Source organism: Xiphias gladius, chromosome 7 (assembly GCF_016859285.1).
Source record: "Xiphias gladius isolate SHS-SW01 ecotype Sanya breed wild chromosome 7, ASM1685928v1, whole genome shotgun sequence".
NCBI classification, from domain to species: Eukaryota; Metazoa; Chordata; class Actinopteri; order Istiophoriformes; family Xiphiidae; genus Xiphias; species Xiphias gladius.
Genome location: NC_053406.1, coordinates 2,359,142 through 2,431,230, shown reverse-complemented (window position 1 = coordinate 2,431,230; position 72,089 = coordinate 2,359,142). Strand labels below are relative to the sequence as shown.

Here is a 72,089-nt window from a genome sequence, read left to right as displayed (position 1 = left end):
TAAAATCCTTTATCAGATCTACTTATATTTAGGTTTCAGCAACTTTAAGCAACAATTGTCAAAAGTTATTTTATATTTAAGTGCTAAAACTCATACATTTATGCCAACATGCCATTCAAATTCTCAATTCATTTTGATACTTCATTTATCCTTGGTCAGCCATACTATTATTTTTGAGTCTGCCTTAACATTTCAGTGCAGAACATCCCTTGTTAGTCCCTAGTCAGGTGTCTCCAGTTGCACTTTCCTGTACTCCTATTTTTCTAAATGTAAGCTTTTACATTTCTTATCACATTTCTGTTTTTATGATTTGTCAAGTTTCATTTATCTCTACTTTTTTCCTTGACTCACCTCCACTTGATCCAATATCTCATCTATGTCATTTTCTCTCCCACTATCTTCATTCCTTCCTCCTTTCCATTGTTGTTTCTCTCTAGATTTGCTGTAAATGTAGATGCAAAGGAAGGGAAAGAGTCGAAAGAGGGTAAGGATTGGAAAGAGGTAAATAAAGAGGGAAAAGAGGTTGAATCAAGCAGACCAGTGTCAGTGATAAGCTCCCTTAGCTACAGAAAACGATCCAACCTTGATTCCATCGGAGGCAAAGCAAATGCCCTTTTCAGTGCCCTCAGGGACAATGCTGATTCAGAGGACGCTCTATGCTTACTGAAGACAAAATCCAAAACCTTGGATCTTCAAGATGACACCTACTCAGTCAGCTCCAGGAGGAAGTCCCAGGCAGGGGATGATATGAATGACAGAGAATCAGTCATCTCCCAGGCCTATTCAGAGGCCAACAGCCGAGCCAGGAAAGGCATGGATAGTCGCTGGGGAGACTTTGACAAAGAATCAACTATTTCATTCAGTGCACCAAACCGGGCCTCCACACATCTCAGGTTAAGCCCAGAGAATGATGCCAAATCTACTGTCAGCTTAGGTCTGTCGGGCCCACTTGGACACCGTCGAAGCACCGCACGGTTAGATGAGGGCAGAGGTGGGTGGTCAGTGTATGGCAGCAATCCTAGTAGCCCTTGCTTTAGCAGACGGTCTGGGGGTCGCAGTCCTGGAAGCGTTAGCCGAGCTGATTCACGTATGTCACTGGCGCGCAGCTGCCACCTGAGTGAGTTTGATGTTGATATTGATGACAGTCGAAGTGTGACTTTTACCGAGAGGTCAGTGTACAGTCCTTACTCGTCCACAGGCCGCAGTATCTCCATGCCACCACCACAAGGCAGATCATCAAATACTAATAATGACACAGTTGATAATTTAGATATCAAACCAGTCAGTCATCGCAACTACCTCGACCCTGACCTGGAGAAAGCCATCAATGAGGTACTGAGTTTTAAGCCCATCAAATTCAAGCGCAGGAGCTTGGAAGACTCAGAGGGTGAAGAAGAAACATCCAAGAATGATGAAGACGGCAGTAAACGTATCCAGAATGGAGACACTGCTCGCCCTGCCAGCAGCCTTAGACGCTCTGCATCCGCTGTGGACTGCATGAGACCATCACGCAGTGCCAGCAGCTGCAGTAGTCACCATCGCAGCAAGAGCAAAGGCAAGAGTAAGAAAAAGAAGAAAAGCTACAGCTCTGAGTCTGACAGCTCAACAAATAGCCGTCGTCATAGGAGCAGCTCTAAGAGGAGGTCCAAGAAGTCCAAGAAAAAGTCCAAGAAGAGGGATCAGTCTTCTTCTGCTTCGTCTTCTACGCCTTCAGATTCTGAGTCAGACTTTGAGTCAGAGTCAAGCTCTGGTGCCTCCACAATTTCCTACCGAAGTTCCAGTAGTGTGAAGAGGGCCCCAGTTCGAAAGGTTTCCAGCCCAGAAAGGGAAGGAGAAGCTGGGCCACAGAGCGAGAGCCCGCCCCATAACAAAAAGGCTGATAAGAAGAGGAAGAAGAAGATGGACAGCCTGATGATGAAGTACCTGTACCGGCCAGACAGTGACTAAAGCAGGCAGTAGGTGGTTGCCTGATATGGACCTACCGTTAAGTGTTTTTTGAAGCATGATGTGAAATAATCAATGAAACCCCTTTTCACTTTTATCAATCAGTACATTAAATGCTCCAGATTCAGTATGACTGGGATTAGCCTTTCACAGTTTAGAATTCTAATTTGTTGGCTGTTTATTGATGATGTGTTCTGTTAGGCATGCTAACAATTTTTGATGTTTACTACTAAACGTTCTTAGTTTCAAGCCAAACAGTAGTGACCCAAATTTCTATGGCTGTCCTTTCACTGGTTTTATGCTGTTGAAGGCTATGACGTGCACTCAACGTGGATGAGAACTCAGACTTAATTTACTTCCAAGATGTCACTTTGATTTATGGCCCCAGAAAGGTGAAAATAAGTCCGATAAGAAAGGCAATAATAATTTTTTTTCTTCCTGCCAAATAACTGCAGGCATAATTTGAATTTGAGATGCACAGCTGAGTGTAATTGACCCCCAGATTACCATATTTAAGCAGTTTGACTTTTAAATAAAATAAAAAAGCTGGGCGAGGCTGAATGTAGACTGGTAATGGGATTGGATTTTTCTTCAGTCAGAGCTCATTAGGAATATTTGAGATAATGTTAAAAAAAAGGTGGCTCAAACTGTGTTTAGATATCGGTAATCATTTGTTTCATTTTCAGTAGATTTTCTTGTTTTCCTCTTTGAGCCAATTCACTTGACAATTAACATTTTGAGAATGGAATCAAATTTGTCACAGTAATTTGTCTTTGTTATTTGAATGGCATATATTTAATCCCGTAGTAACCGTATTAATATGAAACAGTTTTGCATGCTGCCATGGTACCACATTGCATGAAGTTACTGAGATTTTGTTTCCCCTATATGCTAGAGGAAAGGCTAACCTCACAACCTGACTAAATGTACAGCTACTCTGTGGTGGTTAGGAGAGCTTAACATACTGTAACACAAGAATACACAAGCAGATAGACAAAACATGTGCAAATGGAGAAAATGTACTCACTACTTCGACAATGCATATGTCAAATTTAGAAAAATGCTGCGAATATATAAAACACAAGCAAACTGTGAATGTTTCACAGTCAAACAAACATAAGAAAATACAGAAATGCTGCAAGCAGTACACAATGGAAATGACATGCAACACAGCACAAGATCTTGGGAATACCAAAAACAGATGAACATGCTATTGTAGCATATTGCTTTTTTTAATCTCCAATCACGTCAGAATCACACATTCAGGGCCCTAACTAAAATTAGCTAATTTTCAACATTCCAACTGTAAATGTCACCAAGTTGAGTGTTTGGACGTGTTTTTGGTTATCCCTGGAAACTTTTGCGTTGTAATCTTGTTCTATTATTGTGAATGACTTGCAGCATTTTGGTATTTGCTCATAATTTTTATATTTACAGTATGACTCTGTGTTCCATATTAGCCTGATCCAGGACCACTTCATATCACAACCTTGAATGGCCGCCTGATGATACCCTTGGGGGTTTTTAAGGGCTCATGCTTAAAAGCCCAGGAGAATACCAACAATACAAAATCAAAGGATGTTAGGCAATCTTCTTAGCACCCTTGCAGGTGCAAGAAAACAGCGTCATGTGACTGCAAAGTAACAAAACAAACCTTGATTAATTCTGACCAAGAATGATCTCTTCTATTAAACTCAATACTTGCTTAACCGGAGCGCTGCTCAGCCACAGTGTGCCTATTGCTGCCAGTAGTGGCAGGAAGATGTATTGCAGCAATACTACAGATAAACGCAGTAGTCTCATTCAGATACACTATATCAGCTTTTCTCAGTCTGACCAAAAAGTTTCCTTGTTTCTTTACATCTTCCTGTAGTTTTTTTCCCCAATGGTAGGTAATTTAAGAGATTGCCTGTATTTTGAATATATTTCTCGAAAAAAATGTTATGAACCCTTTTTTTGCCACATTTCTTTCTAAATGCAACGTATGTGTTGTCAAAGTGAAGATGATGATTTCCACATTTGCTTGTATTTTTTTATATTGCAGTGCACTGAGCTCTCTTAGCCATTGTACTATTTTCTGCTCAATATTTGATACCATCCTCTTCTACTTGGTCTTTCTTGCTCCAGCCCCCCTGGTCGAAGACGCTACTACTTCAATAGATCTGATGAAGAGGAGGAGGAGGAAGAAAAAGAAGAAGGGGGGGCGACCCAGGGCTCTTACTACTCTCGATACAGATACGGCAGCCAAATGAAAGACAACGACAGCGAGGACAGGCCGTATGAGACCACATCGTAGTCCTTGCTGTCCACCCTCCACCCTCTGAAATGCACCCTAATTCAACTGTGACAGTTTGTCTTGCATGCAGAGTAGACCATAGTTCTGATCAGTTTGTCACCCCACATACCTAAACACTCACAACCCTGCAGGAAAAAACAGACATTCAAATACCGTAGATGTTCCTAACACTCAAGTCAGCTAAGGCAAATCCTCACAGGGTCTGGTCATAGTTTGACAAACTACAGAGTCTGTTCGACTCCTCCATCATCAGTCTAACCTCATTGCTCACACAGCAGCTCTGTTATTAACGATTCTCTGCTGGCTGCATGCAAGCGGCAGTTGCTTGGTTTGAGCAGCCATCCTGTTTAACTCCAGTCATGGTTGTAACTGAGCCAAAGAACTAGAGGTTGCAATGATAATAGATTCTTTCTTTCCCTCTCTTTGTCTCTGTCACTCTTCCTCTCTTCTTTACATATAGTACACCACAATAATATGTATTGCCATAGTACAATGTATTGCCAAAAAGCCTTTATTCCAAGTATGTGTGCACACTGTTTTACTTATTGCCAATTGATGCTGAATCCTGGGAAAAGTTCCAGCTTTTATTTTTTCCTCTTCTTTCCTTTTTGGGATAAGTGCCATTTGACTTAAGTGGGCTCCTCTACAGCTGGCTTCTCTGCAGCTGTGGCATTTCATGAACTGCTGCACCATACACTGAAGATGCTCTCATTAACAACTGTTTGCTTTTTGTTTGCCTGAAAAGTTTTCTGCCTTTCGCTGGCAAATTATCTCTTCCTTACAGGGGAAGAGGGATTGCATCACTTACCGCTACACCATCAAAGCAAAGCTTTTTTTTTCCTTTTGAATATTTTTTTATTGATGTTTGACAGATTTGTTTTGCAGAGGACCGCCGTCAAGCAAATTCATTTCCATGAGGTATGAGTTTACCTTTGTGAAATGCCTAGTCTTTTTTTTTTTTTTTTTGGACTTGATTTGACTATGTACTGGCCAGAATTAGTGATGAGGAGACTTAGGCTTTGTCCTTGTGCTTGTCGTTCACATGCCTTCTGTGTTTTGTTTTAAGTTTGATGTGCTTTACTTTTCCAAAGGGAATTTATTTAACCTTGGGCACCAAACATTTGTTGGTTTTTCACAAAAACCTCTGAGCATAGGGTATCCTCAACCAACAGGATATGGGAAAGAGCTGGCGTAATTCTATATTTTTCTTATTGTGAACAAATCACATGGAAAGATTAAAACTAGTAATGTGTTTTCTCGACCTTTGAGAATAGTATGTGTAAGGAAATATTTTGAGCTCAAAGCTCTACTTAACAAGTTTTTCTGAGCTTTCAACCACACCTGTCAGTATTCTTAAGTGAACAGAGCTGGCTTGGGTCACATAACAACTCTTACCCCTAAGCCCATTGGTTCATACTGAAGATGTAAATCTTTAAAATAGTTAAAGACATATGGTCTCGTTCTCTATCATCGACTCTTGTTAACTGTCTGCGAGCCATTCCATTTTGTGGAATAGTGTATGCTCCGGTAGGGCAGGATTATAGAAAAGTGGATAATGCAACACAGCTAGTAGGACTATTATTTTCCTTCAAAATTCAAATTCAAATAAATCTGAACCAACACATAATTTGTCGTAATTGATCTGAACACACCACATCCTATAATGTAGAATTAACGATTTTCTGTTAGTTCACTGTGCCTCCGCTGCCTCACTTGAAGTGAAAAGCTACCATTACTATGTAAGACAGTTGCATTTTACAAATTCAGAAAACATCCTAACCTATCCAGGATTTTTCCATCTATGGTGTCGACGGAAAAATGCCTCTTAACATTACCTCTGAGATGGTTTGGTGTCATAATTATTCAGGACGGCTAGCTAGTTTTCTTCATTCTGTGGTGGCGAAAGGAACATTCGTTTACAGATAAGGCAACATGACATGCAGTAGATCAGAGTGACAGTGCAGTGCACATCTCGTTGCACTTGTACATTGCGAATTTAGAATTCAAACATTTTTACAGAAAGAATATTCAATGTTTTTGCATTTACCACAAATTTTGAATAATAAATGACAGATCAATAGGCTCACAGGCCATGATAGCTTCTGTTTTGGACTCTGAGGGTGATTTGCTATCGCAAATTTGAGTGTTTAAAGTTCGCCAAAGTTCAATGCAAATCCTGCAAGCAGATCCACTGATCGCAGCAATTCCATTAAAATGAACTGAGCTCTCTTTGGATTAATTTCTTTTCATTAGTCTTGATGATAATAAGGAAAATTTAGAAGATCACCAGCCTTCCGCCTTAAAGCCTCATTGGGTACTCTAACTGTAACTTCATTAACTGGACATACGACAGCCTGTATAACCAATACTGTGAAATCATCTTCAGCGACTTTGAGGCCTGTTTATTTATCAGTTTGTTTGTTATTTTAACCCAGTGATGCCTCTTAACATCAAGAAAATAGGAACCTGCATTTTCATGGCTGCTTAAGTGTTACATCACACCCTTTGCTCATCTGTCTGGTATTTACTGAATAGCATTAAGATATTATTGAAAGCCATTTAAAGTCCAGAAGAGCTTGACATGGCATATGAGGCTGAAAAAAATTAGTGGATGTTCTTTATCGTGGGAGAAATTGGGTCTTCATTTTTATTCTCTATGCAGTCAACACAAGTGTGGAAATGTGTTTTTTGATTGACCCTGAATAAGTGTCTGGCTTCAATGAGAAAAAAGCTAAAGAGCAGACATAATATTGATGACTGCACACAGTATTTATATATAAATATGTGTATGATTCATGCTAGCTTTGAAAATACTTCATGTTTATTTTCATTATTGAACAAATTGACCACTTGGTATAAATTTTGCATTACAGTTTAATATATTGTAAATAAATGATTGTGATTGTTTTAGAATGCCTTGGAGACTGGATTTTTCTGAGTTGTAGTGTTTTGCTGCTCTGTGTGTTCAGTTCACATCTCTGACTTTACCCTTAATGTGAACTTTTCCTGTTTCTGATGCATCCACTTGTTGTTTTCATCTGCTTTGAGAAATTTCAACAGCAGTGTTGACCCTGTGAATGCCTTAATGGGACATGAAACCCATTGATTTTGTTTTTTCCATTTCCTATTTAAGGGAAAATAGGACATTTCGGCTCAAAGCTGAACTACAACAACTAATAATTAGCTCTCCAGATATTAAAACATTTAGCTGGAGGCGGAATTTCTGTTGGAGAAAATCTAGTTCACATGATGATGAAGTGTCAGATTGATGAATGCAGGCTTTTATTTCTAGACCACACATTAAAATCTTACTTTAAAAAATGAACTCATACGATGATAAATTCTGTATCCTACAAAAGTACATTTCTCTTGAAGATTTCACGTAAGATGGCAGAGAAAGTTTGATGCAACTTCTCTGAGCTCTATTTCCTTGCCTGAAGGTTTTTTAGGCATGCTAGCAAAATGGTTTTAGGGATATGAATGGGGGCCTACTGGTCTGTCACTCATCCAACCGCTTTGGTCCAGACTGAAATATCTCAACAACTATCAATTTTTTATAGATGTTCATGTTCATGGTCCCCAGAGCATGAAGCCTACTGACTTAGGTGATTCATGACTTTTCCTCAAGCTTCACCATGAAGTTGATATTTGAGGTTGTGAATGAACTATCACAACAACTATTGAATGGATTGCCATGAAATTTGGTGAAGACATTCATGGCTTCTTTAGTTGAGTAACTGAGGGGAGGCCATTTCAACATATGAGGCCCCTCCCTTTATGCTAATTGGTTACATAGCACACATTTGTACTGAAATTCATGGTCCCCAGAGGATGAAGACTAAATTACTTTGATTACTTTTCTTCAACTGCCACCCTGAGTTTGGCATTTGTAGTTGTGATAGAAATATCTGAACAAATATTGGATGGATTGCCATGAAATTTTGTACACACATTTATGTTTCACTCAGAATCAATTGCAGTGACTATGGTGATTGTCTTACTTTTCATCTAGCGCCATTATCAGGTCAAAATTTTAATTTGTTAAATACTTGGTTTATGAAGAAATACCCCCAAAATAGCTTAATGACATCCCCATCAGTCTCAGCAGTACTTTGTGTTTAGTGTTAATCAACAAATGTTAGCATGCCAATGAGCTATCTCATGATTATGCGATAATGTACAATAGACAGATAGGGTAGGATTGGAACGCTTCAGAACTTGCCTGAGAATCATCAGATTTTTAAGAATTCTTCAGTATCAAAGTAGTTCACTGATAGTTGTTTGTACATTCATCAGTACATAGCAAAAAGGGACTGCTAATAGCTAATTCGGCGTACTTAATTTTTTCAAAATGAAAACAAATATAGGCTGAGAAAAACCAGCTTTAACTCGCAGCCAACAGTCTAACTCACTGTGTCCATGGCAATATACCTCCTGTTTCTTGTAAATTTGCATCTGTGCACACAAGTGAAGACTTTTGACGTTTAATGTGACTTTTTCAAAAATACTTATAGGCTATTGATCCTCAAGCTCATATTCAGATTGCCTATATAGGAGAGAGAATTGAATCAGGTAGCACGATAAAACCACTGTCTTCTCAAATAGCCATTGATCGACCATTTCTCATAATTATGAGATAAAGTACCCCAATTTTCTTTCTTTTGTGAATGCACTTCCATAGCGTTCAGCCTTACTCACAAAGACATAAAGTATGTTTCTGTGATGTCTAAAGAACCTTTTGAATGCATTTCCTTACTCTTAAAGCATAAAGCAATGTTTGTTTGAGAGCTGCTTAGGCCAAATGCCAGTTCCATTATCTGATAATTCCTTGCCCCTTCCCTTATTCGGGCTCTGAGGAGCTGGGAGGGATGACTAAGGAGACATCAGGAAGGATACACGAGAGCAGCCGTCGCAGAAGTCTTTTACCACACTGACACACTCCTTTATTAGAAATCTGATCCTGCAGCTGCTCAGACTGATCTGATGCTATATCACTGCAGTTTTATGCCAAAGTGGACAAACAAATAACAGAACCAACTCAAGACTCCGCAGTTTTAGCTGGTGTTTCCAGATTATCCGTCTAGTTAAAAATAGTGGGTCTGTGTTAACTGTACAGGTCGGATTGATGAAAGAACCATTAACATTTTTTTTCTCTCATTAGATATTTTTTGGCATGATCTGTTATTTTCTATTTTAATCTGTATCAGTAGTAATACTAGTCAGGGAGAGGAGAAGAGTCTGTTATCAATACACATTTAATTGTTTAGCATTAATTACATTCACAGCGGCATGGTGGTGCAGTGGTTAGCACTGTCACAAGAGCAAAGCAAGAAAGTTCTTGGTTCAAAGTTTGCATCTTCTAGCTATGCCTGTGTGGGTTTCCTTTAGGTACCTTGCCATCTTAGGTGTGAATGTGAGGGTGTGGGGTTATTTGTATCAGCCCTGTGACAGACTAGCAGCCTGTCCAAGGTGCACCCCACCTCTTGCCCAATGTCAGCTGGGACCTCACAACCCTCAAAGCATAAAATCCCCATGTGTTGGTAGAAATATAGATTGATGTGAGATAAACATGCCATCCATCCATCCATCCATCCATCCATCCATCCATCCATCCTCAGACACCTGGTGTCAAGCAGTGCTTGCACAAACATGGCTTTGTGTGTGTGTGTGTGTGTGTGTGTGCGTGCGTGCGTGCGTGCGTGCGTGCGTGCGTGCGTGCGTGCGTGCGTGTGCACGCGCACGCAGACTTTCATTTTAAGTGCTCAAAATGTCCTTGAACGATTTGAGAACTAAGATGTAATCTTTGTCTGATCAATATTCAATCTAATATTTTGATATATGTGAGGAATGTGCTCTGCATTTTGTCGTCATTCAACTTCTGACTTCAGAGGGCAGAGAAAGTCCTTCATGTTGATTAATCAGATATTATGTGCACCAAGAGAACATTTTTACACTTTAACTGCATTAGAAAATTTTCAACTATTCTAATATAGCACATGCCTGTTTTTCCAACAGATGTGCTGTATATTTACTTGTCACACCAGCACCTCATTAAGACATAAGGTTTTGGTTTTAACATATATAGGGGACATATATATGATACATATGTGTGTGTGTATATATATTTATATTTATTTATATATATATATATATATATATATATATATATATATAAACACAGACACATATACATATACACTCTAACAGAGCTTCAGAAATTCTCTGCAGAGATGGGAGAACCTGCTGGAAGGACAACAATCTCAGCAGCGCTCCATCAGTCAGCATCAGTCAGGCCTTTATGGTAAAGTGTCGAGACGGAAGCCACGGTGAGTAAAAGGCATACGACAGCCTGCTTGGAGTTTGCTAGACAGCAGTTAAAGAACTCTGAGAGCATGAGGAAAAATATTTTCTGGTCTGATGAGAAAAAAACTGAACTTGTTCGGCAGAACTCCAAACACAGCATCATGCTTTGGGGGGGTTTCTCAGTGGCAGGGACAATGATACTGGACAGAATTGAGGGCAGGATGAATGCAGCCAAATACAGAGAGATCCTTGAAATAAAACCTGCTCCAGAGTACATGCAAACTGAGACTGGGAAAACACTTCACCTTTCACTGCGATGACGATCTGAAGCAAACAGCCAAGACAACGCTATCGTTGAGTAGTCCAGCCAAAGCCCAGAATTTAACCCCATAGAACATCTGTGGAGAGACCTGAAGATGGCAGTTCACAGTTGTTTGCATCCAATCTGACAGGGCTTGAGAGGATCTGCCAGGAACAACAGGATACATTACTCAAATCCAGGTGTGCAAAGTTTGTAGAGACTCATCAAAGAAGACTCAAAGCTGTAATTGCTGCCAAAGGGGCTTCTACAAAGTACTGAATTATGAGTCTGCATACTCTTGTAAATGAGAGATTTCAAGTTTTGATTTTTAATGATTTTGCAAAAATTTCTAAAAACAGGTCTTCACTTTGTCATTATGGGTTATTAAGTGTAGATTTATGGGCAAAATCTACAACAATGAATTGTGTAAAAAGCGACGGGGTCTGAATACTTTCTGAACCCACAGATATGCATATATATGGCAGTAAAAGAGGAGTGACATACTGTTTTCTTGCACAATTAGCTGGTCGATCATCAGCAAATCTTAATAAGCAGTGGCATACGTCATTAGGGACTGGTATATGCTGATAGAAATGGCATATGACAGTGGAACATGAGTGACGTACATGAGTTCACTTGATTGACAGGTGTCTCTGACTATCACACGCAGCTGGCATGGTTTTTGTTTGGTCATCGCTCCTCAGCTGCACCCAGACATCTTCCCATTTGACCAAATTTGGATTTTATGCCTCCACTAAATTACAAGATAGAGGCAGGTCTCTTCTACATCCAGGCTTCTAAAAATATCCCTCCATAAATTTTTTGGTGACATCACGAATGCTACATCCATATCTTTGTGTTATTAATATCAAGTACATTATGTAGATCATGTGTAAAAGGTAAAGTTTCTATGTGACAGACAAATTTCAGGAATAAGGATGCAAGACTCAACATTGACACTCAAATTAATCATGATTGATTCTACATTAACTGCTCTTTAATTTTCCATATCTTGACTGAGGATTTGTCTGAGAGTGTTAAACATGCTGTAACTAAAAAAACCAGTGCAATAGCGACGTATCACTCAGAATCCACACATGCCACTAGAGTAAGAGTGGCCTACCATCAGCCACCTTTGGTTCTCAGTGTCAATCCTGGCGAATGTGTAAATAAGCAACTATTTGCTAACATGTGAATCATGTACTGCATGTTCGGTGCAAGTTTCATCTGTGTTTTGGTTTCAGCCAGGGCTCTGAGCAGGACTTTAATAACACTGAGGTCAGGAGTCCAAATTCCCCCCGTTCATGCGTAATTTGCGTAAACTCATCGATAAACTCAAGCTCAAATCTTAAAATCTCCACATTACCAGAGACAATACTGAACACAGGACCTCCGTGTTCTCAGTGACGGCTATGGCACTGTTCTCAGCCTGTCTGTCCCCAAGTGCCCAAATATTCAGTTGAATTTAGCGTTGATATGAAAAGTACAGTGATTTTAAAGATCCTCAACAAGGCAGAGAAAAATGAGACTCACAAAAAGAATATACTTCATCTGTATTTAGAGGGAGAAGTGTGGACCTTTGAAAATTCAGTACAGTCTGGGATTTGCTGTATAGATATTATCTAGTAGCCAGCACATAACCTGCAGCTTTAGGGCACTTCATTAACTTCAGCTCGGTTCAAACATTGCCTGTACTATTTATCACAAATGTATTTATATTTTATCACATCAACATCCCATCACCTTTACACTGGGCTACTTTGAGGTAGTTTACTACACTATCTGGTAATTAGAAGTAGCTGCAGTAGTACATGGCCTTGTACACAGTAGCCTATGCAGAGAAGTGATAAGAATTAATGCACAAAACTCATAAATAACCAGGAAAAAAACCCAAGGCCTCCTTTCTATTCAGCTAATCAAAATGCAGTGGCATCTGGCTAATGAATTCAAATAAATATTCAATTCTTCCTTCATACACACCTCTAGATATTTTGAATTAATTAAGCATCAATTCCCAGTCAATAATGGAGGAATTCTCGTCTCTAACATTTCACATTTGGGAAAATGCATAGAGGCTGGGAGGTTGGTCTCATGCAGTTTTCTCTTCACGGGTCAAATACGTTTTGCTCTTTATCTGTTGCTCCCTGCCTGCAGTGTAGTCCCAATGACAGGCAAAAGCCAGCAAGAGGGAACCAGAGGCGAGGTCAGATCATCCGTGGAGCCGGCAGCGCAATGGTGAATTCTCCCGCACTTTGGCTCTTCCATAGGGGAACATCCCCAAACAGCAGGCAGCTCAGCTTTGCCTCTCATACAGCATCCGCTTGAGCGCTCAGGATGTCAAAAGTTGCTGTGCTGCCTCAGCACCTCCAGATGGGGAAATGGCAATCTCAGGCAATTCTCTCAGGTGTTAATACCTTATATATCACTGAAATGAAAACCTATACTCCCTTACATAACCGCAGCCTTTCTGTGTTTGAATTCGTTTAAAAATGAAACATAAATTATTCCTGTTCTTCCTCTGGCCTGTTTCCCTCGAAATCCCCCTCCGACTGGCGAAAGATTGCAGATTATTGTCTGAAACCCGTCGTACCTTCTTCATCAAAACTGCTTGTGGCCATTCAGTATTCATGAGCTGAATGATGGAAATTAGCCTTTCAGCCGCTGTAGCACATCTCTGCTGGCGGGGAGGGAGAGGTGAGGACAGACAGACTGAGATGATGGAGGAAGCAATGGTGGGAAGGTGAGCACACCTTTTCCCCAGGGAGACAGTGACAAGAAGACGTTGTACAAACATGCGATGCCTTCAGTGTTTTCTTCTGGCTACCTCACCACTGAGCACATTACCCTTCCAAATGTGGCTGCTGTTTCCCTCTTTTCCCTCGGGCTCCCTGGCTGACAGTCCATCTTGTTTTTCGGCTGACTTGCAGCCATCGCCTCTGACCTCGTGTCAAGCAAACAGCTGACGGCCATTCTGAACTGTCATCTGCTTCGCAGGACACACAGCTTTTGGTAGTGGTTCTTTTTCAACAAGAGGGAAGAGACCATGGGGAAACAGTCTGACCTGGAGGCCTGAGGTCACTGCTCGCAGCAGGGCCGCACATGGGCTCGGAACCCTGAATGAAGCATTGGACAGAGCTGTTTTCAGTAGGCCTGAAACATCTTCACCAATCAGCCACAACATTAACACTGGTAGGTTTTAATGTTGTGGCTGAATGGCGTACGCTGCGTATACTGTGAGGGAGAATTCACCATCTCTTACCAGCTCCACAGATGATCTGACTGCGCCTCTGGTTGCTTCCTGCTGGCTTTTGCTTGTCAATGAGACTTCATTGTTGCCTACTAGCAATTGGACGGTTGTTGCAATTCATCCTCCTACTGTGACTGAAAATGTCTTTTCATTGTTTATGTGATGTGTGGTGGGCTATTGAGTCTTTTCAACTATCGGTGCACCATTTAGCGTTGCTGGTTAATTTTTTGTCGGTTAACAAGTGAAAAGTGCTCAGACGAAAATGAAATTTTAAACAAATAAAAATTACATGACAAATCCATCTGCTGATGAAGTTCATATGATATGATCAAAAGCTCCAGAACAGCTACAAAATTGACCATGTGGTGAGATCATTTTCTCATCCTTTTTTTGCAAGATCAAGAATAAAACTTTGCTCATGAGATTATCAATTAATCAGCAGATGTCTAGAATATAAAATGCTACCAAATATTGAAAAGTGCCTTTCACAGTTTCCAAGAGCCAAAGTTGACATATTCAAATTGTCAATTGTCAAAACCCAAAGATATCGAATGTCCTACTGACGTAGAAGCCAGAACTTTTAAGAAGCTTAAAAAATCACTTTAACCATTAATTGATTATCAAAATTGTTGCTGTTTTTGTCAGTTGATCAATTGATTGATTGTCTCAACTCAACTATTATCTTGAGTTAACGACTTAATTATCTTGGTCATAAGATATCAAACCATTATCTCATGGTGTTATTCTCATTATCTCTGGATACAAATAGCTTTCGTATTTAGTTTTCTTAATCCATTTTTTTATCCATTTTTATTACATAATGTTTTAACTATAAGAATATTTGAGTTGTAAAACTTTTATGTCTTTGACTTGAGGAGATAATTTTCTGCCCACAAGCACCTAGAAATGGACTGGCCCATCGAGGCTATTAGTAGAGGAGATTGGAAGCCTCTTGACAAAAGGGGTTCCAAACCAGTGGCACATATAAAGTGGAACAGCTCTATGAGCAAATACTGTACACGCAGCAATAATAATGCTCTTCAAGGCTGACACACAATCAACTTGGATACAGCAGAATGTATCGAAGCTTTAGATGGGTTTTTAATTGGCTTGCTGTTCCTAGCAAACGTTTTACAGATGGCAATATACGGAAGGTAAATATTAAAATCAACCCCGATGAGCGCAAAATTTTCACAATATGTTACCGAGTTATGGTAAAGGCTCGACACCATGTTAAACATGTCAGCTACAGGTGACTACAATATTCCACTGACATTTAATTTACGTATTTTATTTACAGGTTTGAATGTAGTTGCAGGCTGTAATATTAACTGTGTTCAATCATCCACAGAAATTCTCATCGTTGACATGGGATGTATGTACTGTAACCATAAGGATAAACTTGTGTTTTCCTTTTAGATGTAAATGTCAAACCTGACAAGCTTGCCTTGACACAGCACAGAACACACTTAAAAGGCCAGTTCCTCCAAATTACACAAATATGTCACAAAATGTATCACTTATCCCCACTGGTGTCTGGGCCATGCAGATAGTTTCAGTTTTATTTTCTTTTGAAATAGTTGCTCTGCATTCAATAATGACTTTTGAAAAACTTTTGTATCTGTAAATAGGAACACTATTTTGGTTACTCTGGGTAATTCACTAATCTTACTCTCAACAGTTGACATCATAAAAACTGATGACATCAAGAACATTTTTTTCTGGAGGGAGCTTTTAGGATTTTTCAAAAGCAATTTTCCAAACAAAATCCCTTTCATCCCAACCACCCACAGAAAATCTCGACCAGAAACCAGAAAGAATGAGAAATTTCTCATATTTAGTTATTTTGTTAGGTGTTCAATTATGCTTTCTCTAAACATCATTCCCAGCAAAAAGATCTAAATGGTGATTCAATGCCCCCTCGACACGGAAGGAATTAAACTCTAGTGGAAAATTGCTGAAATTCCTTCATTTATTTTCTATTTTATTGGCCTAAAAATAGACACATTTAAACATTTCAAACAATCCAAAGCTGCACCTCCACCACTGATTCATCCCTCACCAAGGACACACGGGTACACAAATAAATTTTATTTGCTTCTTGCAAGATGCAGGGCAGTAGTTTATTGATGGTACAAATTTTGTACTCACAGACAGAGTTTCTTTCCTCATTTTGTGCCTGCAAATGTAATTTTATTAGTGTGTTTTGCTTGTTTGGGTTTGTGATGATTTTGACTTCCTGCTGCATGTCAGGGAAGACCACAGTGGAGCAAAATCAGTTCACGTTTAGTTTTACATGATGTTTGCTCCCATTCCATTCACTTGCCATCACGTTAACCTCTCCAGTGTTCCTACTGGCCAACACATCTTCTTACTTTCATGCGCTGAGCCCAAGTGTTGCTTCTAGTGCACAGCTGGAGGTCTGCTGTGCAGAGGTCCAGGTCAGCTGACACTTAGTAACGGCAGTGTGTATCCAGAGCCCTGCAGTGCATGGTGGTGTGGTGTTGATCAGGAGGGCAGGTGAAGCGAAGCCTAAAGGGTTGACCTCATGTCAAACCTCATCTCTGGGGTTGTGTAGGAGTGTTTGGAGAAGGCCTGTGAGCTACAGCTCTGCCCTCTGAAGGTCACTAGCAGCTCTCCACATCAAACTGCAAAGCTCTTCACACATCTAACCACTCAAAAGTGTGCATATTTGCAACTTTGCCTATACAATACTAGTTGCGCTTAGAAGCATTTTAACAGGACGTAAGGTACACTATACTAAAAAATTGATTTAAATTGTGCCGGGCACTGCACTAATGCACTAACCATTCGTACCTGAAATCCATATTTGTTTTCACAAAGCACAAGATTCTGTATGTCAGTTTTAGATCTCAAAGTGTACTTGCATTTTTTAGCTAACAGAAATCATAGTATGGTAGTGCTGACAGTTCCAAAGCATACCATATTTTTTAAGGCTTTTTCTAATTTCCTAATTTTTGTTAATTTCACCACTGTATGAAAATCAACTAGCGGAGATTGTTGTCAAGGGTAGGTTATCAAAGCATGGTAATAAGGTTTGCTACCAGTTAGGCAAAGTAGGCCACTGCTGTGGTCCCAGGACCTCAAGGACCCAAAAAGCTGCATATCAATTGATTTTTCATATGTTGATTAATTGCAAATTTCTTTGAGAATTTGTACAACTAAAGTACAATATAAGCTAAGGTGGATCCTGCATTGTTACTTAAAGGATAAGCCTGGTGTCATTCTTATATTTTTGGTATCAACAAATTCCATTTCAAGAACAAAACCAAATATGTGTTAATCTGTCTCTCTGTACTTTATGATCTCCCTACCCTGTCTATGCCACTCAGCCCCAAACCCATCCATTCCCACTGAAGACGTAAATCTTTAAAAATGTCTCACAAATATATCATTTCATTAAAAAGAGGTCTCACTAACTGTAGTTTCTAGCAAACATCACACAAAGAGAGGGAAATAGTGCATTTGTTAGGGACTATTTAAGTGGTGGGTTAAGCCACATTTGGTGCTCTAATGAGTTTCTCCAGCCAGTGTTACTCCAACTCTAACCTAGAGGAATAAGAACAATCAGGCTTTGATACACCCACATTCATTGTTGGTTTGACTCTTTCCATTAGATTTGTTGACAATAATGAAAATATACTGTAAGATATTGCCAGGCGTAGCCTTGAATCTTAGGGCTGTGTCACATAGTGGAGCCGTATGTTAAAATCTAGTCCAAGACCTTAATTAATTTAGTTTATATTCTACTCACAATGCCATATTCCTGGGCAAAATTTGTGTTTAGTTGAATGAATGAAAATCATATTATGTCCATAGGGTGTTTTTTATATGATACAAAACACCATGAGTGAAATAAGCAGTCAACTCCATAGCTGAGTGCCACCTTGTAATTTCAGTGTACCAATGTCTCAAAAAACCAGATTCGGAAAACCTGGGTTACATATGTCCCATAATAAGGAACCAATCCCGTCAACCTGCATGGTGGGGCTTTCCATAGCCATAGCCATCGCCATAGCATACCTCTGATACCCCTCGTTTCACTGTAGCAGCAAAGTGCAGCTAATTATTGGTATTTTGCAAGCTAAGTTAGCTAAGGTAGGTCAGTCGGCGCTGGGGACCAAGGTTTATCTAACGTTAGCAACACATTATTAGCTGTTAATGTAGCAGTCAAGCGGAAAGCTCATGTTATCTATTACCGTTACGTTTCTAACATTGTAGAGAACGAAACGTAAAATGCATTACCATTCTGATACCTTGACTTGCGATCCTGTACAATTTGCTCTTCGTCTTCATTTTTATTTTCATTCAGAGTCAGTTTCCAGTTGGAACACGTAAGAATTACTGAATTACTCCTATATTACCACTTGCCATTGTGTAGCTTACAATAGTTAGCACAACAGAAGACAAGCAGAGGTCTGTATGTTTGATGAGGTGATGGCTAAGGGGTGGGTGGAGATAGAGGCAGGGCTAATTTACATATTCATATATCTGCTAATACTAAATAAGGCTAAGGTATAGAATTACATCCAAGCCATTATAAGGCCATGAAGGGATTTTTTTTCATTGGAAAAATTCTAAATTCTTTTTAGGGGCTTAATCAATGCCAGGAGAGGAAATTTAATTAAAATTACCACAAATGAATTGCCTCACAAAAAACCCTGGGCCTGGCAGTAATATTTCAGCGTAGGAGTACTGGTTGGTTTATGGGTGTATGAGGAAAAACTGAAGTTGCTGTTGCACTGTATTTAATTTGAACGTGGAGGCTACAAGAATTGTAAGAAATGCACCAGTGGAGGCAGAGGGTGGAATGTGGTGGTGGAAGGATCAAAAGGGGCCCACAAGCAAATGTTTGTCCTGGGGCCTGCTAACAGATTTATCTGGCCATGCAGCTGTATGTGCAGCTACTGTATAGTTGAAAAGTCTGCAGTACCACACAATAATCAAGTGATGAAAAAAATTAGGGCTGCTGGGAGATGATGCTCACTGTAATATGTAGTCTAACTCAGTTTTCAAATTTCAATTCTCTGCACAGTGATTTCTTATGCCATACTGAGAATATAGTTGTTTCCTTCAAGATAGGAAAATACATTCACAAATCTAAAACAGAGTGGTTTGCTTTGTAAAGTGGTCAGCAGTAATGTACAGTAAATGGTCTTACAAAAAAGGCAAAAATGACATTTGCCACCTTGGAGACACAAAATAAATATGAGAACATGAGAGGATAGTAAAGAAGAAAAGAATTTTGGCTACATAAACCTTTTAACTGTATTGGTTTTATGGTTTTTTTCCCTGATCTTTGCATTTTTATTTTTTCTGATTTGGTCTCCTCCAACTTCTGATAAAAATATCTGTTTTTTTTGCTACTAAATGCTCCACCACGTTCACCAGCTGGTCTCCAACTTTGTATGTCTGCTTTTTGGTGCTGAGCAGGTAGTGTACAATGCCTTTTCCCTGAAAAGAGCTGCCTTCTGCTGCTAAAAACAAGAATGATGAGATTGCTGAGACTGAATCAAAACAATAAAGCCACAATCTGGAAACCAAAACATGTATGTCCTGGTTAAATGACCCATGTGTGTTGTGCATGTTTGACTTTAGACTGATATTCATTCTTAAGTGATCAGTAAATTTCCATACCAATGCTTTTTCCATTTGTGATCATAAGTGCTAACAAGGAACTATAATCCATTAACTAAAGACCTTCCTAAATACCTGTTATATTGAATGAAAGGACATAACTGTATTCTACCTTGAAATACCCAGAGATAGGACTGATCCTTCTCCTGACATTACTATACCCGGCTAATTCAGGTAACAATAAAGGAATCTTTGGTCTTCGATGAAAGAAATGACCTGACCTGGCAACCAATAGAAACTGAAAGAATCTGTTGTTGTTTTCATCAGTGTGGGTCACGAAAAAAAGGAGGGAGACCTGTTTGTTTGATTCTCCCACCATCACTGGGGGTGATTGCTGGTGCTGCGTTTGCAGCTGCAATGGCTGGTGAATGGTGAAAAGGTCAATAAAGAAAAAAGATGTTTCTCACACAGGTACCATGGTGATGTATGGTTAATGGTCTTTCACGGCACTATCAATGAGTATGACTCCTCAGACATTCCTGTTTGACTCATCTAAACTCACCTTAACAGACAAGATTTACATTCTAAGTTGCCTCTGGTTCCTGGTTCAGTACCTCATAGTACATCTGTGGAAAATTAAAAGGTTCCCTTTCAAAAAGCCTCTTATATGGACAGATGTCTTCTGCTGTTCAGCCGATGTGGAACTCCTTATCCACAGAACTCAACATGGGTCATGAATGAGATGATTTTAAACTGAAGGTGAAAGATTTTTAAATGAGGGAACAAACATGTAGTCGTTTATGATTGGGTGTTTCTCAGTTTTTTTTTATGGTGTCACTGTGAAGTTTTGTATATTTTCCTGTAAAAATGTATGTATTTGACTTTTGCTAGATAAAAGTCCCATCTGCTGGCAGCATAAAAAAATATTCTTTTAGTTTGGTACTGAGGAATTTCGATGTTAATATAATTCTGGATTAAAGGTGCTATATGTAAGTTTTCTGCTAAGCGCGTTTTATTGCTGGGAGCGGTTGGTGGTGACGGTTGCTTGCCACGAGCTTCAGTCATCATTGCATTTACAGTACAGGAGGTCATAATACACCTTCGGAGCAGGCCTACTTCTTGAAAGCAGCCCGGACACTACAGTGATTTATCGGAAAGTGATGAGACTGGCCGGCCAGGCCGGGGCTAGCTGGTTAGCATGCTAACTTCTGTAGAAGAAAAGAAATGACAGAAATACAGGCAAAACAAGAGTTAACATTGGTGTTGCTTTCCCCCGCTGGAGGCAGCTCTTAGGGAGTAAAGGAATGAAGCTTGATGGAGAACTTGCAACGTTTCTTCTAGACTGGTAAGTAAACAGCTGTCAATGCTAACGTTGGCTATGTAGCAATAGCAAAATTTTCATATAGCTCTTTTAATGCATAACATAAAAATCATCGTTTTCTGTTTTTATTTATTATTATTTTTTGTTTATTTACATCATTATTTGCCATCATTTGCTTGTAGGTGGCAGAAGTTAGTTTTTCTTTTAAAGAAGAGAGCAACTATGGGCACCATGAACAAAGTGGATTATCTTCTTCAGCACAAATTTGAAAGTCTGCCTTCTGCAGAAAAATTTGAGATTAAACCCTTGGTGCCCGCGAGATACTTTTATAAACTAAACCACTAGTCAAGTAATCCCATCTTTAACATGGAGTTATCTTCCAGGACAAATGGCTCATTGCTAGCATGTGAAAGAAGGCACATTTTTGCTTCCCATGTGTGTTATTCAGGGTGGGGTGGGGGGGTGGTACCTGGTCAAGAAACAGGCTTTCAGGATCTCAAACATCTTTCTGAATGGATTACTAAACATGAAAGCAGCAGGAGTTATCAAGACGACGCGTTAAATTGGATTTGCTCGGCAGAGCAAAGACATCTACCCAAATAGACAGCGCATACAGATTAAGCAGCAGAACAGCAGGTAGAGGTACAGTATGTCTTCTTTTGGAATATCACCTTAATTAACCAATGTGGAAATGTGAAATAGTGCATTATATATATGTGTACATATAAAAACACCACTGGGTGTCTCAAACTAGCCTAGGATATAAATGCTGTGGTCACGTGGCACTGGTCCATGCTACGTACTTGTGACTACAAAAATCAACATCAAGCTAAAACATTTAAAACCACATGGCTAACAAATAGAGGAGGACATGTATATATTATGGTCTGAAAGAGCAGGAAGTAAATGATAGAAGGAGATGCAGATTAAGGTATTTTGGCCAGAGAATACTGAACTTAAAATACTGACTTTATATTTCAGTATTTAAATTTGAAATTAAGTTGAATTCTCAGATGTGTTTTGTATTCCATGCAATAAAGTGTGATGTGTGTGTGTGTGTGTGTGTGTGTGTGTGTGTGTGTGTGTGTGTGTGTGTGTGTGTGTGTGTGTGTGTGTGTGTGTGTGTGTGTATTTTGACGAAATTGGGTTTAATCAAAATGTACTCTATGTACATCATTCAAGTGAAACTGTGGTGGTTTAACACATTTCAAACTAAGTTCTTCAACCTCACATCAATCCTTCAGAGATACCACTAGGTTAAATCAGTGGAATCTGTGTTAGACCGCTTTTCCACAGTCCTAACATGTACATTCTGAAAATTTAATTTAAGAATTTGAAACCTCCACAATTTGACCCTGAATATTTTAATCTCGAATAGTTTCAAACTCAACCGTACGTGTAAATGTAATTGTGGAATACATAATACATTTGATTTTAAATTCAACTTTAAAAAAATGATTTATACGAGTCTTAAATGCAAATTTAAATTTCTAAAATGTAAAATTTACAAATGCTTGTACAAATGTTTGCCCATATTTTACACTTTTTACACTTTTAACAGTCATAGTTGCACAGCAAACATTTGAGAGAGAGATAGCAATGTGCAAAGTGAGCAAGCTCAGTATCAACCCAATGACACATCTTCAGTTTGTTATGCCATGTTTACTTTGGAGCAGTATGAGACATGTTGAACTGATATTAAAAAGACAATGACTGCAGACATCCTTACTTTATTTGTACCCCTCTATTTTTCTTTGAAAACCTTGACTACAAAAACCTTCACTAGTGCATATAAAGAATAATAATGATAATAATAATAATAATAATATTAATAATAATATCCTATAGAACTTAATATTTAAAGATAGACTATAGTGATTTAGTATTGCACCTCTATAGGGTTGCTGGAGTCGCAGGGGTCATATTTTGTGTTAAAGCAGTGGTAAAGTTTTGACTATTGGTCAGGATTAAAAAATTCTGGATCCTACAATATCAATAAAGAAGCTTGATAATGTCTCATGTCATGTGTATATTCAACGGACAAAGGCCTCTAGCGGCTGTAGTGATTTAGACTGGAGCATAGGAGGAGGTCAGGTGGTATTATTATTGAGTGACAACGAGCACGTAGGCAGGAGATCAGGCTGGATGGATGGATCAACAGATGTATGTTTACAGGGAATTTAAAAGAGGTGACACTTGAATGGAGATATGCATGAACTTAGAGAACCAATTTAATCCAAAAGGAACACTGAAACCTTTTACAGACAAGACTTTGCATATTACCGACATATTACCTGGGTCTACAATCTGTGCCTTCCATTTTTTTTCACCCAAAAATATTTTTGAGGGATTTATGTGATTGAAATCCTCACTCAAACTGAGTGACAAACTGCGACAAACCTGATTCACATGCTGAGAATCTATTTTTAAGCTTCCCTCATAAGAGAAAATACAGCCACATTAAAGCTCCGCATTTAACCCTGTCCCATGAAACACAGCTGCATTTTTAATCTTCCAGACAAACACGGCCCGTTGAACATTAAAGGGAACTTCAGGGAGCTAAGCTAATTCTTGTGCAATGCATCACCTTAAAAATATTTACACATGCATTGCCCAGTACAGTCACAGTGACCAGTGGGTGCTGCCCAGTTCAAACCAATTCCACTGTGAGCCTCTCCACGCTGCCCTTTCTAGCTCCTCTGGGTTGCATTCATCGCTTCAGGTTACAACTGCCCCTGTAAATATGCACCACTGCATCAACTCTGTTTGCATTCTGGGAAAATGTCACTCATGATCTCAAGCTTGCGTTTGCTTGAAACCTCCATGACAGCAGTGGCAGAGTTCCTGCACAACAGTGAGAGAAAGAACAGACACGTCATTGTGCTTTAAAATTGGCTATGTGGGAAATACTTCTGCTGTTATTCTCAGTCTCACCGTGTCTTTATATTTTTCTTTCCATCTTTCCACTATCACAGCAGTGATTTGACAGATGGTTCTAACTGTTGGCTTCACCCCTCTGGGACAGTCTTTAGCTCACCACTGGTACATCTCTTTTGTCCTCTTTATAGCTAAAGCACCGTGTCTCTACTCCACGTAGGTTTCAATGGTCCTTTTTTATACCTGGCATTAACATTTGTCTTGGGTGATCTGATCACAAGTGGACAGCTCAAAGTACAGGTGTGAATGTACCCAAGGCGAACTGAGGACGCATTGAGATCTGTCATACCAGTCGTACAAACTGTGTAAGCTGGCTTTGTCCATGATGTCTGAAAATTTCAAAAAGCCCATAGAGATATATAACCTATGTGTGAAACATCTTGGGCGATGTGGTTTATCTGCAACACGCTAAGGAATAAACCCAGTCTGTTTTGATTTCCTCTTCTTCTTCTTCTTTTTATTTCGGACAGACTCAGCAAGGGAAGTACATTGCTGCCTCCTGCTGGTTAAAAACAACCAACGCATTTGGTCTTTGCAAACGGAATTGATGTACTTGTTTGTTTTCATATAGAGCAGGGAGGTGAGATCCGATCACAGGTGGTCACTTGAGACACATGTGGAGACGCATTCTAATACCAGGTGTGAACTGATGTACATAGAGCTGTCCACCTTTGATCAGATATACAGCAGTGGTTCTCAGTGACAGTGTAGAAGCCAAAAATTAGGAAAATAAAAACATGTAGTTATTCAAAATAGTTACTCATTCATCTCATAATTTTAACTACAGTTCATAAAATCTCATTTCAACTCTACTGCCTCAAAATTTTCTATAATTTCATCCTTTTTTATTTTGCTGGCCAAAATTCGATTTCATTAGAAAAAAGGGCCAAGTTGAAATTTTTATGAATTAGAATCTCAGATGTTATTTTGATTCTATTTTACTTAAATCACTCAAGCACAAATGGGGAATTTTTTTTTTTTAAGTGTGACTATGTAACTTCTGAAAAAAAGGAAATAATGTTCATACTCTGCCTCCAATACTTCCTAGTAAAAAGTTAAAGGTTTAAAGCAATAAAACTCAATCTTGCTTGGTTTTTCCACAAGAAGCTTACTTGGTCTGGTATGCCTGGTAGAGTATGGTGGCTAATGTTAGCAAATTAGATAGATATTGCTATCACATTTTAGTGGTTTTAAATCAGAAAAGTAAAAGTAATAATCACAGCAGTCTCACCGGGAGACATCTTTCTTTCCTGTTCATAGTCCCATTCCACTTGCTATCAGTCAGGTTGCCTAAGGATAATGTCTTGAAAACAAATGACTCAAGAGATTTGAAACTAAACTTGCTATTTGTGGCCACAGTGGTCATTGTTGGGCAAAAGTTACAGTGTTGCAATAAACTTTGCCCAAACTGTCAAAGTTTTAATTCACAAAATAGACAAAGCTCTCCTGCTCTACTGGCTCTGAAGTGGAGAGCAATGCAGGCCCTCATATTTTCTTAACCTCAGTTTTGACATGCATTTGCTTAATGTGCATGATCTGTTTTCCCCCCCATCTGGTACCTAAAGCTTTATTATCAATTTATTTATTTATTTTCAACACCTGGGGGGCAGTGAAGCAAGCTGAAAATACATTGTTATCATGTTACTTTAAAAAGATGGTGTGTGTTAGTAAAAAATTGCCTATTTTTATTTCCAACAGACATGAAGCAACATTAGCAGTAATTTGGTGCCATGTTAAATATCCACCTGATGTATGCAAGTCCGATATTCACTCTCCTTTTAGCTATATCTGACTTACTGGGCAGGTAGCGTACAGTGGGTTTATTAGAGATTTTGAGGGGAACTGCAGAGTTGGTAGGTTTATCACTACGAGTGGTCCCTTTCACATTGCTTGTAGTAATATATGATCCATTGTTAAAATAAAATATTGATTTAATGCACCTTTAGTGTTTTGTTTTTTCAATCTGAATGCTTCTTGCTAACCTGAACACTCTGGTTTACTGTTCCAGTATGTTGTTACGGTATGAACTCTGGACTGGCACCATAAAATGATGAGCGGACTAGATGCCATTACCAACTACAGACCTTAGAGAACTGACTGAGCTCAAATCAGGTGTCTAACACTTGTATTACACACATTGTTCATGTGCAGCAGAAAACAGCTAGAAATTGTTCCAGAGAGGTGTTTTAGTTGGCCCTGCTCGATGATTATTGGTGGTTGAATATTTGCATTTGCCTGTTTAATATACTTCTAATTCTTGCAATTTGCATAATGTTCCTTTGCTATCCATCTGAAGTCACTTAGAGGCAAGGGAGCAAATGGCTCACTGATCTCTGCCATTTCGCTGCATAATTTTCCCATTCCTGCTGATGGCCTTGGTTGGCATCCACTGTAATAGGCCATCTGATTAGTGATTTAAATGTTTACCAGTACATGGAGAAACAGATCTAGGCATAGGCCACCTCTGAAACCTAAGAATGCAGTTGGCCTCATAGCGAAATGGCTTGACAGCTTATGTCTTTTTAACCATGTACTTAGTTAGCAAGGTGGTGAATGCTGGGAAGGCAGTGAGATTTACAGATGCATGAAATCATACAGGACAATAAGATTATAAGTTTTTTTTAATGACTAGTTGTCACAGATGAGAAATTTTACAATTGCACAACGTTACAATCTTGTTAAAAATGGCTCATTGATCAAAATTAAAGTTCCCCTGCAGACACGTTTTAACGTATGTAAAAAATACTCAATGATTAAGATTTTGTTTAACATGGTTTTTCACATAAAAAGTAACAAAAATCTGAAAAGGGCCCACCATCGTCGCTTGCGCTACGTGGACTGGTGAGAGCGCAGTGCACATCAAAGGTGGCTATCGTTGGACAGATGGAGCCAGACATGTTTGAGCCACAGACAGACCCGGACTCAGATGAGGGGTCTGTTGCGCACCAAAATCAGTGACTAGCAGACGTACCAGGATGGTAAGTGTATTTAGCATCTTTTATTTGTTTAGGTTGTTTGTTAGCTTGTTAGCTTGTAACTGGCAGTGGCTGATAGATACTTTTGAGACTGTCATTGGTACACTGCAGTTCCATGTTGGATATACTCAGCCATGGCGTTGACTGCTTATTTCACTCATGATATGCCTTGTATCATATAAAAAACACCATATGGACATGTTAACAAGGTTAAAAACTTGATTTTCATTGGAGGGGATCTTAAAGGGAGTATTAGTTTATTGCTAGTAAATTACATTAAGTTCTTGTTGCTGTGGAGAAAAAATTAGACATCTTATTCTACAGATTGTTTCCTCTTTCATTCATTCAAATGCAAATCCGTATTATGAGAGTTACATTTCATATAGCACTGCAGATCAAGCATACTAGGTTGAACTGCACAGTATTAAAACAATTGTGAAGAATAGTGAATACTTAACATGAAAGCTCTGTAGCTCAATATGTAGCTATTAAGAATAGGTGTCCACTTCAGTAGTTCTGTATGTGTATGTGAACACAAGAAAGGTTACTCTGCAGAATCAGATTACGCAGGAAAAAAGACCGAGTATTGTCATGCACTCGGGGGAGGGCACTATAGAAATGGCACAGCTTTTTATCACGCAAATCAAGAGTTCAGTTTTGGAAACTGACTTATAGATTTCTAAAAGCTACTTTGTATCAGTTTCGGTTTTATTTGGACTTATAATTAAAATATTTTGAATACATGTTTGTACTGCTGCATGAAATGATCTCTCCTTTCATCTTACTGCACTTCTGTAAAAGCGATAATTTCTATGTCTGGTATAGCTGGTGAAATAAGGTCCCCTCTATAGCAACTACAGAAACCATCTTCTCCTGTACATGATGTTTGAAGGAATACTTAAACATTTTGGGATGTTTTTGTTTACTTTCTTGCCGGGAGTTAGATAAGAAGATTTATACCATTCTCCATACTGTCTGTATGATAAATATGAAGCTAGACCGACCTGGTGCTTAGCTTAGCTTAGTGTAAAGACTGGCTCTGTCCGAAGTTAAAATAAAACCTAAAAACAGAAAAGGCTACTTGTCATTTTTGCAATTCTGTTTTTCTATAAATTATACAAACAAGATATGTTAATAAAGAAAATTTAAAAGTGTTGGTGGGCAGTTTTTTTAAACTTTGAAAGGTTCAGGCTAGAAGTGCAGAAAGAAAGTTTTCTTTCTTCACTTCTAGTCTTCATGCTAAGCTAAGCTAATCTTTCCCGCTGCAGCTTCATATTTAGTGTACAGACATTATAGTGTTTTCAGTGTCCTCATCTCACTCTTGGCTTTCCCAAAATGTCGAACTATTCCCTTGAGAAATCAGATGACCGCAGAAAGCAGACTGTAAACCAGTAACATAACTGCATGTGAACACACTGAATGGTAAACTGCTACACAGCTGATTACACCATGTGGTAGTGGCAACAAAAACTGACTACATCAATTAATCAGCAGACAAACCATACAGTATATTCCTCGTGTGATTGTGTTTAACAGCTTAGTGCTAAATGTACAATGAAAATCTACAATCCTACATTAGTTACAAGTAGATGAGACTTCTTGATCATATGTTGATGCTCCAGTACCAGCTCTATAAAGCTGATTTGGTCTTTGCCTGGAAGCGTCTGATTCGGAAAGGTGAAAGGTCATATGAGGGCACTTGCCCCAGGCTGAGTTCACACAGAAGCTTGCCAATGATTGGTCCAAACTTGAAGCCGTGACCTGGAGAACAGAAGTGATTACAGTGGACAAAGTACATACATAAGTCATCAAACCATATCAGATGAATCAATGTCCTAATGTAAGCAAGTCCATACCCTGCACCTTGTAGTTAGCCTATAAATAGCCTGTATTTCTGGTCCTTTGTCTGATTCAGGTGATGGGTTCAAGCCCCACATGAATGAATACATAAAAGAAGAGCAAAGCTGCTGCGATGCCTGTCACTGAGCATCTATTCACTTTGGTGAACTGGGACCAAAAGCTAAATAAGGGAAATTTGTCCTTTCTCTGCATATCGGTTTCATGTGCTCAAACCCAGGAGTGAGATGAGAGAGTGTCTATTCTCAAAAATGCAGCCTGACTTTCCTTGTTGCTAAGGTCTGAGAGGCAAATTGTGAATGTCAACAGGGCTTGAGGAATTCATCTCATTGCCGTCTGACAAAGGTCTTGGAGCTCCCCTGGATTCTGCCTGGCTTTGAAGTCATAAAAGCTTGACTCTGACAGTTTGGCCACGTGAATTTTCATCTCGCCAAAGAAGGAGAACAGAAAACCTCAATAGATAGCCAAGCCCACAGGGTGACTTTGTAGCCATGGCAACCCCCCCCAGCACTTGCTTTAAAGCACTTGTGTTGGGCTTTGATGACAAATGCACGTAGTGAAGGAGGGGGAGGAAGGCAACACACTTTTTTTTCTCTATTATGGAGCCCAGTGAACCTCTCTAATATGGCTCTGAGCTTCTTTACTGCTGCTGCAGAGAAACTAGAGAATGAGCACATACAGTACAGATAATAATTAACCATACCAACATGGATAACTAACCCAGTAATTAAACTCATATATTGTTATATTTACCATATTTACCATATTTTCATTTCCATCCAAGTAATGACACCAGTGTAGTGCAGTCCACCACTTCAGCCCAAATTGAAATATTTAAACTATTGGATGGATACCCATGAAATTCGGTACCGACATTCATGGTCCCCAGAGGATGAATCGTGCCATCTTTGGTGATCTGTTGAGTTTTCATTAAGTTAATTCAAGTCAACATCTCAATTTTGTTTATGCCTAAATTCTTACAAAAGCTGTATTTATTTTTTTCTGTTAGCTTGCCAGCACACTCTAAACTAATTAAGTGAACATGGTAAACATTATACCTACTAAACAGCAGTATGTTCGTTTCTAAGTGCTATACGAAGGCAACTGGACTTGCTTGAGGTTCTTGAAGACATTTCACCTCTGATCTAAAAGGCTTCTTCAGTTCTGAACTGTACAGTCCTGCCAATGGTCTCACATAAGTCCACTGATCTACAGGTGGTGGTAATACACCAAGATATGCTGCAATGCATCAACAAAGGAAGGGAAGAAGTAGATTGCTAGAAACACATTTGTTAAAAGTAGACACAATGCATATTGGTGAGTTATACTGAAAGCAAACATAACCTTTCTCTGCAAGAAAACAGGATACCTTTACCTTGGGAATCTTTGCCATCTCTGTGAATGTTATAAAAATTATAATACACTTTTATGAAATTAATATTCAGGGGAAAATTGCAGAGGCACTATTTCACACACAATTAGTTTGACTACCGTTTAATTTTCATCGACTAACTGAATGGCTCATGAGATGAGATGCATCAGGATCTGGCAGATGTACAACCTCTACTAAATAATTTCCCAGGGGAAACCCTAAACAGAGCAACCGTAATTATATGGCTTCTTTAATGACTTTAGTCACAAGCAAGATACTGTATCTGGAAAACGCCTAGTCCAAATTTCCTGAAATTCACAGAGGATGATTCTCAAAGGTGGTGACTCCTATGGCCTGTCCTCTGGGAAAAAGATTGTCATTACATTTCTGAGCATGATCATGCTGCCCAGAAAATAACCCTCTCATTCATTCCCGTATGCCACCCTCACCCATCTTTGACACACCGCAAGGTAGAGCATAACCCTGCAAAATATCTACACAGAAAATTGGGGCAGTGCATGCTGCTAGGGCTATGGCTATGCAGCACCCTCCATTGAACAAAATGGCCTCATCTAGCAAATTGTTGTGCTTGTATATTTGGTGTGAAAGCAGGGTCACACAAACAATCACTAAGTGTAAGGCTCTAGGAATAGCAAAATCATTAGTATGTTATTCATTTGTTCAACATTTCGTATTGTGAGTCTTTTTTGTGAGAGTTTTGGTCCTGTTATCCTTCTCCTCTGCAAGCAGAGAATTGTGAGCAGGATATTTATTTCAGATATAATTAGGTAAAGGACATGACTGCATGAAGAGATGGAAAAGTGCCAGGACACACTGAAGATAATTGTAGGAGAGGAGAGGTGTTCTTCCGCCTTTCACAATGAACAAGAACTCATTAAAAGTTAAGGATCTGTGTCCCTGGAAAATGCGGAAGGTTTGGTGTGTCCAACTAGACCCTGGGGATAGTCTGCCGCTCTGAACACTGTGTGAGCACATTAGGCATGGCTGATAGCAGTTCACTATGTGAACTATAGACTCACCAAGCACTATATTAAGAATTCATATACACCTGTTTATCCATGCAATTATCCAATCAGCCAGTCATGTGGCAGCAGTGCAATGCATAAAATCATGCAGATGGATGTCAGGAGCTTGACGCAGGTGCTAGACGGGGCAGGTTTGAGTATTTCTGAAACTTCTGATCTCTTGGGATTGTCACCACTCTCTATAGTTTACTCCATATGGTGCAAAAAACAAACATCCAGTGAGTGACAATTCTGCGGATGGTAAAGCAAGACGATGAGAAAGGTCAGAGGAGAACGGCCAGACTGGTTGGATTTGACAGAAAGGCTGCGGTAACTCAGAGAACCACTCTTTACAACTGTGAACTACAACAGCAGAGGTTCCTCTCCTGTCAGCCGGAAACAGAAATCTGAGACTGCAGTGGGCACAGGCTCACCAACAGTTGAAGACTGGAATAACATAGCCGAATCTGGATTTCTGTGGAGGTACGCAGACGGTAGGGTCAGAATTTGCTGTCAACTGCATGAATCCATGGATACAGCCTGTCTTGTGTCAACAGTCCAGTGGTGGTGGTGTAATGGTGTGGGGAATGTTTTCTTGGCACACTTTGAGAGAAAAAGTTATCCACAATCTATTCTGCACGGCAAGAGAGGTTCCTGCAAGCTACAAAAGGTTAGTTTCTCCTTTCAAATACAGCAGCTTCAGACCCAGTGACTTAGTCAATCAATCTCCCAGGTGTTTTAAACTTGTTCAACTGACAGGTGCATGGCGGTGCTCTACTAACAGTAGGTTAGTAACTGTGGTTTTGCCCCCTGATTTGACCACTCACCAACATGATCAGCAATTGGAGTTGCAGCAGTGGCTGTGACACACAGTCCATGGAGGTGATTAAGGTAAACCTTAAGAAAAGAGCCGGGTGTGAGGCGTGTGGCTCACAGACACGGTGGACACATACTAGAAAGCCAGCGGATTGTCTCCAGCAGCCACGACTGAGCTGGAATGCGATGCAGATGTTTGCTGTGGAAATTGCAGGTAATGTTTGCATTCAATTACTGGATAGTTAGTTTGTATTTCAAGGTAAAGTCATGGCTTTACTAAACAAACTTTCTGATTGGTCAAAACTGGTACCAAGCCATGTTTTAATCATGGTTGAAAAGTTATGTCTGACGGCAGGTTTTGTTGCACTTTGGTGCAGAACATAGGTAGACTGCCAGTTTTGTCAAAAACAAGTCCGTTTTTGTTTCATATTTGTTCCTATTTGGTAATATTGTGGCCACAGGTAAACCCACCTCAGATTGGTGGAGTGCAACAGTAGAGTCACACTCTCCAGTCTCCTTTTAAAAAACATGTCAACTTGGAGCGATTGTTGAGTTTGTATTAACAGCATCAACAGAAAATTAAAACAGGAGTAATGCAAGTCTGTTTCAGATAAGGGTCTGATTCCTGTCCGACAAATCCGTCTTTGACTGTGATGTCATTCCTCTATCCCACAGTGATCACAAACGTAGTGTACCGCTGGAGCTTTTTATGTCTGGACTTGAAAAAAATGCTCACATTCAAAGCTCTTCATACAGTCTCCTCTGTGCTGCACACTGAGCATTGGGCTGCTTGGCTCCATGCTCTCCCTGGGTGAGGAGGAACAAGTGATGCTGATTCATTTGGCTGCTGTTGCTGCTGTTTTTTGTGCTGGCACTTATCAACACACATCTGGTGTACAGTGTATTTTCTGTCCTTTGTCTTGTTAAGATTTGGAGATTTTCATTTTGACATCAACATTTTCTACTTGACTCCATCGACTTAAAAACACCAACACTTTTTTTGTTATTGTTTTCTTTTGACTATCTTTATGGTATTTTGCCCTTGATAAATGATTGTAAAGATAAGAGCAACATTCAGTTCATGTGTTAATAGTCCACCAATTTGGTCTAGACTGAAATATCTCAACAACTTTTTGATGGATTGCCTAATATTTGGTACAGACATTCAGTGCTCCCAGAGGATGAATTAAAATGACTAATGAGTAATCCTAATATTTTCAATTCTCCCTTTTACAGTGACTGAATTGCTGCGGCAGCTCATTTTCATTCTACTTTGTTACTATATTGTCAGTTGCTTTTTTTAACTTCGGCTTTAACCGTGGTGTGTGCCGACATTCCTTGCGGGTGGACTCTGACACTGTCAGTAATGTTCTTCCTTCTTCCATTCTAAACGTGGATGAAATGGTACCTTGTTTGGATTATGAAATAAAGTGGAGGACAGTTCCTCCTGTTTGAATCCTATGAGTTACTTAAGCGATTATATCAAATTTATTAATTTTTTCTATAATTTTAGTCTACCTGGATCAACTGCTACTTACTGTCCAGTTACAAGACTGCTTCCATTAATGTGATCGCTCCAGCTGAAAACCTGAACATTATCAGTCCAGACAAAATATGGCCCCAACCAACCCCTAACAAACATGGAAAATTGACTATCTATGTTTAGGTTGCAAAATGCTTAAAGTAGGGGTAACAGAGAATGAGATTCAGCTTAATGAAAGACATAATGGATATACTGTATGTGTGGAAAATGCCTTCTGAAAAGGCAACCAAGGATGACTCAGCTAAAGGGGGATGTACTAAGGCTGCCTGACCTGAAACAAAAAACTGAATTTCTTACCCGCTTCACAGACATTGCTGCTTCACAGGTAAACGTATTGCAGATTGAAATTCCTCTGCCATCCACGGAAATTATGTTCCTGACAAACGGTCAATCCAGTTCTGTACAGTGGTGTGTGCTGGTGATTCAGCCCCTGCTGGGACGATTTCTGATCCAGCATCTCTAGAGGCAACAGTCCATTTTCTCCCCACAAACTTCCAAAGCCGGTGTCCCCCATCCAGTGACAGCAGTAGTGAACAGCCCTTAGCCGTAGGCTGTGGCAAATCATAACACACTACCCTGTTCAAATACCTTGTCCTCAGATCACTGGACCCTGGTTCAGACAAGATATCAAGGCAGCTTTAACAGATATCCAGCTGAGGAACAGGTTCTCTGTTCTGAATGAGCTTAAGAGCTCTTGCTTGATGACTAATTTTCGCTCAGTCTAACCACCACCAAAGTTCTCTGCCGACTACCCACTGAAGAGATCCCTGCAGAGTTCGACCTCCAGGAAGGCTGGTGCTCAGCCCATGGCTAGCCACTGTGTGCAAACCACAACACATGTGGTAGCCAGGCACCTGTGCTCAGTCCATGTCCCATTTCCACCTTAATCATAAGTGATTCCATCATCAGATACGTGAAGTCAAAATAATCATAAACCTGTTGCTTCCCTGGTGCAAAAGTACTGGACATTGCAGCCAAACTTCCAGGCATTTTTGCTGAGAACCCTGACGTTGGTGTCAATGTTGGTACAAACGACATCTCTTGGTGGGAGTTGGAGCTGCTGAAGAAAGATTTTGATCTTCTACTTAATATTCTTAAACATACTAACAGGTGTGTGTTAATCCCTGATCCACTTTTCACGGCGGACAGAGGCTTGGAGCGTTCTCCAGATAATTGAGCTGAAACACTTGGTTGTCATCTACGTGCAAAAGTCTCAGTCTGCACTTTGTTGACAACTGTTTTATACTATCAAATGCCTTAAGCACGATCGAGCCCAAGCCCTTTGACCAATAGTTCCACTCAGATTAATTTCTCAAAGGCCATGGGCTATACCTCCCTAACCCCGCTCCCCCCATTCCAGTCAGCATATCTGTAATAATGACTGCTAGATGCTCAACCAGGTCTTTTTCCCAGAAGAGCTTCAAATTACCCTCTACTACCAATTCAAATAACCGAATCCACTATCCAAATCCTGTAATAAGAAAACTATTCATTTTAACTCATCATCACTCCGTTTTTATGACCGAAACATGGCTAATACCTGGTGACAGTAGCACCCCGGGAGAGATTAGTCCTCCTAGCAACAATCATCTAAATATTTCTAGGTCTACCGGTCGTGTTGAAGGTTTGGTTGTAATTTTTAATAGTGACTATTTTAATTGCAGACTTCTACCCAATGATACTTCACTAATTTACAGACCTTTTAAATTTCAGTGCTTTTATTTTAGAATTTTCTGAATTAGTGTCTGTTTTAGTAGCTAAATCTGACAACATTCATACCTGCTGCCCCACAAAGGAAATGGCTATTGATTTATTGCACATTATTGACTCCTCCAATCTTACATAGTACATTACAGAACCTATGCACGTTCATACTCTTGCTCTAGTTCTAAAATCAGGTCTGCCTATCTAGTATTTTCATATTAGTGGCTTTAATTTATCAGATCACTCGCCTATTGTCTTTACCCTTTAGGTGTTCTCCTAAATCACCTCTGCCCACTGTATTACTCCTTCCACTGCAGGAAAGTTCTCTGATGTTTCTAAGGATTCTTTACCATCATCCTGCTCTGTGGCTCCCTCCTCTGGTTTGGGCACAGAACAGCTGCTGCAGAATGTTTAACCCATTAAGATCGGATGCAACATATGCGGTTATATCCCTTTAAGACCGGGTGCAATGTTTGCATTTTAGAGCCAGATGCGACGTAGGTGTGTTTTATATGATTATGATTTTCAGTTCAGTTAAATTTTGTTTTTTAATTATTTTTTTTAATGTTGATGAATATTAAAGCAAAGACAATGATTGACAATAAAAGACAAAGGTTTAAGCTCTCAAATGGTTTTTATTTCATTTTTGTATCTGCTTCAGAGGCTTAGAAAGAAAGGTTTTAGTGAATGCTTACAATTCTATCAAGTTTTCCAGAAAAACCTCAGGTTTTATGAGATTGTTTTCAAATAATGCTTAGGTGTTAAAATGCTCTTTTAGAGAGTGCCTTTCATGCACCTTAAAGCAACTGAAATTTGAATGAAATTTGACAATAAATAAAAAAACCAAACTTAGATCCAACTGTACTCCGAAACTTGTAGCCTATCTCAAAATTACTATTCCTATCCAAGTTGTCTTCTTACAATTTCTCCCATTCAACCAATCGGTTTTCAAGGTGTGTCACAGTACTGAGTCAGCTCTGCTAAGTGTAACAAATGATATATTACTGTCGCTAGACTCTGGAAACCGTGCCATTTTCATTTTGTTGGACCCCTCTGCCGCCTTTAATACAATTGACCATCCCATACTCTTGGTGCCTCTCAAACATGCTGTAGGCATTCAGGGCAAGGCTCTTGACTGGTTTACATCGCATTTGCAACATAGATCAGTATCAGATAAAATGAACATTTTCTCATCATCTTCTGCTAATGACTCCTTTGGTGTACCACAAGGCTCCATTTTAGGCCCTTTACTATTCTCATTGTATACAATCCCATCTGGGTCTGTTTTTAGAACACACAACATCCTTTACCACTGCTGCGCTGACAATATGCAACTATTTCCCCTTGGAAACCAAATTAAGTGCATAATCTACAGTCTTTTTTAAGTTGTCTTTAAAATGTAAATTTCTGGATGACCAGAAATTTTCTTCAGCTAAATGAGAGTAAAACAAAGGTCCTTATTATTGGTTCTCAGAAGTTCCCTAATGGTTTAGCCAATGCTTTTGGCCCACTATCTTCAAATATCTGTACACATGCCAGAAATCTAGGAATCATTTTTGATTGTGTGTTAAAATTTTAAAAACTCTATTGTCAGCCGTAGCGTCTTCCACATTAGGTTGCAGCTTATTCTAAATGTGGCAGCCAGAGTCCTCACTAGTACCAGGAAGAGAGACTACATTTCAAGTTCATTTTAAGGGTCTTTTATTTGTTTTTTAAATTATTGGATGGTGTGGTGGCAAATATCTGATCTCCTCATCCCACTTTCTATATCCAGACTCCTCAGATCCTCTGATCAACTTCCCTGTTCCACACTTCCACAGTCCAAATCTGAGGGTGATAGAGCCTTTTCCATTGCCGCTCCCAGACTTTTCTAAATTGTTTGACTTTACTTGAACTGGACTGAACTGTGAAACCTTTTCTCCTGCTGGATCGATATTGTTTGTTTTGAATTAAGTAAACTAAGTTCTTTGCTCTACTTGGGCTCAGATATGGACACAGTGGGTTGCATCACCTACAAAAAGCCAAAAAACAACGGATATACAATTATGGCCGATACAGGTGGGAGCAAGCCTTTTCAGAAAAAGACGAGTCTGGTTAAAGAATTACCCATATTCCAAAGCAAAAAAAAAAAATGTCTGCAAAGATTGCTCCCTGTTGGAAGTGCGACAGGTTATTCCCTTAAATTATGAACTTGTCTTGTAAGTCTCTGGAGATGACCTCTGTGTTGTGAAGATTGCACAAATAAAAGCATGCTACCTGACAGCTGTGGAGTGGGAGTAGCAACAATGTTGTCTCATCCTCGAGATCTTTAAAGAGGAAACTGATAAAGAAGAATTTCATAGATAGAAAAATCTCACATCAAGAAAAGAGGTAAAATCAGTTTGGAAAGTTGAAACCAACTGTTCAGGCTTTTCACAAGGGGAAGGGAGAATGACGATCCTGACATTAAGTTCCATATTAATCATCCGAACATCCACCCAGCTTACCCTTGTGTTTATTCAGTTGGTTCAGCGCTGGCTGTTGCTGCCCACCAGGTTGCTTTATTACGGCATCATCTTTGGTCAACTCAACCCATTTCAGTTGGAAACCACAAAGGATTATAAAAAATTTGGATGGGATCTTTTCCCAGAGAGCAGACTGTTTATGCTGGATATACTGACCTTCTATGACTGACTGACTGTGTCGGGTTGTGTGTGTGTGCCGATGCTCCTTGTTACGAGTTGACTTGGATACCATGAGTTAATGTGCTTTTTCCTTCCTTCTAAGCGGGTGGATGAAATGAACTTTTAGCGGTTCTGATACCTTGTTCGGAATATGAAATGATCTGAAGTGGACTTGAAACCCTTTCTCCTGCTGGACTGATTTTGTTTGTTTGAATTAGGTTAACTGAGTTCTTTGGTCTACTGAGATACGGATGATCATACACACATTCAAACACCCACACACGCACACTCATCTGTTCCTAATTGATTTGTACAGTGAACAAATATATCCCGAGTTGATAATGTAAAATACTGTTTGTCTGTTCACAAGCAGAGTTTTGCGTTAGCATTTTGAAACAAAAGAGCTCTTGAGTTGAATTTTTTTGTTCGGTATATACTCCATGCATCCTTTGACTGTTGTGTGACCTAATTAACTTTTGTCAGGGCAATTCCTAGCTAGCATTCCATTAAAAAAAAAGGAAAAGAAGAAAAAAAGGAAATAAAATTACCAAGAAATGGTAACAAGATGTACTGTAAAGACTTTGGTGATCCTCTAACTTTTCATCTAACGCCATCATGAGGTCAAACTTTAATTTGTCCAATACTTTGATTTACAGTAAAGTGCCTTGAAAAACTAATATAATTTCCATCAGCCTCAGCTGAACTTTATATTTAGTGCTAATTGGCAAATGCTAGCATGCTAACATTCTAAATTATAGTTGTGAACATGGTCAATATTACATGTTACACATCAGCATGTTAACTTTGGCACTAAACATGTTAGCGTTTAGCGCAAAGCACCACTATGCCTACATCCAGTCTCACAGAGTGGCTAGCATGGCTGGAGGCACTTAGTCTGGTTTATATAACAGTATGGCTCTGATGCAGTGTTTTCATAATCCATCCTAACACACATGTGGCTCATCATAATGATCCCTCACATAGATTGTCTTTCATTTGGTTTGAGTTGTTTTGTGTTGTATTGTGTTGTACCTGAGAATCCTGCTCCAATCACAATGTTACTGTAGGTGGGGTGGCAGTCCAGCACAAAATGACGGTCAGGCGTTAGCTGCAAACACAACAACAAACATGAAGAGCCAGCAAAGTTCAAAATTAAATGACAGGGTCCAGATTCTTGGAGAAACTGATACACATTGACCCAGCTGTTAGTTTTAGAACCTTTTGGTTTGAAAAGTATAAACCTTTTAGGTTTAGAACTACAGCTGAATTAGGATCTCAAAGATTCTGACTATTGTTGATATTCAGTAATAGCAATGCAGCTTGTGCATATTTAGTCAAGAGTGCTGCAGCCTTCTTTCTCCTGCCTCTTCATTCCTCTATATGGAGACGTGAATAGTGTGAACAGAGGAATTACAGACTGTCCTTGGAACCATTTGACAAGGATACATGCTCTCTCTCTCTACAGCCAAGTGGCCTTTGGAGCTGTATCTGTCATTGTGTCGTTGTGGAAAATGTGTTTTAAAATAGGTTTAACTGCATGAAAGAATCCATCGTAGAAAACATGACCTCTGACAGAAAGCAAAATTTTACTACAACTGTGTTAAATGAGAACAGACTTAAATTACACTTGTCTCCAATCACTGGTGATGGAACAACACAATTGCTGTTAAGTGAGAAAAGAGTGTGACAATCAGGATTTTCAGTGGCATTGGACAAGGTCACAGAAATTGTTTTCCTACGGCTTCAGTATGTGATTGTTGTAAAAGCAGCTAGCTGTTTTGCTGGAGGGCAGAGCAGCTGCACAATCCCCCAGCCCTGCAAAACACACACACACACACACACACACACACACACACACACACACACACACACACACACACACACACACACACACACACACACACACACACACACAGTTCTGCATACCCTAAACAGCGGGACAGACAGCAAAATCACACTTCATAGAAAGAGTTTAAGTGGCAAATAATAAACCTCATTATTTACTGTGTTATTGATGATGCACTCCTGTTTTAAGAGAAAGACAATAGGACTAAAAATCTAGATCCCTACAAGTGGCTCCAAGAGGCTGCAATGTTTATTACGATATGAGCATGATGGACAGAACCAACAACATGCTGAAAATTTAGCTATGTTTGTCTTCCAGAGCTGGGGTGAAAACTGCAAGAAAATGTCATGGATTTAAATGGGGTCCTCTCGGGAGCATTAATGTTATTTTAATATTTTTCGAGTACATGTGGAAATCTTGCAAACTAAAAATGAAAAACATTAAACATCAACCTCAGTGTACCATTAATATCCACAAAAAATGTGATTAGTTTTTGATAACTCTGATGTAACAGTCACATAAAAACATTTAAAATATTCAGCATGTATAACTTTTAAAGAGCCATTTGTATGAATTACAGTATTTGTATATATTTAACATGACTATTGAAGAATTATTTACACATCAATAAATATTTATAGAAATTATTTTGTAATGTTAGAGGATTGGGTGCAACCCTGTCTCCAGAAATCATGTTTACATACAACTAAACTGCAACAGCAAATGCATTTTGAAATCTTGTTTTTAGGAGACAGGGTTGTTGAGTATGGTTAAGTGTGATTTGTGTGTAATTTGATTTGTATATGAAAAAATCCGGCTGTTAAGCTGTTTCTGATCACAGAAATCCAGTTGTAATTATTAATCTAGCTTGAAAAGGAAGAATAAACCCTTGTATTACTTCTGGAGTAAAAAGCAAGTGCCCCTGTGTTCTTTTCACAGAGAACACTTTGGGGGACTGTTGCTAAGCCTACAAAAAAATTACCTGTCATACTATATATGTTCATTTTTAATTGCTAAAATTTCATTTTTTTTGTGTTATGTAATTCCTGAATCTTAAACCAGAAAAACTGGTTACTATATGATGTCTTTTAATAAACAAGATAGAGATATTAAATGTTTAGTTTCTGCTCTTCGGTCAAATGAGTAAAATGATATTTAGACCCCTTTGAATCACCATTAGCTTTTGCCTTAAATAAAAGTATCATTAAATGTATCATTAAAAAGTGTTGCCAGGGACCTATTTGTTGAATTTTCCAACACTTCTTGACGAACTGCAGATAACTTCAAATTGCTTTACCTTTTCAGGCTTAAATCTCAACACTTTGATGGATTAGGATGACCATTATACCACAGTCATTTCAAGTGTCGATACTTACTGTATACAAGCAGTTCTCCACCACTGCAGGTTCAGGGAGCAGGCCAGGTAAACAGCGGGCAATGTAGCGTTGGAGAATGTCAATATCAGACCTGTCTGTCTGCTTGTCTCTCTGGTCTGGGTCTGTCTTGCTGCCCATATGGTAGCATATCTACACACAGGATTACATCATCAATATTATTTCTATATGAACCACTAAAAGCTTGGCAGCCCTGCATGAACTAATAGCAGCAGCAGCAGGTCAACTTCATTCACAGTATGATATAACAACATCCAACTCTTACTGTATTTTGTAAGGTGTATATTTTGGTATTGGTTGAATTTCTATAGTTTTATGTTTTTGCATGCTTATATTTACTTATGGCATAAATCGTCCTCAAGCGCACGTCCACTGCAAACCAATTCCTATTCAAAAGAGCAGGTACAGCATGCGCTCTTTACTTTGTTTACCATTCAGCCTTGACAGAAAGCAAAGAACACCATCACCAAGAAAACTTATCTGATCTCTTCACTGAGGGTGGAGAGCAAAAGTACTCACATCTGTATAATCTAACTATAAATGGAAGAATCTCTGTCTGTCTGTCTGTCCTTCTATTTTCTCGGCAACCACTCATCTGATCGACTTCAAACCCCACTTGTATTGTTGAGGACCTAGGAAAGTGCAGTGTCAACTGTAAAGGTTTTTGGATAAGCTATTCTTGAGAAAGATAAAAAGAAATATTAAACGACAGTCGCTTCGGGCTGGGGTGACTCATCCACATAACCAACATCACTGATTAGGACAACGATGCGTCGCAAAGGAGGATGCGCCCAGTCAAAGCATGGCCTCCCCGGAGAACAAGCTGCAGCTAAAAAACCTTCCACAGGATCATCTAAAGGGTGGGAGTATTGTAGACAGAGACCAAGGCCCTGCAAATTGCAAATGGCTTATCACAGCAATACAAGTGCTATGCACGTTCACGTGAAGCAAAAGCATCCCTGAGTGCTTTGTTTAAGATGCAGTGACAACAAGACAGCACCGTTTTGTTTACTTTTTATCCCCACCCAAGCATAATATATTAGGAATATTAATAGAGGGAACAAGTAACTCCTTCACCACTGCTGTTTTAGTAACGTAACATTATGCCATGCGTCATCTAACATTGTTATTCCGCCATTGTAGATTTTCTGTTTCCTTTAATGGCCATGTATGAGTGAGAAAATGGATTAAACTAACTTTAAATCGTTTCAGATATTTTTCTTTGCTGATTCAAAAGTACTTTTGTCAGTGATTGTCTTAACTACATATTATTCCAGTGATGAAACAAATCCGTGTCATACCCATTTTAAGTTTAAGTTTTTCCGTAAAAATACGGATTCCCCAGTTCATGGAAAGGGCTACTATGACTGTGACACGGTAATTAAATTAATCTACATTCAATTGCCAATTTATTAGGTACACCTTGATAAAATTAATGCAGTTACAACAGCCCTGCAATAAATCCTCCCTTAATGAGGATAATAATGTTTCTGTTAAATCTGTTTGAAAGGATGTTGATTTATTTTAATGGTCATTTTGGAGGCTGTAAGTTGTGGTGCTGTTGTTACACTTCGGGTTTGCTGGAGAGGAGGATTTAATATTTAAAAAAAATCCAAAAAGCAAGGCTCCCAGGGCCCCCGATGGCCAGTCTGTCTACGATGGGTTCTGTTCTACACTGTCGGTTGGAATGACTATCAATAGGTAATAAAAATCTATCTAACTTAATGCTAGCAAGTTAAATCTACATTTCTCTCTTCTCTTTTTTCAGCTGCAAAATTTATATCAAGGAAACACTGCAGCTTTTTCTTTATTCTTTTCTTAATTGAACGTGAGTCATCCCAAGCCTTATGTCAAAGATGCATGCAATCGAGTTATTGATCTAACTGTAACATTGAGACTCACAGAGATACTGTATACAGCTGGGTAACATCTGCATAATTATTGAAATTGATGTGTTTTCTAAAAACACAGCTGAGTGCTAACATATACAGACTAAAAAGTACATAGCTCTGTTTATGCAGAACTGAATAGGTTTATTTGAGAAATGAATCAAGTGAAGTTTAAAGTAGAGATAAATAAATGTAGTGAAAACAAACAAAACAAACTACTCTGCATCATTTTCTTTCAAATTACAGTAGGTTAAATGGTTGAAATACAGGGATCTTACAGTGATCATGGTTACAGTGATCAACTGTTTATTTGGATCAAAAAGCTTGGTACAGAATCATTCCTATACAAATGCAGTTTAAATAATTTTCTTATAGTAATCAAGTAGTCCGCTTACATTGTTCGTTTTGGGTCTTTTTCATAAATGACAACATATGGAAAAATAATTTAAAACTGTTTTAACCTACTACTGCAAGCTGTCATATTCTTAGGTTAACTTTCTTACGAGGTTTTTCAACTGCCAAAGTGTGTAACAACTGTCCCTGCCAACACTACCAACATAAGTTCACCACGTGCGAGTGTGTACGTGCACTTGCTGTGTGCACTTGCGGGCTAAGTCATATCTTCCTCTACTCACACTGCTGTGGCTGAGTGAATTATTTTGCCTGCCTGATCCTGCTCTGCTTGCACTTTGGGACTTGGGACAAACAGCAGGTATGTTACCTGAGTGGAGTGTAATGTTTTCACCCTCACCATTCAGACAAAGCTTTGAACATTGGAGGGCCACAGCATAGTTTGTTATTTTATCATTAAATCAGTAAATAGAGAAAATGTCTCTTTCATTACGTTATATTCATGTAATAAATATACAAATGTCAATTAGATGCTAATCTGCATGAGAAAAAAAAAGAAAAAGAACATATTAGGATATAATGATCACCTGCTTATAGGGATCAATTTGACAGGGACAGGACATGATTACTTTAAGTGGTTTCCTCTGTAATGGACATAAAGTTGCTTTGGTGACTGTGTCTCCGGGTGAATAATATGATGTGGCATCACCATCTGTCCCCCTCTCTCTTCTATGCATGTGGTCTGCTATTAGGCTGTGAGCTCCTGCTGGCCTGCCATAATGCTTGAAATAGGGATGTGTCATCAAGCCCAGCACAACTCCCACAGCTAATCTGATGTTGAGATAGGACATATTGCATTTTACAGTTGACTTTGCAGCACTGTTTTAGTTTCCGAGTGGATGGCAACTGTACCCCTGTGGCAACATGGTTCTTAACAGCAACATTCCAACCAAATTGTGCACAAATCCTTCTCTGTTTTTTAACTGAGCATTTCTAATTAATGGATTTTTCTGTTTCTATAGGGTCATCTATGGGTGAGCAGGGTTAAATAAATTATTATTATGTACTTCTGAATTTTAAGTACAAAGTCTATGTTAATTAGTATTAATTCTAATTAACAAATAATACATAAACATGAAAAATACTGCGAATTGAAATGTATTGTATAACATATATAGTGCCTATAAAAAGTATTCAGCCCCCTTGGAAGTTTTCATGTATGACTGTCTTTTTTGACACTGATCAACAGGAAAAACCCTCTATGAAGTGATCTAAATTCATTGCAAATCTACAGTACAAATCAATGGAGTCTACAAGAAACCTGCTACTTGAGAGAAGATTTGTTTTCCAGCAAGACAATCAGCCCAAGCCTAAAGCCAAAGCGACATAAGAATGGTTTCAAAACAGCAATGTTTATGTCCTGGAGTGTCACAGTCAGCGTCATTCTCAATCCAATCGTAAATTTGTGACTGAAATTAAGAAAGGATGTTCGCTCACAATCCCCGTACAACCTAACAGAGCTTGAACGGCTATGTAAAGAACAATGGGAAGCAAGACTAGATCTAAACATAGTATATGGCTCGACCCCCCTTTATCTGTTTGCTTCTCTCCTACTCTCTGTGCTCACATACACAGTATTTTAATAGACATGATTTCCCATTAAAGCTGTTCTCATTTACATGTGTTTCTGTTTCTGTTGTCAGACAATGGAACAAGTATGAAATAGTGACTGAAACGCGGGCCATTAAAACTACATGTTAACCAACAGTCACTTCCAAGCCATTTCCAAGCTGCTGCTCTGCTCTGCTAATATCCTAATTTTTATTACCGTGACGTCATCTGACAAAATCACCAGACACATGAGTTAAAGACAACAGCTGTGCTGTGATTTTGACTACATTTACTTTTAAAATGATTACTCAGAGAGAAAGTTAGAAACTCATTCATGTTTTTTGTCAGCTGCTGTGCGGTCAATTAAATGAGACTCATAAAGAGGTGTGCCTGCAGAGGGAAAGTCCAACCTTGCGCTCGCGGGGCAACACTGGCGACTCTCTTGTAAGGAATTAGCTAAGGTCAAAACATTTGTTGCTAGGTGCTTTTTTGAAGAAAAGTCGCTAAAAGTTCGTGAAGACTCGATAAATCTAGCGACAATGGCGCTAAGTTGGCAACACTGCCTGTAAACACACCCCCTGATGACACAATAGAAACTTTTTGTGCCTATTCATTTTGAAAGCACAATGTCCAATACTGGCGTTTATAGGGCTGGCACCGCTATTGCGGTCCAGTCAAAAATTGCAGCAATGCTGAAAGAGACCTCTCCACACAGACTCGAGGCTTTAATTGCTTTCAAAAGTGAATATTTTTGAAGTTTATATTTTTGAATAATTTAGATCCATTTGTAGTGATATATATATATATATATATATATATATATATACATATATATATACACACATAGGATATACCTATGTCTATAGGTTTCCTGACCTGGTGTGGCCTGTTCCCTCATTATTTCATGACAATTTAAGCAGATAAAAGGTGCGGTCTGGTCTAGTTGGTTCCAAGTGTTGAATTTGCACTTTGTAGCCGCTCATGTGAGCTCTCAATATGTGGTCCAAAGAAGTGTTGATGCAAATTTGGGAGGCAATCATTAAGCTGAAAAAATATATATAGTAAAGTATATTTGTCAAAGTCTACAACCAAGAGACGCCTTCATCAATATGAATACAGAGGGTTTACCACAAGGTGCAAACCACTGGTAACACTCAAGAATATAAAGGCCAGATTAGACTGTGGCAGAAAACCCCCAAAGAAGCCTGCCCAGTTCTGGAACAGGATTCTTTGGACAGATGAAACCAATATTAACTTGTATCAGAATGATGGGTTGAGAAGAGTATGGAGAAGGAAAGTAACGGCCCTTCAGCCAAAGCATACCACATCATCTGTCAAACATGGTGGAGGCAGTGTTATGGCATGGACATATATGGCTGCCAATGGAACTGGGTCACTGGTGATTATTAATGATGTGACAGCTGATAGAATTAGTAGGATGAATTCCCAAGTGTACAGGGCTGCACTATCTGCTCAGATTCAGCCAAATGTTGCAAAACTGTTAGGATGTTGCTTCACAGTACAGTTGGACAATGACCCAAAACATATTGCTAAAGCAACCCACGAGCATCTCAAGACAAAGAAATGGAATATTCTTCAATGGCCAAGTCAGTCACCTGATCTCAGCCCAATTGAGCATATTTTGACTTACTGAAGACTAAACTGAGGGCAGAAAGACCCACAAACAAGCAGCAACTGAAGGCAGCTGCAGGTTTGGCAAAGCATCTCAAGGGAGGAAATTCAGCATTTGGTGATGTCCATGGGTTCCAGACTTCAGGCAGTCTTTGACTGCCAAGGATTTTCATACAAGTATCAAAACTAATACTTATATTTATAAATATGTTGGTTTGTCCAATTACTTTTGAGCCTCCGAAAATGAGGGACTATGTACAAAAATGGCTGTAATCCCTAAACAGTTAATGTTATATTTTCCTGACGTCTGGTGCAAAGGGCTTATTTCCCCCATTTAGAAGAGTGGAGACAAATCAGAACGAAGTAACTACAATGGCACCTGTGTCAGCAGTTGTCTAGGTAAATTATTCTGTAGAATTCTAAATGAAAGAATACTAATTTCCATGAAAACACTCCATCTTGAGTAAAAATCAAATCGGCTTCCTCCCAAAACACGGCAACACTGACCCTGTATATACCCTTTACATTTTCACTATCAAACATGTACACCAGTCAAAAAATGGTAAGATATTTGCATGTATTGTTGATTTCAAAAAAGCTCTCAACTCCATTTGGGATGTAAGACTCTATCACAGACTTCTACAATGTGGTATGGGGGCGAAATATATGATGTGATTAAATTAATGTATTTGGAAAATACAGACAGCGACTGCGAAGGCCATAGCATATGATTCACATCATTTTCATACTCATCAAACCATTCAGTGACCCTTTGTGACCTGTGTGGAGGCATCTGCATTTGCTTTGTTTCTCCACTCATTTATTCAGGATTTTACTTTAATTTGTCACCCATCTGTAGGTGTGCTGTTAAAACTGGAGACAAACAAACTGAATTATTCACCCAGAGAAGAAGTGTCAGGGCTGTAATTTAGGTCTGACATTATTTAATGTGTTTATAAATGAAGTTGCTGTTTGGTTGGATCCATTTAGTGCTCCTGGCCTCAGTCTTCTAGATAAAGAAGATGAAGTCTCTGTTTTATGCTGTGATTTTTTTCTACTATTTCCTACTGAATAAGGGCTACAGCAACAGCTGGCCATAGTAGAAAAATACTGCCAGAACTCGGCCATGGCAGTAAATATGAAGAAAACTAATATCACAAATTTTCAACAAATACCAGTTCACCACAAATAATGAAATCATTGAACACTGTATGAGCTATATCTACCTTGCTATAACCATAGCATAAAGAAGTTTCAACATGGCAGTGAATCTACTAAAAGAAGAAGCTCTAAGAGCTGTAAATGCAATTAAGAGACAATTTTATTACTTCCAAATTCCAATTAAAATCTGTCTTAAAATATTTGATGGTGTTATCCTGCCCATTGTGCTATATGGTAGTGAAGTATAGGATCCACTCAGTCCACATAGCTATACCCGTTGTGATAAACAGCCAACAGAATCTCTGCATGCAGAAATCTGCAGATACATTTTACACATACAAAGAAAAACACAGACAAATGCCTGTCGAACAGAATTAGGTCGATACTCACTGATAATTAACATTCAAAAGAGAGCGCTCCAATTTTCTAAGCACCTTAAATCCAGCCCCTGAGACAACCTTCTTTCCAATGCCCTCCAAACCCAAGAGCTGAGCCCACAAGAGCCTCCTATGTCAGTTGTGGCTGAGACTAACTCCCCCCTCTAAAACTCACTCCGACAAGTCTCATAACAACACTGCTTTCCAAACTCCAATTAGAATAAACCAAATTATAACACAATGTAAACAAACCTATTTGAAACACTGCAAAGAAGAAACTAAATGCCAAAGTAGACTAGAATGTTATCTGTCCCTAAACAGAGATTATGAATTGGTAGAATATCTGTTTACTGTCAGAGATAGAAATCAGAGGCAGATCCTTACCAAGTATAGGTTCAGTGACCGCAAACTGGCAACTGAACAAGGAAGACACAACAAATCATAGCAAAAAAAAAGAAAACAGAACATGCGGTCAATGTTTGACAGGTGAGGTTTGGACAGGTTTGCTCCTAAAATGTAAATCATTCAATGAAATAACTAACATTTATTTTAACCAATTCAGTTCTGTAATTCCAAATTTCAATGAGCCAAAGGACGTCTCAAAATGAAAAATACTCCTAGGAGAAGGAGACAGGGAATATCTTGCTGCCCAGTATATATTAACATGCCACAACCTGAAGAACAGTGAATGACCTAGAGACAAACACACACACACACACGCATATAATATACTGTAAATGTATAATTAATATATACATGTAAATCAGTCTTGGTGTTTTATTGTTCTTTTTGGGCTACATTGTATTTTGATGCTTTGGCAACATTGTTTTTGAAACTTTCATGCCAGTAAAGCACCTCTGAATCTGAATTAATTTTTTTTAATCATTGGATAAGCAGTGTTCCAGTGAGTAAATGTACCTTCACTTAATAAAAAGCTGTGTTTGCGTCAGTGCGCACACAGCACTGGTTTAGATACTAATGTTGAATAATGAAGCCAAATGATGAACTAGAAAATGAAATAGATGAAATCACATTAAAAAATAAATGATCATTCATACAGTCTACTTTAGATTATTAACCTGAATATTTGAGGTGATTTTACAGTACCTAGAGTTTCTCTTATGTAAAATCACACTGGATGGTCCAGTTCTGTGATGTACCTTCACGAGGCCCGGGTACTCGTTGGATGGGAGACCATAGATGTGTTCTTTGGACTCCTCACCCTCAGTCAGTAAGAAGCACGGAAAGCGCTGCTTCACGTCATATGTTCCGGGAGCCTTCTCTTGCCAGTAGCACACATTGATCTTCACCACCTGTAGTAGAGAAACCAGGAAAGCCATTACAACCAGTGAAGTCCTCAGAGGCCTTCAGATCTAATGATTGACAATAATGTATACCATACATTAGTTTTGGTAAACAAAACAATTTGATTGAAATTCAGAGGGTTTCCTATGCACTACCAACTGTCTAAACAGCCTACTACTCCAATATGTCCTCAAATATGTCAAATGATACATAAGCCTTATACAGCATTGTTTGTCAGTGTTTTTCACCAAAACTGTTAACATATGACTACTACAAAAATGATTCAAATTACTTTTGTCTGATCTGTTACAGGCATAGTTAAAGGGTAAGTTCAATATTTTTAAGTCTGTCTTAAAACAATAGTATAGTAAAGTTGGCATATGTACTGTACATTGAAATATATTTTGTTTGTTGTAATCATTCCCCCTGTTCATACTGGCCATTAAGGATTCCCTTCCTAATGTTGTTCCAATGTAAGCATTGAGGGACAAAATCTACAGTCCCCATTCTGTGCAAAAATGTATTTCAACTTTTATCTGCAATTTAATGTGGTTTCAGCAGAGTTGGAAAAATCAAGTAGTTAACTTACAAAGTCCTGGGGATTCCCTCTCTGTGTTACTATTCCTCTACCATAGTTCAGCATAGAAACACAATCGGGGAAAACAAAAACAGAATTTTGCATTACACTTTTTGAAGATACCCACTTGATCAAGGTGGCCACTGAACTCAGACTGCCGAATTTTTTGTGTCACAAAAGTGAACTTAAGTCTTTTTAGGTATTTAAAAAACATAATACATGCTGTAGAGAGAACAGTTTCTATTCACCTAAGTCCAAAAGGAGTGTCCGAAATACAAAGACTTCACCCTCTGAGCAGCTCATTTCATGCCAAACTTCTTATTCCTTTTTGAGATTTTTGTGTTTAAGAAGATGGCATAAGAGGAAAGGTTGGGATCACACCAAAAGCATTAGAGGGACCATGAATATCCAAGTCGGATTTGACTGAAATGTATTCACAAGTTTTCTAGATGCCTTGCCAGAAGTGTTGTGAAAGTGGAATTTTTGGCCTGATGGTGACACTACAGGAGAGATCAGGGGGTTAGAGGTATTTGGGCATTCATACAAAATGTTGTGGCAATCTTGGTAGTAATTGTTTAGTGTGGGCTATGTCAGATATTAGATATAGTTTCATTAATTATATACTTATTGTACAATTGATCAATTCCAGACTTGCTCTCTGCAAGACGCCCTAAACCAGAATGAATACACATTGGCACAAAATTAGCAGCTTGGTATCAGCACCCATACTGGTTAAACCTGAAAACACAAATACACATAACCCCACCTACTCCATCCTCCTCATCAGTTTTTTTTTCTGTCTAATAAAACTGCTATTACAAAAGCAGCTCTGCGCCTGTAAGGTAAGAATTACAATTTAATGAAATGTACACATGGTTGTTCAAATGACATCCATCTGAGGGTGGCAATAATAAGGACACATTGTTCAAGAGCTTTCAATGTAATGAACTAACCAGCCGTGCACTCATTCCCAAGGACCATAAAAATTCAGACAGAAGTACTCTGGCGAGCCAATGAGCTCAGAGTCTGTCCTTTTCAACCAGTTCACTCAGGCATGGCATTCCCCAGGCCCCCCAGCTTGCTGCAAGCCTGAATAATGCAATTCCAATATCAACTCCAACTCTCCACTCTAACAGCTGTCTGCTTGTTTTTCCATCACCTTCTCTTTTCAGAATGTGTGGCATGTTGCAAGATGGAAAAGACTGCCTTGCTGACTATGGCTGAATCCAAATGTTTGGACTTTAACGCACTTGCAGACTCGTGGACTTAATGGGCTCCTTCCTGGGAAGTCAGTGAGTGCTGAGTGCCGTCCAAATCCACAGTTCGTTTAAATTCATTTAAGGGGCCTCAGGTAGACTTTGTAAGGACTTTGAGAGAGTCTGCATAGGGTGCAGACTTCACCAGAGTTTGCTCGGGATATTACTCATAATCCATAGCAATATGGATGTGACGATATAAAACACTATAATAATAATAATAATAATAATAATAACAATAATAATAATAATAATAATAATATGATAACATTTGCATTTGCATTTTTTTTGCATTTTTGTTGTATAAGGTTATTGATGCAGTAAAGTTTCATATTGCGCATATAGAATGTCAATAGGCTGAGTAAATTGGATTTGGGAAAATTTTACTGCACATTGTGACCATATCTGTTATGACTACTAATAATGCTGGAGAACTGAACATATCCTGCAAAATTGACCAATATCAATACCACTGAGGACCATATCAAAAAGGCTTTTCATCCCCTCACGGTGTAGCACTCTCTCAGACTTGATGTGTGACAAATCTTCGCGAGGGCTCAGTCTGCGATTCCAGAGGGTGTACCTTTGGACTCAGCCTAAGGCCTCTGAGCTGTTTAAAAATGGATGAGTAATGCTTTTGTTTCTGTGGCATCTTCAGGTGGGCATTTAAAGGGTAGGCAGCGAGAGAACCCAGTGGAGAAAAGAGAGTGGGGCTAGATTTCCGATGGACAAGATGAAGTTGCAAGACTGTGTTTGATAACAAAAAAACAGATCACTTCAAGTTCTGAGATTTCTGGGCAGATATAGAACATACTGTGTGTGCAAGACAGCCTTCAAAATCTCAGAACTTGAAGTGATCTGCAAGGAAGAGTGGGTGAAAATTCCTAAATCAAGAACAGAAAGAGCCTTAGCTGGCCACAAAAAGCATTTGCAAGATGTGATATTTGCCAAATACGGGGGTGGGGGTTGGAGATTACTAAATACTGACTTAATAGGTTGCCCACACTTTTGTAAGTGCCACATTTACTTTTTTATGTTCTACTTTTTTAATTTCATGAAATAAAAAGTTCACTAACAGTTGAAAAAAGGCTCATTTTAATGTCTGTTTGCTGCAAGGATTGGATTTACTTCTTTTCACTTCTAAAATCAACAAAATATGTAATGTGCTCAGGGGTGCCCACACTTTTACACAGTATGCCATCACCACAAAAAAATGGTGTTTATAAAATAAGACTGTACATACCTTACAGTTAATTCAGACCATGCATACGCATTGTTTTCCAGAGCAAGCTGAATGTCATATACTAATGTAGAACTTAAAAGTATGTGAATGACAGAATCTAGTTATGAAACAGTATTCATTTAGAGTTCTTAGCCAATTTCTAGCATTATTGGCAGCATCATATTATTTATCTGTTTTTATACTCTAATATGGTAATTTTCATTTTATCCTTTATTGTGGAGCATAATATGAGTGCTATAACCTACATGAAATGTGATGATCATGATTGAGATATTAAAGCCAGTGGTGGTTTAAAGGTACATGGAACGAATTGTGGAATGAGTGCCATGCATAGCCAAAGCCTTGCGTACTGGTTATGCTTAATAATGAGTGCTATGGCAGGTTAGAAAACTGCGTCACCTCTTCTTTGCCATTCTTTTCCTTGACAGGTCTAAGGACTGGTGGAGAGGACAGTTGTCGGCAGTGCACATGTGCTCAGTTTCACTATGAATGACATTTGTAAAACAGAACTATGCATACGATGAAAAGGCGAAAAGTGTGCATTCTCCATAAATATTTCTGTCTTTGTATGTACACAGAGTTTTGTGCATCATGCCTATCCTGTTTGTCCTCTAGCTAATAAATGGAGCATGGAATTGTAACTGGCTGAGCAATTTGCAAAATGGAAAGCATTAAAAATTCAAATGATTTTGCAATGTCAAAACTAATTATAGTATTGCTACACTTTTTGTGCCATTAATATGATAGTTAGGATAAGTATGGTATTTAGCCAGAATATTTAGATTTAATATAATAATAAACTATTTAGGTTGCATTAAGATGCCCAATTCTAGCTTTGGGCATCATTTAACATGTATTTTAATTTCCTAAATCCTAATATCCCACTAAAATTAAACCTACATACAATGTTGCATATTTACGCAGCTATGTCAACATTATTGCATGTGTGGCACTGAGATATTGAGTACCTCTAGGGGCAACTGTAAGGCAGTGTGGGTCAGCAGTCTATTGGTCCAGGGTCCAGCAGTGATCACCACACTCTTGGCTCGATAAACACCGGCAGAGGTTGACAATGTCACAACAGGGCCAGGCTTGATGTCTATTACCTTCTCTTTGTCTCTTATGATCCCACCCAACTTCTGAAACTGTCCCTGGGGGAAAAAAAAAAATCACAGAACATCTGTATATGAAAGCTTTCAGTGGTATACATTTTTAACCTATATGTTATGAAGTGCTTTAAATATAATGTTATAGACTGATCAGTAATCGCTGCTAAAAAAATCTTCATAATTGCCCAATTTTTTTTTAAAGAATTCAATTACAAAATAGAAAAAAAAACATTATAAATAAAATACATACACCCTGTAGTTACATTGGTACCATTATCTAAATGCATAATTTATTTTACAAAGGGTACATGACAGGGCTGTCCTCTTGTCCTACTTGTTTTCAGGTTACCAGAACATCATCTCACCAAAATAAGTAGACAAGATCCAATTTTTAGAGGTATCAGTTCTGATAAAGAAATTTGATCATGACGGACAATCACCGAGCACTTTATGAGGAACACCTATACACCTGGCTTATTCATGCAATTATCCAATCAGCCAATCACGTGGCAGCAGTGCATTGCATACAGGTAAGGAGCTTCAGTTAATGTTGACGTCAAAGATCAGAAAGCGGAAAACATGTGATCTCAGTGACTTTGACCGTGGCATGATGGTTGGTACCAGATGGGCTGGTTTGAGTATTTCTGAAAATGCCGATCTTCTGGGATTTCCATGCACAACAGTCTCTAGAGTCCACTCAGAATTATGCTAAAAAGAAAAAAAAAAAACACTAGTGAGCGTCAGTTCTGTGGATGGAAACACCTTGTTGATGAGTGACGTCAGAGGATAATGGCCAGACTGGTTGGAGCTGACAGAAAGGGTAGGGTAACTCAGATAACCACTTTTACAACTGTGATGATCAGAAAAGCATAGCAGAATACAAAACATCCACGACAACATCCCACCTTGAGGTGGATGGACGATAACAGTAGAAGAGCAGGAATCTGAGGCTACAGTAGACACAGGCTCACCACAACTGGATAGCCAATGACTGGACAAACATATCCTGGTCTGATGAATCTGGATTTCTGTTGAGGCAATCATGTCAACATGGACCAGAATCTCATTCGCAGGAATGTTTCCAACATTTTGTTGAATCCATGCCGCGAAGAACTGAGGCTGTTTTGAGAGCAAAGGGAGTCCCTACCCAGTATTAGTAGGTGTTCCTAATAAAGTGCTCTCCGAGTGTTATTTTTCCAAACATTAAAAAATGCACTTTCTGTTAAGACTTTTTTTTTCAGATATTTGGATGTTTTAGGCTATAAAACAAATATAAATACAACAGAATGTTATATTTACACAGTTAAAGTAAAAAATATATATATTTATAATGTTTAATTATTGGAAATGAAAAACAATTACAGCATAACATAATAGAAGAACTACAGTAAATTGATTAATGTAGCCTTAAACATCAATTGTAAAATTAACTTGTTTAGAATGGCACTGTTCCCTGAAGTTCCTTGGATGTGACTGCATGACTTTCTGGTCATCCGTCTAAACAAAATGCAGCCATACTGACGACTTCTTTCACACGATGTCAATTATTTTTGAGCAGACTCCGAATAAACATTCATTTAAAGTTCAGTAAACATTCAGTAAACATTAAATACGTTAGACGTAGCAATCTCCATTAGATCAGGCAAGTTCAAAGTTGTGAAAATGGGTGTTTTGACCCCCATGCAACCCCACCCATATGAGAATTTGGTCAGACGAGAGCAAATCCACCAACCAATCGACTAGTTGCCCGGGTCACTACAGCCCTAAAGTATAGACATGACAAAGACTTCAGACAGGTTAATTGGTGTGACAGAAGGGATGAAATGAAAGACTGTTACACATGGCAAGGTACATACTCAAAATAATTTAATTCAAAGTCTGACTAAAACTAAAACTGAAATTAAGTCTAAATAAGTTGTTTTCCACAGCTGAACATTTGACTATTTGTAAAATTCAGACAAATTAGCAGTGCAATTAAAAACTGAGTTCTGTGTTTTGTCAGTCCAATGCTCCAAAACCCCCGAAAACAGAATGGAAGTGGTGTCTTGTATCACTAGTATATCTAAAATCGATAAGCAGTGGCTCCAAAATAAGGCCAAGGTGGGGTATAAATCTGACTACTGATATGCTATCTATAAATGTTTACAATAACCAGGTTACCACAGTACATGTGAACACAACACTGATTACATGTGTAACCCGATATTTCCAAGTAACCTGGTGTCATTCAACTCCGTGCAAAACTGAGAGGGTATAAAGAACATTTATCCAGGGAAACATTAACCTGCTGGGGTTCTCCAGGGCAAAAATGAGCTCTGGGCACATATTCAGCCCTGCGAGTTAGTTTGGTAATAATTTGAAGAAATATTAGAGGTATTAGGTTCTTTCTGGCCTTTGGAACAGTATATGTGACGTAAAATTCAACTCATAGGTCATTTACTAGCTTTAAACCGCATGTCAGGGTTGTCATCAGTGAGTGTATAGTGAAATACTCATTTCTCATCATATAAATTTGGTGTTTATAATTTTATAAAATTATATATCAACATTTACATGTCGCATTAAAGGTCATGTGATGACAACTGAGAAAACCTGAAGAAGACCATGACATGATCATCATCAGGTTGAAATCTCTAATGAAAGCTAAGAAGGAACCTTGAGTTTAGAATATTTCATCACAGGCATTGGAACTAAATTTCTGGTAATTCACCCTCATCTTTTTCCTGTTTAACCCATTTTTTACTTTCCCTATCTTGAGAGGACATGTTGGAAGAAAGTTTCAGTTTTAATCTCTCCGTGATTTGCATTTGCCATTGAAGCTTTAAATCAATTTGTACCTGAAGAACAGCAGCATGGTACTACTGTACAGGGCAGTACAGATTTTCCAAAAACTATGACCGCATGGATTTGGGGGTTGTAAATGCTCTTATTTATTAAAAAAAAAAAGTATACTAATGTCCCAGTATTAATGTGGTATTGACTTACCATGGCTATAGATTCTTAGTCTTGTTGGTATTCTGTTGCGGTTATTGTAAGATCGGAACAAGTCTGATACCAGTGATGTCCTGTCAGTACCTCACAGTGAAATCAGTGATTGCACGGATTTACAGCTCCCTCTTAACTTTACCCATAGGTGAATTGAGCTTTTGTGTCACAATACAATCCACAGTTTAGCTGGATCAGACACAGTGACTGGATCAGAATGTTGGGGTGGGGTCATCAAACTACTTAAAGCCCCAAACACACCTGAGCTGGCCCTGAATACAGCCATGAAGGAAACTAAGCAGTGTAGGATTTCAAAGATAAAAAGAAGACATTAAGAAACATGCCACCCTGAGATAATGTAACAAGACAGATCAATTGAGAACATTTATTAAGATATAACATTCAAGGCAAGAGGCTGTTTAAAAGCCATGGAATGAAAATTTACAAAGCAATAATCTACCAATCTATCATATGTCCATCACTACAAGCTTTAATATATAATTGACTGATGTGTCACAAAAAAGCGACTGAACATCTGTCCAGACAACTGAAAATGGCACCTCACTGAAACAACAAAGCAGTGTTTTGTGCTTGACCTGTCAGCCTTGGATGAATGTTTTCTCCTCCAGTGCTTTTTGTCAGTGCTGACAGAGTCCAGTAATGTGAATTTATTGCTGAAGATATTCCTGGTGAGCTATTATTAGATTAAAACAATGGGCATGAAATATGCTCAATTATCCATGTCTTGGTATTTTTCAGCCCAGTTTTCTATCTAGTTCTTGTACAGGAAATCAGAAAATGTTTTGCTTCTTTTATCTTTCATTGCTTCCACATGCTCTCAAAGGTTATTGCTATAGGACCATTGTCTACAGTTCAGGTCATTGGTTCATTTTGTATGGTACAGATTTCTTATATCAAAACAAATGCTTTCTGCCATGAACCCTGGAACAGACATCAATGTATCTTTTAGTATTTTTTTTTATAATGGCATACTAAGTAATTTGCTATTGATGCATTAAATAATGATAATAAACTTGTATAGAATGCACCTGAAAGGACCATGCCTTTAAGCATTTGATGGACATAGACACTGAGGTTTTTCATATTTACAGAGGAGAGAAAGACCTTGAAATTCTTTGGAAATTTAAGACACAGATCGTTTGAAGTGAATGAACTTTATAGTCCTCAATGATTAGTCTTGATTAGACGTCAGTCACAGTAATGCATGAAGTCATATAGGCAATTTAAAGGAAAACCACAGTTTTTTGCAACTTGAACTGGGGAATCTCTAACGCTTAATATCCTGTGTGGACGACTATCTGTACTGTACCTGTACAGCCTTGAGTGCACGGTCAGCATACAGAATTCCAGCAGTTATGTCCACCACCGCTCCATCTCCCTCAGCCCGGTTGACATGGGGGATGTGCTGGCTGAAGTTTTCACGGGTCAGGATCACCATAGGAACCTTGTTCCTCTGCAGGGTGCTCTTAAACAGCTGGTAACTCTGACTGTTTTCTGGTCCCATCACCAAGAGTCCTGTTTGTCTGTGTGGGAAATCAGTGGCGATAAGACCAAGGTTGTAAGTATGTATCTAGGGAACCATTAGAAACAAAAAAGAGCTCTAGGCACCTATTCAGCCCCCAAAGTTAGTTTGGTAATAATTATATGAAAATTGACAGGTATTGGGTTCATTCTGGCCTTGGGAACAGTATGTGTGACAAAACAATTTCAACTCAAAGCTCACTTACTAACCTTTACGGAGCTTTAAACCATATCTCTGGGTTGTCATCAGCGCATGTACAGTAAACTTAATGTAAACTCAGCCATTTTAAAAACTCATTTGCGCCTACCTTAACTAAGATTTTGAATAATGTTGCTTGACGCTGCAGGGGTTGTGCAATAGCTTCATGGTGTTCTTATCACTTATTATCACTGGTTGTTTAAAATGTGTAGTATGTGTAATATTACACATGTGTGTAATGTTCAATATGTTTAATTTCTGGACTTGCACCAGTATGTTCTGCTTTTTTATATGTTGTTTTTTATTTATTTATTTATTTGTTTTATATTACTATGGAGGCAGTTACACGTGTGCAGCACTTGAGTCCCAGTCAAAGTGTATCGCATTGCATCGTATCGTGTCGTATCATATATATAATTTTTTAAAATGATACAAAAACTAATTTTTTTTGTCTTATAAAAGGTCATGTGATGACAACTGAGAAAACCTGATGAAGACCATGACATGATCATCATCAGGTTGAAAAGCTCAGGATGAAAGCTAATAAGGAACCTTGAGTTTAGAATATTTCATCACAGGAATTGGAACTAACTATTTGGTAATTCACCCTTGTCTTTTTCCTGTTTACCTTGTTTCCTTTCCCTACTTTGAAAAGACGTGTTGGAAGAAGGTTTTCCATTACCTGTTTTAGTGTCTCCATGATTTGCATTTGCCATGGAAGCTTTAAATCAATTTGTACCCGAAGAGCGGCAGCATGGTACTACTGTACAGGGCAAGTCCAGATTTTCCAAAAACTACGACGTCATCGATTTGTTGGTCGGAAACGCTCTTATTTATTCAGAAAAAGTATACTAATGTCCCAGTATTAATGTGGTATTGACTTATCTACTGTAAAATTACACATGTACAGTCCTGGGTAAAATTATTGGCACCCCTGAATTTTAAGTTCAGAATTAGGAAAATCTTCAGAAATAATTGCAAATTAACCAATTTTGTATAATGAAAATTTCCAAAGTTGCTGAACAACAACAACAAAAAATACTTTCATACAGTGAAATAAAGAATACAGAAAATGAAATATACGCCAAAAAACAATCATTGGCACTCTTTTGGATTAATTAAAATTTGTTCCTCAAACAAAATAAAAACAAATAAGACTCACCTGTGCTTAATCTTCAGTGTTCATATGACCTGAATTAACCAATGATAATGGTTTTACTGCAATGAATGGTTTTACTGCAGATTGTTTCCAATATCTTTTTCACAATGGTGAAGACAAGACAGCTGTCTGAGAGCATCAGAAAGGATAGTATCAAAAGACATAACAATTCCAGAAAGGCAAATCGCCAAATATCTTGAAGTCCCTGTTTCAAACGGTTCGCAATGTTATCAAGAAATTTCAGTCTTATAACTGTTAAGATGCTTCCAGGACATGGGGCTAAGAAGAAACCCATTAAGAGAAGTCTGCGAAGGTTGATGCAGATTGTGGAAAAACACCACACAAGACACCTAAAGAGCTCCAGGCTGACGTGGAGCAATCTGGAGTGGTAGTTTCAGCCTGTACCTTATGCCACACACTCAACCAACTGGGGCTCCATGGGTGGAGGCAACGGAGGTCACCACTATTAAACCACCACTAAAAGAAAGGCACAAAAAGGCAAGACTAATGTTTGCAAAAACTTTCATAGATAAGCCACAGTCTTTCTGGGATAATGTTCTATGCACAGATGAAAACAAAGTAGAGCTCTTTGGGAATGCATTGCATCAGTTTGTTTATAGGCGACGAAATGAAGCCCATAAGGAAAAGAACACCCTACCTGCAGTAAAACATGGTGGAGGTTCTATCATGCTGCTTTGCTGCTTCTGGTACTGGAGACATTGAATGTATCGAGGGAATGATGAAATCAGTATATTACCAAGGCAATTTAGAGCAAAATGTGTTACCCAGTGTCAGAAAACTAGGTTTGATGCAAAGATCTTGGGTCTTTCCGCAGGACAACGACCCAAAGCAAACATCCAGCAGCACAAAAGACTGGTTGAAAAAGAAAAGATGAACTGTTTTTAACTGGACAGCATTGAGTTCTGAACCAAATCCCATTGAAAATCTTTGGCGAGAACTGAAATCTGCCTTTGCTAAAAGGACTCCTGCAAACTTAAAAGAGCTTGAACGCATAGCAATGGAAAAGTGGCAGAAACTACCTGCAGAAAGAAGCAAGAAGCTTCTAGATGGCTACAAGAAACGTTTAGAGGCTGCCAATGTTGGCAAAGGTTCTGCAACTAAATATTAGTGAAGGTGCCAAAAATTGCATCTGGGGTACATTATGTGTTTGTATTTTTTCACTATTATGCAAGTTTTTTTTTTTTTATATTCTTTTGTTCAGTAACCTTGGACATTTAAAATGAAAATTATAAAAACATTTTTATGATAAAAAAATTGGGTCATTTGCATTTATTTCTCAAGATATTCTGAGTTATTTACTTGAAATTCAGGGGTCCCAATTATTTCAACCAGGACTGTAGCCCTTTTATTGTATTCTTGTCAACAACTTGACTGCAGCTGTTGAAAAAGGAATGAAAATGATGCACTGTATTGAATAGAGCTGTTGGTTAATACTATATTCATGCAGCTGGTGGATTGGCTCAGGGTCATCAACACCAAGGTTTTGCCTCACAAACCCCCTGCAACCTTCCTATGCACCCTTGAAAAACTATTAATCTTGACACAAGACAGCAAGGCACTGGTGAAATGGAATAAAAAATTCCCTTCTGCTCTGACACAGCAGCTCAAATGTTCAGAGAGACTTATTAATGTTAAGGGTTCAGAGTATGAATGACATACGCTTTACTGTCACTTTAATAATAATGCAAAGAGTTATTAATTTCTTTCTTTAGCTATCTCCTCCCTTGATCTATGTCTCTTGTCTAATTATGTCACTTTTGTCTAATTCTGTTTAATTTTGAAGTTTAGGTCAGTGAGGACTCCCTTGCTGACCCTCTCATGCATTCACTTGGTCAACTGGAAGAGGAAATGCTGTTAACACATACACTCAACCTCTCTCCTGTTTTTTCTGTTGTTTGCTTCCCCCAGTGTTTTCCTTCAAAAGACTAACCATTGGGACACATTCTTTAAAGGGAAAACTTTCCTCAATTAGTGTCAGAGGGTGGAGAATACCATATTAACACATACAGTACATATCTTTAGAGGTTTAGATAAGGTTGAGTGCAACAATAGCATGTAATATGTCAAATTCAATGTTGTGAGACTGTCCTCGTATTGTTGCTATAGCGCCACAAAATCTCCAAGGGGGGGTAGGTGGTTGGTTCTACAAAGCATTTGACTTACTGCATTCTACATTCTGTCTCCTGCCTATTCTGTCCTGTATCTCATCTTCTACCCAATTTCTTTTAACATGATGATAGTCTTTTCCTAACCTTAATCTACTTTTGGAGATTTTGTCGCATTTGCAGATCTCAACAGTTACTCTGGAGAATACAATTTAATCACAAGCAATAGAATTTATGACTAGAGCTATAAAAATATAACCCAAGTTTTAAGAAACTGTTGTTTCCCCTAAACTAAACCTCAACTGTTGAGGCCTTTCCCCTCACAGAGTGCACAGTACACAAGTGGGAGGTCTATTCAAATCAGGGAGTGCAAAGCAAGTTGTTGGTATTTTGGTGGAAAATGTGTCCTAAACAATGGCACTGAGAGTAGATGTTTCTGGAGTAACAACAATCTGCTGCCAAACTGATGGTTTTATCAACAACAGCAAGCAAAATGCACGAAAAAAATGTAAAACAACAACACAATAAAATATATATAAAATATAAATAAAAGCATTTAATTAAACACTTCCCAGTCAGTAAATAAATTTAAAATGGAATCAAAAAATAATGTTTAATGTGGTTAAAGCAGGAAAGTTGGTAAATCAGTCTGCATTTATCTATAAATTAATATGAGTGATTCTTATAATAAGTTGTCCACCCCGGCTTGAGACTGTATGAATAGCTTCTCCTTCAGATCATTAAAGACATCTGATTACCAGAGCTCATTAATCCGGTGCTCTACCTCTTGCTCAGTGTAAACTGGGATTGGCTCTAGCCCCTAAACAACGCCCTAAAAGGAAGCAGTATAGGTAATGAACGGATGGATGGATTATAAAGAAAATGCTGCTGTATCACATGTATACAAGGTAAAATACATTAGAATTATCACTGAAATGGCACTGGATTGATGCAATCATATAAACTGCTTCACCAATAAATTTTTTATTATTCATTTGTATCACCATTGTACTAATTAACCAACAACATCTGCCTCTTGCTGCAGACTTATTGGTGCTGTGTGTTCGGGTTGTGCTGCTCTGCACGATCAGACAACAGTATGATTTCCTGGAGGAGCTTCTTTCCATTTGTCGAGCGGTTGTTGTCATGTGTCACTGTGATTGGCAGAGCTGTTTCAGAACGGGGATACCAATGATTTGACTGGATCTGAGACTATTTATTTAACACCACAGCCTCCAATCTATATTCCACTTCACCCATCCCTTTTGTACTTTCCAGTGCTGCAACTACATGAACCAAAATAGCAGTTGCACTTGGAGATGGCCACACAGCCCAAGACCTACTACTTGGCACTTCTCATTTTGCCTGGATGATTAAAATAGGGCTCTTAGTTTTTTTGTAACCTGTTTTTGCTGTTGAGGTATGGTAACTTGTTAGACTTGTCAAACTGCTGAGTGATGCCAAATCAGAAAACACTCATTTGGGTTATTTTGGAAGGCAATAACAAACAACCTGTTTTGGATGTTTAGGTAAGAGAAGTACTTGTAAGATGCCATCGAAAATTTCTTTCCAAGCTTATTTTACTTTAGAATCCATGCTTTTTCATGCTGATGTTACAGAACCCTTCAGATCAAGTTTTCTCCTGACAGATTTGTTCAGGCAAGTTTCCACAGTGGCATTTCCAAATAACAGCAAAACTATTCTGACAAATTTGAACTTCTCAACCCAGAAACCTGTAACCACATGCCAGTAAAAACTGAACTCGTGTATCAGCCCAGCTGGTTTGTGATGCTTTACATGTCGATCCAAGGACACTCAAAGAGATGAAAGAGAAAATGATCTAAGTACATCTATCTTAGGTCAGAGCACCCACTCACTGATGTTTAAGAGGCACTTTTGGATCTCACTCTGTAGTTTTGCTTCTTCATTAGTTCGGCTGCAAACCAAGAATTTTGGTTTTATGCATAAATTCTTATCCGACCTGTGAGTGCTAACCAGAAGTGACGAAGTCAGTGCCAAATGCGTGTTAAGGAAGCGTCCATCTGTCCAATCCATACCAACTGCAACAACTCCTGAGGTGCTGAGAAGGCAGCAACCAACCAAACTGTCTTTAGCGGGCTGATTATATCAGTAATACTACATGCTACACGAGAAATATAAAGCAGAAGAGCAGGGGTGATTTGTTTAATTTTGCTTTCACCAAAGCTTAGCCTCATAGCCTCAAACTGCCATTGAACTTTTTTTTGTAGGTTTACAGTAGATTACAATTGCACAACATATAGTAACTAGCAGATTTATGTGATTTGGGGATTTACAGGGTGACCTACCTATTACATTTCAAAATTACTATCTTGTTTTGTAGCAGGGTGGGCTGTGATCGTCTTCATTGTTGCAACGCAGCAAAAAGAGAAAATTAGAAAGGGTTTTATTTATTTTGAACGCTAGGTGTGTGCTAGGTTAATGACAGTTGATGCTTTGACTTGTGGCTTAGGGCCTCAAATGTGTGCATGTAGGGTAAATGTAATTTTAATATTAGCATTAGGTGTCAGCTGAGAGTTTTATGTAAGCTTGGTAATACAAATTAAGTCCATCCAACCTGGTCTGAACATTACTTTTACCAGAATCCATAACCTCTGCTTCTCTTCAAGACTCCCTTCAATTTAGGCTAAAAGCACAGCCTTTCACTTACCCAAAAATAGCCCTTAGTGAAAAAGAAAAAGGAGGAACAGAACTGTTTAACCTGTTGGAGGCTTTTGTAATGATGTAAGTGCATCTGTAAGAGTTTATAAAATGCTTGCTAGTGAGACCTAATGATAATGATGTTTGTCGGTGAGTTGGTCTGTCTGTAATACAGGTCTTTAATATATTGAAGGATTTTTTTTCTCCATCATTTCTCATTTGTTATTGCAACTGAGAAGACTGTGCTCACTTAACTAATTTCAGGGGATTTTCTGGGAACACAGAGACATTGCTACAGCAAAATCACCACATGAAAAACACAAAATGAAACCTAGAAAGCCACGAATGAACTAACATATCTTATATCACCAGGCCTAACAACAGAAGATAATTATAAATAAAGAAGACATACAAAGGGAATACTAAATCCTAACTTATATGGACCAATCAATGGCAGTATTATGGGAAAGCTGGAAAATTAACTATCTCTGTTTATCAGAAATCAGTGTGTTAAATGCATGTATCTTATAATTTGTGAATTTAAGTTTAATAAATTTATAGTTTTAAGGCCTTTATTATTTTGTTTCAGATTGTGCTTACATGGTGCATATTACCAAATAAATAAGTGGTTAACCTAATTATCAAAACTGAATCAATAACTACTACCAAATACTGTACATACATAAATCACAGTGGCACCATAACGGGTTAATCTTTTTTTCCTGTTTTTTTAACACAAGGAGGCTGCGTTTTTCAGTTCTAACGCTGGTGTAAGCACTTGTGTTTCTTGCTCTGACATCTTTTTAGCAATGTCTGCGTGTCACCAGATCTCAGCAATTAACTTGATGAAACTATGAAACTAAGACCCCAGTTGTAATAAAAGGGAGTTAACATTTAAAAGGATCTGAATAATGGAATTTGACTGGACACTAAATATCGAGTGGACAGTAATACAGCAGATCACAGCAACTCCAGTGTGAAGTTACTGAGACCCGGAGTGAGAGGTTGTGAAACACGGGGTCTAATTCAGTAATCTGCTTGATAGATGGCTGACTCGCACATTGCCAGCAGTGTTTTCTAAAGGCTGCTCCGACTGAAAATGTTATAACTATGTCTCCCCAAGTGCTTGTGTGTTCTTTTGAGTGTGTGATGCAGGAAGGAATAGCAAAGTATGTATGTAAATATGATACCTCATGTAGTCTGACCTATCAAAATAGGTGGCACTGAGTCAGCTGGTGGATGTGCACACATGCTGTCACGTCCAGTATGTGGAGAAAATAAAAATGTTGGTTTGCAGATTTTAGCTTTGCTCCGGGCCTTTTTCGATGGCTCCATCTGTCCCAGAGGCAGCAGCAGAAGTGGGAGGCATTGCTCACACCACCGTGGCCTGGACATTTCTCATTGTGATGCAGACATTTTTTGCCAGCCCAAGGGCACAGGTGGCTTTCGGATGTGGACCCATCAGTCATGAGCTGTGGATGGGTGCGCCGGGACGGGCAGGCGCACTGTGTTTCTAGGGAACATAATGTGGGCATGACTTGGTATGATGAACTGTTACCCTGAGACATGAATAATGAATCAGTGTTATTCAGCTGGCTGGTACTGAGAAACTTATAGTGCTGCTGGAAGCTTACGCACAGTTTGATGCCACTGTCATATTTGTAAACACACAAATTCTTCCTCGCCCTGCGAATGAAAATCCGAGGTTTAGCAAGATGAAAAAAGCCCTTGTTCTACATTCAAAGGCATGGGAGCTGTCAAGGGGTGATTCAGAGACGCTGAAAGGTAATGAGAAAGTCATGCATTTATGGCTCCCGTGGATTGAGTTGCTGCTCTTGTGCGTACATAACGGCTTGAATGTGACAAATCTCTGTGTTCCGGTGAAGCTTTTGTTATGTTCTATTTAATAGGTTTTCTCTCTCTGTGTTTCTGCTGACTGCTTACCTGTACAGTTTGACACCTGCCTCCTTCTCCAACTGAGCCCACAGCTCGTAGCACTCCTCCATCATGTGGGTGTAGAAGTCCTGCTCGTAGGCCTTGCGTATGATGCGGGTCTGGCCATGGGAGCTCCCTCGGGTGTGGGGCAGGACAAACTGGAATACAGGAGCATGATATCCCTTGGTTCAAATTAATTAACTTTGATTTGGGAATAACATGATATACACCGAATGGCCAAAAATATGTTGACATCTGAGCATAACCTCCATATGTGATAGTATGTACACATGATATCATATGATTCCACATATGTGCATATGATTCCAAAGCAATGGGCAGCATTTTGCTGTTGTAACACCCTCCACTCTTCTGGGAATGCTTACCACCAGAGAGCATTATCTCAGATGCCCACTGGATGCAGCTGTGTTGCATTATGGTTGGGCCACAGCTTTGTCGTCTTGCCATCACATTTCCAGTGTTTAACGGGACGTGTTAGACAAGTAGAGCATCTTTAAGCTGTCTGTTTTTTTTCAGCAGCAACATTTCCAGTATTGGTTAGAGTTGTGACAGAAAAAACAAGAAAAACAAGTTTTGCTATACATAAATACAAAGTCAGTGACAAATATATATATATATATACACATTTTAAATCAATTTTGAATAACAGACCCAAATTCTGTTTACATCTGCAAACTGGCTGGAATGGCAGTGGATCATCTCTGACTGCCAGGGAGATATTTGACAATGAGATAAGAGAAAAAAAAGGACAAAGACCAGCAGAAGCAGAAAAGCAGAGCCAGAAATAGTATGTTAGTGCTGTTGTGTATTGCACTTAAGCTCATCTGCACCAGTACCCTGCCATTCGATATCACAACATGCCACACACAGTAGAAATTAAAGGACGGCCACACATACACAGAGCTGTACTAACCCCAAACCACACACTCACAATAGTTAGCCTAAAGGCAGATAAATGTCCTTTTGGGATGTGTGAGTTGAACACAAGCACTGGATCAAGTGTAACTCCATTATTTTAATTGTTGAACTTTGACCACTGTGAGACCACAAGCCAGCGATAAGGTGAGATAACATAAAGAACACCTCCACACAATATTACAACATACGTAACAAGGTCAGGTCTGGAAAGATAAGGAAGAAAGCTGCTGATTGGTTCTTCCTGCCACTGTTGCGTCCCACCAATTAAACTGACCAAGTTCCAACTACCATAGAGTACATATCAAATAAGCTAATAAACTGTTTTTTCCACAAATATAAATATACATATATATATACATATACATATGTGTGTTAGTTATATATATACACACACACACACACACACACACACACACACACACAAAGGTGGAAGTTGACAACTAATACCCTCCTAGACCCTAAGGGCTTCAGATTCACTGTGTGGCTACTGGTTTGTGGTAATTTCACTGACTACAAATGTGTTTGTTATTACTATATGTACAACTAAGGCACATTGCAATCTGAAATGCAGGAGACCTAAAACCTACGTAATTACATAATCTTGCAGAGCGGCCCTGAGTTGAAATCATTTCAGTCAAAATTCTTCTAGTTTATAGGGTGCCTACATGGTTAATGTTACCAACTAAAAGTGTGCTTGTGCAACTTACCACAAACGAATTACTAATTAATAACTAGTACATACACAAGGCAGAGAGTGGGCGAGACAAGGGGGTCGTCAGGGCCCCGAAGCCAAACAGGTTCATCAGGCCCCGCACATCAGTGATGCTGGAGAGTCAGTGCCCCTGAGGACAGTGGTTATACTGTGTGTACTTACACACAGCATCATTAACCATTGGAAATATTCATTTCAGTTTTTTAAACTCCAGAGCCCTTTTGGAGAAGTGATGCTTTACATCCAAGCAGTTACAGACAAATTAAAGGATGTACTTTCACCTTTCTTGAGGTGAACTGAAGCAGATTCGTGAGTAAGCGCGTGTCTGGCCACACAAGAAGCCAAGCAGGAGTAGGCAACGTGGGTTCCAGCTCACTGAAGAGCAGCAGGCTGATGTGACTTTCTCAGGTCATGAATGATGATGGTGATATTTCTCTATCACGAGCTTGGTAGTAAGATTTCAGCAGAGTAAACGTCTGAGACAGACTGTGATTTTTTTTTTAATTCACGCTTGCACAGCCGGTCGTAGGAGATCAACCAAAGGCCAAACACACCATGTCTAAATGCTTCACTCTCCTCTGCAGCCTCTTAACGGTGCTTGTAAATGACAAAACCGGTTGCACGAAGTTTAGCGTGTGGCACACCTGCTCCAGCAGAAGAGTCCTCTGGTTCTTCTTTGCCAGCTGGTAGGCCGCGAAGGAGCCCTGGACGCCAGCCCCGATCACTATGCAGTCATACTCCCCTTCCGTCGACATTTCGGCTATACTTGGCAGCGGCGGCCGGCACGTAGCATGACCCCAGTCCCCTTCAAATGCTGGACCTGTCACGCCCTTTAAAAGTGGAGGAGGAGCGGAGGTATCAGGGCAAAGTGTGCCCTGGGAGTCGCCTGCTAGGGGTGCGCGGCATTTGCGCGGCGCCGAGCAAATTCCCGAGTTTGGGCTGCCAGGCTCAGGGTCCGACTCCACGCGGTTACCGGGGTCTCTATCTGCGGTTGGTGAGGAGCATGACAGGACACGAGTGCCTGACAGTCTCCCGTAGGGCAAAGACGTTCACTTCAGTTTCCACTATTTTACATAGTATAACAACAATGCAGTTTAATATTAACTATTTATCAATTAGATTTCCTCCGTGTTGTTCCTCTATGTTTTTAACTGGCTTCATATAACTCAGGCAAAAGAAAACTAAAAAACTAGCAGTGGTGGACAGAAGCTTATTTGCTACTTTTGCTTTTTACTTTTTTTCCACTTTTAGCTATTTTTCTTCTGGCATTAAATATACACGTAGCAAACGTGTCCATGGACATAATAATGATATTAATAATAATAACGATAATAATAATAAATGACAACAATAATAATAATAATAGTACATTGAAATTTTAAATGGAAGTTTAAAAAATAAAGCTATATAAAGTTAAAAAAAACAAATTATAACTAATATAAAGCTAATGTATACAAATAAATGTGTAAATTTATTCAATGATAATTAATGAATGAACTGTTCAGAGTGCTGCTAATTTAGCATTCCACAGTAATGAAGAGTTACAAGCTACTCGGCATTTTCAGAGAGGTCATTCGTCTGCAGCAATGGGAGCGCAATACAGTGCAATGGGAGCAGGGGTAAGGTGGTAGGGCAGCAGACTATGGCAGCACGTTCCTGGTAATATCACCACACTGACATTCAGCTGGTGGGAATGTCACTAGTTTTGAAGGTATTTAGTCATAAGCCAAAGTATCTGACAAATGTGCCCTGAGGATGGCACAAGATGAAACGTCACATGATCAAAATGATCGCAATTCCCTCCGAGGAGGACATGACTGAGTGATAGTTGTCGAGACATTCCACTCAAAACCACGAATGTCAACCTGCTGGGGGCACTTTAGGGAGGTTCACCAATGTCATTCATCGTCTGGGGACCGTGAATGTCTGCACAAAATTTCATGATGATCTGTTTAATAGTTGTTGAGATATTTCAGTTGAGACCAAAGTAGTTGGCATTAGACAAAGACTTGGAAATAAGGTGGGAGTACATTCAAATTTGTTAAGAATGGAGCGGATTCTGACATAAGATAGCCAGCGACTCAATTTATTCATCATAGACTCTTTTTCACAGAGGATATTGTGATATGTCACAGTAGGAAGAGCTCACATATAAATAATAAAATTAACAATATCTGAATACCATTCAGCTGCTTCAGTTTTCTAGGGTCCTGGTATGTTCCTTGATGGCTCACTGTCAGTCACACTGTCATGGCTTACTGGGACACTCGAAGAGACCAGAGCCATCCTTAATGTTTTTAGTAACCCCTGGGCTTTCCTTACTATGACCAGTTAAAATGTCCGCTGCAAAAAAAAGGCCAGACACGGACGGCTCCATACAAGCCTATTTTTGGATCATTTACACATGGACAAATACTGGCAGGCTCACGGGTTAGGTAGTGATGTTAAAGACAATTAAATATTTATTTATTTATTATTTTAAGAGATTCTACCCCAGACAAGAGTTTTCTCTGAGGGTGCTGAGAGATTCAAGCATTCATTCATTGATTTTTAAAATTTTTTATTCTCCTTTAATTCTGTGGACGGCTGGCGCCTCAATCAGTGTTGAGATAGCTCATCTCTATTTACCTCTACAACACAAGAATAGGAGGTTAGGAAGCATCTACTCGAAAACCCCATCTTGACCTTGACTGTTACTCATGTATGCTGTACGCCCACCTTGCACTTTTTATGTGAGATACTTGAGTTAAAACATCTTTATCCTGCTCCCGCTCCTTTTTGGCCTTGATATGTGACAACTAATACCCCATACATTGTATTCTCTTCTTAAATAGAAAAAAATAACCCTTTAATAACATTTGAATCATACTAAGGCCAAAGTTTCCTACGGGTTGGGTGGTGTATTCTAAGGTTTAAACCTGCGGCGGAGCCTCGAAGGGATTAACCAATAGTGAAGCCCGTTAGAGGGCTACACATGTACTTATAGAACTGGAGTTACGTCCAGTAACTAGTATTTGCCTCTGACGAAAGGGTTGTAACCACACCTGGGGCTTGTTATTTTAGATGAGGTGTGGGTAAACAGTGGGCTGTGCGGGAAACGCGCTCTGTTCCAGCCTCCTCGGGACAGCAGGCCGAGCAGATGGAGGGCGGGCGAGACATGACAGACCTGCAGAGGGTCAGATGGTCAAACACCCCACTGTTCCACCATGTCACACACACGAAGTGTGAACCTCCCCACAGCCTCCACCCTGCTGCATCACACCACAGAACATTAACTCCACACACCATATTCATCTCCTCTGTGTACAGTAAAGGACCATATCAGTAATGCATGCATGTTTCAGCACATTTAGTTCAAACTGCATATGCTTCTATTCTGCTAACCAGTTTCCAAAGGAAGCTGTAGTGGTTTGAACTCAATATGTTAGGCTCTTACCCAACAAACACAGATTGCAGATTATGTATATTTCACATCAGTTGGTCCAGGCCCTCTCCTATGCTGTACTGTGCATAACCAAAACAGGTTTAATATCTGGATGCCCAGTTAAGACCATCACTATTTCTGACCGTCTGAGAACATTCAGAACATAGAGTCAAAATTTAGAGCCATCTCTATAAAACCAAGCGTGAAAATGCCTCATCGTGTCACTAGATTATCAAAAAGTAGATGTCTGGTCATTATTACTATTGATCTTGATCTCTACCTTGGATCTTTCTACTTAGTTGAGTTACTTGAAAGGCTCATTACTGTACCTCTAGAAGACAGCACAGTAGTATGGGAACAATTTGTGAGGATTACCAGTGTTAAAATATCTCACCATAATCCCTTAACCCATGCATTCATCAGGAACTCACTGACCAAGGCAACGTCAATGAAAAACTAAAATGCAGCCATGTACTTCGTCTATAATACGTTAACAATTTTGGTCAGTTATGGTACAATATGATTTTTGTGGTTTATTTTATTCATCTGATTTTTGTAGAAACAAGTCAGAAAATCCTTTTTAGTGGCTCTCCTTGGGACTCTGCAAAACTCCATGGAAAGCTAAAATGAGACATCAGTGCACTGTTTATGAGCTGGGAGTCTTACTGGGGCACTGAAATCACCATCTGCTGGTAGTGAAAGTTTATTCCCTCTGTGCACACTGCAGAGGCTTGCT

At 39.0% G+C, this 72,089-nt stretch overlaps 2 protein-coding genes across 16 annotated transcripts in view; one reads left to right on the top strand and one right to left on the bottom strand.

The window, feature by feature from the left end:
• The window catches only part of myo18ab (myosin XVIIIAb), a 171,247-nt gene extending 163,724 nt beyond the window's left edge, over positions 1 to 7,523 (top strand). For 9 of the 11 annotated variants that reach the window (XM_040130482.1, XM_040130486.1, XM_040130481.1 and 6 more), the window contains 2 exons: positions 438 to 1,955; positions 4,072 to 4,161. In XM_040130482.1, the coding sequence (XP_039986416.1) occupies positions 438 to 1,947 (1,510 nt within the window). In that variant the 3' untranslated portion in view covers positions 1,948 to 1,955; positions 4,072 to 4,161. Of the gene's footprint in view, positions 1 to 437; positions 1,960 to 4,071 lie in introns of all 11 variants that reach the window. The other 2 variants (XM_040130477.1, XM_040130483.1) reach the window with 2 other exon arrangements.
• Positions 7,524 to 26,587: 19,064 nt separating this feature from the next.
• Positions 26,588 to 68,730, bottom strand: pipox (pipecolic acid oxidase). 5 transcript variants are annotated; one of them, XM_040130940.1, is made up of 9 exons: positions 66,951 to 67,013; positions 66,665 to 66,801; positions 66,288 to 66,436; positions 57,969 to 58,182; positions 53,513 to 53,695; positions 49,324 to 49,476; positions 41,125 to 41,274; positions 38,935 to 39,010; positions 26,588 to 28,683 (listed from the first exon to the last, which is right to left on the bottom strand). In XM_040130940.1, exons 3-9 carry the CDS (start codon positions 66,350 to 66,352, stop codon positions 28,553 to 28,555), a joined length of 972 nt encoding a protein of 323 aa, XP_039986874.1. In that variant the 5' UTR covers positions 66,353 to 66,436; positions 66,665 to 66,801; positions 66,951 to 67,013; the 3' UTR covers positions 26,588 to 28,552. The 5 variants fall into 5 exon arrangements, 3 of the variants coding, with proteins under 3 accessions (XP_039986874.1, XP_039986873.1, XP_039986875.1); XR_005707767.1 differs by lacking the exons at positions 66,665 to 66,801; positions 66,951 to 67,013 and adding exons at positions 29,533 to 29,695; positions 68,574 to 68,730 and having other exon boundaries at positions 28,581 to 28,683; XR_005707766.1 differs by lacking the exons at positions 66,665 to 66,801; positions 66,951 to 67,013 and adding exons at positions 29,542 to 29,695; positions 68,574 to 68,730 and having other exon boundaries at positions 28,586 to 28,683.
• Positions 68,731 to 72,089: the final 3,359 nt, after the last annotated feature.

Excerpts from the sequence above, each read along its gene's own strand:
- pipox (XM_040130939.1), bottom strand. The coding sequence starts at position 68,684 with ATGTCGACGGAAGGGGAGTATGACTGCATAGTGATCGGGGCTGGCGTC. Across the intron at positions 66,437-68,573 it reads GGACTCTTCTGCTGGAGCAG|TTTGTCCTGCCCCACACCCG; the intron begins GTGTGCCACACG and ends CCTGTATTCCAG. Across the intron at positions 53,696-57,968 it reads GTGCACTCAAGGCTGTACAG|GGACAGTTTCAGAAGTTGGG; the intron begins GTACAGTACAGA and ends TTTTTCCCCCAG.